The sequence below is a fragment of the Phyllobates terribilis genome, unplaced genomic scaffold (assembly GCF_046119375.1).
Source record: "Phyllobates terribilis strain yellow unplaced genomic scaffold, ASM4611937v1 Scaffold_7__3_contigs__length_470593459, whole genome shotgun sequence".
Taxonomy (NCBI): domain Eukaryota; kingdom Metazoa; phylum Chordata; class Amphibia; order Anura; family Dendrobatidae; genus Phyllobates; species Phyllobates terribilis.
Window position 1 is genome coordinate 148,916,016 of NW_027362767.1, and position 72,089 is coordinate 148,988,104.

The 72,089-nt window shown below is 45.6% G+C and overlaps 1 protein-coding gene across 1 annotated transcript; it reads right to left on the minus strand.

The window, feature by feature from the left end:
* Nucleotides 1–36,877: 36,877 nt before the first annotated feature.
* On the minus strand, nucleotides 36,878–52,357 carry LOC141155400 (olfactory receptor-like protein OLF1). Its single transcript, XM_073642267.1, has 3 exons — nucleotides 52,194–52,357; nucleotides 47,613–48,139; nucleotides 36,878–37,140 (listed from the first exon to the last, which is right to left on the minus strand). Exons 1-3 carry the CDS (start codon nucleotides 52,352–52,354, stop codon nucleotides 36,878–36,880), a joined length of 951 nt encoding a protein of 316 aa, XP_073498368.1. The 5' UTR covers nucleotides 52,355–52,357.
* Between the last annotated feature and the right edge of the window lie 19,732 nt (nucleotides 52,358–72,089).

Below are 72,089 nucleotides of genomic sequence, written 5' to 3' on the forward strand. Positions count from 1 at the left end.
CATCATATTACAAACATTATTCCCATGATTGGGGAGCGGGTATACCATAGTATTTGCTTATGCCTTCCAAGCAAAAGCTGCCAAAAATTAGGACGGAGGAACTTGCAATGCCCCTTACAAGAGCCATACAGTACAGCATCTTAAAAATATTATTCTCATTATTGGGGAGTGGGTCTCCCACAGTCTTTGCTTATGCCTTCCAAGCAAAAGCTGACAAAAATAAGGACGGAGGAACTTTCAAAATTGGCAACACGGACCACGGTCACCCTGGTGGTATAGTGGTGGTGGAGGCTGAGGATAAGGAGAAGAACATAAAACAGCCGAAATGAGGAAGCGTGTACCCATGTGTGGGTGTGAAGCGGTGCATGTGAATACACCTCTCGAAAAAACACAGTGGATTTGACTTTATGTTACTCTGCTGTCATTTGGTGGTGATGAGAAGTCTGGCCCAATCCAGCCCTTGTTCATTTTGATAAGGGTCAGCTTGTCAGCATTGTCAGTTGACAGGCGAGTGCGCTTATCAGTTATAATTCCCCCATCGGCACTAAAAACACGCTCCGATAACACGCTAGCGGCCAGGCAGGCCAGGACCTCCAAGGCATACGGAGCGAGTTCATTCCAAGTGTCCAGCTTGGATACCCAATAATTAAAAGGCACAGAGGAATCACGGAGGACGCTGGTACGGTCAGCAGGGTACTCCCTCACCATCTTTTGAAACTTTCCACTCCTTGTGAGAGTACCCCGCGCCTCAGGGCCTGTAAGCTGGGTGGGTCTCAGAAAACTGTCCCAGAACGTTGACAGTGTTTCCCTGCCTCTGCTGGATTGGAGTTGCCTCTCTTTCGCTTGTACGCCTTGGTTGGTCAACGAACTGTGACCTCTGCCGCTAGCGTGTTCAGATGGGAACTTTTTTAACAGTTCTGCAGCAAGGGCCTTCTGGTACTGCCCCATTTTTGTAGACCTCTCCACCTCAGGAATAAGAGAGTGAATGTTCTCCTTGTAGCCGGGGTCTAAAAGTGTCACCAACCAGTAATGACTGTCACCCAACATTTTGACAACGCGAGGGTCACGGTTAAGGCAGCGTAACATAAAGTCAGCCATGCGTGCCAGACTGGTAACGGGCAAGACTTCCGTGTCCTCACCAAGATGACGACTGACCATGCTCTCCTCCTCCTCCTCCTCCCTGTCCTCAGGCCACCCACGCTGAACCGACGGTAGGACAGTTGTACAGGTACTACCGTCTACAGCGCATGATACAAGTTCCTGTTCTTCCTCCTCCTCCTCCTCTCCCTCATTGTCCCCCAATGCACGTTGGGATGAGATGAGGCTGGCCTGTGTGTGTGTAAGCGACTGCTACTGCTTCTTGATCCATCTCATCATACTCTGGCTGCAATGCCTCCTCTTTAATTCTCTGCAGAGAGCGTTGCAAAAGACAGACAAGTGGAATGCTGATGCTAATGATGGCGTGATCGCCACTCACCATCTGGGTGGAGTCCTCAAAGTTTGTCAAGATTGTACATATGTCAGACATCCAGGTCCACTCCTGAGGTCTTATGTGTGGAGTCTGACCTGAATATCGACGGGCTTGTTGCAGCTGGTACTCCACAACTGCTCTCTTCTGCTCACAAATCCTTTGCAACATGTGGAGGGTAGAGTTCCAACGTGTGGGGACATCACACACCAGTCGGTGTGACGGAAGCTGCAAACCCTGCTGCAACACAGCAAGGGCGGCCGAAGCTGTAGCCGACTTGCGAAAATGAGCTGACAGGCGGAGTACTTTGACGAGCAGATCTGGCAACTCGGGGTACGATTTAAGAAACTGCTGAACCACGCGGTTAAGAACATGAGCCAGGCATGGTAAGTGTGTGATCTCGCCTCACCTCAGAGCCGCCACCAGGTTACAGCCATTGTCACACACGACCATGCCTGGATGTAGGTTCAGCGGTCTCAGCCACAGATCTGCCTGCTCTTTCACAGCTGTCCACAACTCACAAGCAGTGTGAGGTTTCTCACCTAAGCTTACGAGTTTCAGCACAGCCTGTTGCCGCTTGGCGGAGGCAGTACTGCAGTGCTTCCAGCTTGTAACTGATGTGATGATATCTGAGATGGAGGCTGAACATGAGGAGGAGGAGGAGGATGATGCGCAGGAGCTGTACACTGTGGGGGCAACTCTGACTGACATAGGGCCCGCAATCCTCGGTGTGGGGAGGATGTGTTCCGTCCCAAGGTCTGACTGGGTCCCGGCTTCCACTATGTTTACCCAGTGTGCCGTCAGGGAGATGTACCGTCCCTGGCCACAAGCACTTGTCCACGTGTCCGTTGTCAGGTGGACTCTCCCAGTAACTGCGTTGTTGAGGGCACGGCAGATGTTTTGGGACACGTGCTTGTGTAGTGCGGGGATGGTACACCGGGCAAAATAGTGTCGGCTGGGGACGGCCACCGCCTTAAGTTTGCGGAAGGATTCCGTCTCCACCAGCCTAAAAGGCAGCAATTCCAATGCAAGCAGTCGTGAAATGTGCGAATGTAGGACTGTGGCCTGTGGGGCGTTAGCTGCGAATTTCCGCTTTCGGTCAAAGGTCTGGGATATGGACAATTGAATGCTGCGGTGGGACGAGGACGTGGACGTTGATGCTGTTTCTTGAGAAACTGCCATAACAAGTGAAGACTGAGAAAAGGGGGCATCTTTGCATGCAGTATGGACAGGGGATTGCCTTGCACACACAACAGGGGGTTCTATTGCACGCACAACAGCGGAAGAAACAGTGGTGACACCCGCTGACACTGGTCGTGGACCCTGGGGTTCGCCCCACAAAGTCGGGTGCTTTGCTGCCATGTGCCTGATCATGCTGGTGGTGGTCAGGCTGGTAGTTTTGTCACCCCTGCTGATGCTGGCATGGCAGGTGGTACAAATGGCCTTTTTGGGGTTATCAGCAGAGTCTTTAAAAAAATTCCTGACTCTGGAAGACCTACCAGTTGTACTGGCAACGTCCCTCGTGTTAGTGTTATGGGGAACGGTTGCCCGCCTTCTGTGTGCGGCCACCACACTGCTTCTTCCTGCCTGTTGGGGTACTCTGCCTCCCTCCCCCTGTGTGCTGCTGGCCTCACTCTGCATGTCCTCCTGCCACGTTGGGTCAGTTACTAGATCATCCACCACCTCCTCCTCTTCCACTTGCGCACCACGATTCTCCTCCTCACTTTGTGGCAATTGTGTCTCCTCATCGTCCACCTCTTATGACAAATTGCCAGCGTCGACTTCCTGTGGCCGTGGCTGTTCAAATATTTGGGCATCGCTACATGGGATCTCCTCTTCCACCACTTCAAGCAGAGCAGGCGAGGGGCAAAAATCTGGAAATGGACCAGTGAACAGCTCTTCAGAGTGTCCAAGTGTGGGATCAGTTGCTGTCTGACGACACTCGGCATGGTGGGAGGAAGGAGCATCAGGGTGAGGAGGAGTATGCGGTCGAGACTCACGGCTACTAAGAGTCGACCATGTGGAAGACAGGCCGGAGGTGGTGGTACCCAGGTAACTGGAAGTATTATTTGCTATCCAATTAATAACCTGTTCACACTGATCAGTTCGCAATACTGGTGTTGTTCTGTGCTTCCCTAGTAATTCGGTCAAGAAGTGGGAGCGAGAAGATGTGGCTGTTGGTTGTGGCACATTTTCACCTTGGCCACGGCCCCGTCCTCTGCACGCACCATCACCAGAACGTCCAGTTCCACGTCCCTTGCCACGCGCCTTGCCCATTGTAAAGGAAGTAAAATAGCTTACACTCGCACTATCAATGGAAAAAGGGTAATAAAAAGTAGATTAGAACCGTGGAAGAGGAAAACCATAGTTCTATTTCTCTGGCCTACACACGACTCTTTTAAACAATCTGAACAATCAGGGAGAAACTATTACTGTTTTTCTTTACGGAAAAAATACCAAAAGCTGAATAATTGAGATTTCTTACCGTGGAACAGCAAAACCACAGTTATAATTTACTGGTGTATTCCAGACTTTTTTAAATATATATATTTGCGGCTGAACAGTGGGCGACACACTCAAACTGTTTTTTTTAGATACAAATGGCCCAAAAGTGGATAATACAGAGATTTGACCTGTGGAACTACAAAACCACACTTGTATTTCTCAGGCCTACACCAGACTATTTTCAACAGATATATTTGTGTCTGAACAATCAGGAGACACTATTATTTATTTTTTACGGAAAAAAATGCCAAAAGCAGGATAATAGAGATTTTGTACCGTGGGACAGCAAAACCACAGTTATAATTGACTGGTGTATTCCAGACTTTTTTAAATATATATATTTGCGGCTGAACAGTGAGCGACACACTCAAACAGTTTTTTTTTAGATACAAATGGCCCAAAAGTGGATAATACAGAGGTTTGAACCGTGGAACTGCAAAACCACACTTGTATTTCTCGGGTCTACACCAGGCTATTTTCAACAGATATATTTGTGTCTGAACAATCAGTAGACACTATTATTTATTTTTTACGGCAAAAAAATGCCAAAAGCAGGATAATACAGAGATTTGACCTGTGGAATTGCAGAACCACACTTGTATTTCTCGGGCCTGCACCAGACTATTTTCAACAGATATATTTGTGTCTGAAAAATCAGGGAGACACTATTATTTTTTTTTTACGTCAAAAAATGCCAAAAACAGGATAATAGAGATTTTTTACCGTGGAACAGCAAAACCACAGTTATAATTTACTGGTGTATACCAGACTTTTTAAAATATATATATTTGCGGCTGAACAGTGAGCGACACACTCAAACTGTTTTTTTTAGATACAAATGGCCCAAAAGTGGATAATACAGAGGTTTGAACCGTGGAACTGCAAAACCACACTTGTATCTCTCGGGCCTACACCAGACTATTTTCAACAGATATATTTGTGTCTGAAAAAGCAGGGAGACACTATTATTTTTTTTTTTACGGCAAAAAATGCCAAAAGCAGGATAATAGAGATTTTTTACCGTGGAGCAGCAAAAGCACACTTCTGTCTCTCTGGCCTACACCAGACTATTTTCAACAGATATATTTTTGTGTCTGAAAAATCAAGGAGACACTCTTATTTTTTTTTTTACGGCAAAAAATGCCAAAAGCAGGATAATAGAGATTTTTTACCGTGTAACAGCAAAAGCACACATCTGTTTCTCTGGCCTACACCATACTATTTTCAACAGATATATTTGTGTCTGAAAAATCAGGGAGACACTATTATTTTTTTTTTTACGGAAAAAAATGCCAAAAACAGGATAATAGAGATTTTTTTACCGTGGAACAGCAAAACCATAATTTACTGGTGTATACCAGACTTTTTAAAATATATATATATTTGCGGCTGAACAGTGAGCGACACACTCAAACTGTTTTTTTTAGATACAAATGGCCCATGGAACTGCAAAACCACACTTCTATTTCTCTGACCTACACCACACTATTTTCAACAGATATATTTGTGTCTGAAAAATCAGAGACACACTTTTTTTTTGGGGGGGGGGGGCACCAAAAGGTTAATAAGACGGGTATTTGTACAGTGTGAAGGAGGAAAAAAAAAGAGGATTTAGATGAAAAAAAAAGGATTTTTCCTGGCCCCCGAGACCTGGAGCTAAGTCCAGCAATTTCAGCAACAGGAGCACACAGGACTGTAATGCAGCGTTCGCTGGTATAACCACTGCGTCTCCTATACAGCCTGCCTGCCTGCCTGATATCTGGGATGGATATTAGTCCTGAGAAGGACTGTTTGTTTGATTTGGCAGGCTTTAGAGACCCTACACTAACTATTTCTCAGGATATATCTCTCCCTAAATCAGCAGCGCTGGCCCTACACTATCTGATCCGGAGCGACTGTGTCCAAGATGGCGGCGCCCGGTTTTAAATACTCGAGGTGACGCTGTGCGGCCAGCCAATCACTGTAATGCCCACAAACAACATGGCTGCGGCATTACAGTGACTGGCTGGCAATCCCTGCATGTTCATTGGCTCTGTAAAGAGCGCCAAACATGCAGGGCGGAGACCCGAGCTCCCGCCCGAGTAACCCGGAAATGCTCGGTGCTCGCTGAACATCCCGAGTAGTGTGATGCTCGGGCGAGTACCGAGCAGTGTCGAGCATGGTCGCTCAACACTACTCATGACCTCAATATCATTGAGCCACTCTGGGGAGACAGCCCAGGAATTTACAGGAATTGGAGGCTTTTTGCCAAGAAGAATGAGCAGCTTTACCATCTGAGAAATTAAAGAACCTAATCCACAACTACCACAAAAGACTTCAAGCTGTCATTGATGTTAGAGGGGGCAATACACAGTATTAATAACTGGGGTATGTGAACTTTTGATCAGGGTCAATTCGATGTTTTTGGTTGTCATTAAGATTTAAAAAGAGAAAACACAGTAGTTTGACAATAAATGGCTTCACTCAACCAATAACTATGTAAACATTTGAGCACAACTGTACATTAAATGGGAGCATACTCGGGACTAGAGAACAGGAGAAGGATGGGGTATTCTGGTTACAAGTAAGCTGAGCAGCAGTACTCAATGTCAAGCAGCAGCCGCAAAAGCAAACAAGATTTTAGGATGTATAAAAAGAGAGATACAATCCTGTGATCTTACTGTATAATTACCACTATCTAAATTACTGGTGAGGCCACATCTGGAATATGGGATCCAGTTTTGAGCTCCACATTTTAAAAAGGATATTCAGAAGTTAGAGTCAGTTCAAAGGCAGTAACTAGGTTATTACAAGAGGTGGAAGGCCTCCCATATGATGAGAGGTTGGAGAAGTTGAGCTTGTTTAACTTAGAAAAAAGATCTCTCAGAGGGGGATCTCATTTACACGTTTAAATATATGTGCGGTAAGTATAAAGGACTAGCACATGACTTATTCCTTCCAAAGACCTAAGGATACTAAGATACTAAAGATACTAAGGACCATGTGGCACTCATTGCGAGTGGAAGAAAGGCAATTGCGGCAGCTAATCAGTAAGCTATTACTTCATGACCATTCAGCACCTCTCTATTTAGTTGAGTAGGTGGAAACCCAAACTTCCTGTGAGATTCTAAAACATAGTAGGCCATTTATAATACTTGCGTCCTCTTGTATGGCAAGGGGACCTTCTGGCCTTCAGACAACAGGAACCAAGGGAGACTGCTAGCTCTGTGTAGCGCCCTGAGGGTTCGGTTGCTACAGGGGTATTGCACCTCAACCAGAGGTGTGATATTCCACTCCCAGGTAAGGATGGAGTGTAGACCAGGGCTCAGTTAGCTGCACACATACATACACACACTCCTTATTTCCGGGGGACAGCTCGATGGTGCTCCCATTTATATATATGCAGGCACAACTGACTATGTCCCTGGCTGGAGTGGGGAGGGGGGAGAGAACCCAGTGATGTAGGAGCAAAGGGGACAGTTTCTGGAGCATAGGAAGGAGCTCATTGGGTGCAGGTCACCTGAGCTCAGACACAGAGATGCAGATAAAAGTTGGGGGCCATCTTAGGAGGGAGTTCAGTTCAGTCAGAGCAGCAGAGAGAGAGGGAGCTGACAGGGAGCTGTGGCTCAGCCTGAGCTCAGCTCCACGAGGTAGGCCTAGGGTGAAGGCCGGAGCCGGAAGGAAAAAGGAGAAGGAAGGAAGAAAGGTGGAGAGAAAGAGGAGTAGAAAGGCTCCAGAAACAAGAAGGCAGAAGGGACCCTAAGAACCCACGAGATATCGGGTGAAGGGTCGGGCAGAATAAGGGCACCGGATTCCCAAGTTGGTGGAGGTAAATTATCCCTCAGCCAAAGACCAGAGGTCATGATCATCTATTGGTGCGACCCCCTGCTACACCCACTAGGAAGGCACCACATAGGGTCAGGAAAACCGGCGATAGGTTTCACCAAGAGAAGGCCCGAGGCAGCTGGACAGAAGTGTGGTCACTGGTGGGGCATGAGAGGCCAGAGAAAGGATAAAAGGGGGTCCTGTGCCATACTCCTGAATTGCCTGGGGGTTGACTGAGCTCCTCATCTGGTGGATGCAGCACAGCTTGGGGAGTCATTCCCTGCAGAAGTGACTCGGATAACAACTGTGAGTAAAAGACCCTGGACTGCATCACTGACTCTGTGTGATTTATGCTGAGCCTGCACCATCACCCCCAGCATCCTACTACACTGCCCTGGGGCTACACTCTTCCCGTGGGGAGTTATACTATCTCAGCTGCACACACCATCAGCCCCAGTGGACTGCCTTGCAGCGGCGGTTCATAATAGCCGCAATCCACAGGTGGCGTAGTCGGACATTCAAAACCCTATAAATAGACTGCCGCCATTTGGTTTGACCACCCTGAGTCACGGGATCGGATTGCCACTAATACCCCATCATCGCACTAAAGCCCGGTTCCGGGTGCCCCACGACCCAGGGGTCGCGTCATCTACACTCCTATAAACACAAGTTATGGTGGGTTGTGACTCCATAATGCCACACCACCTCATGGGTTAAAGTTCAAAACTCACCTCCTCCAAGTTATTTCAAGCAGGAAGATTAGCAGTCGTAATAATTAGAGATGAGCGGATCAGCCAAAATTTGTATTTGCCAAATCGAGCAGATTTTAAAGGGATATTTGAATTGAATGTTCCTTATTGTGCTCTCGGGCAGAACATAATAAACGTATGACGTAAAAAGGAAAAAAAAAGTGACCACTCAACTGTTCCACCAACCTGCAACTTGCCATCTGGTCCTCGGTGACCTTCTTTTGCCTCAGCAGGACCTCTAATTGACATCACTGTGCGCCGCACTATCACTCAGGTGACGCGTGTTGTAATGTCACTACTTACAGTGCGCAGTGACGTCAGTCAGAGGCTTTCTCGATGTGGAAACCAGGGCCTGGAGTTAGGGAGACCTAAGACAATACATGCTCCGGGGAAGCAGAAAAGAAGAGGCTTTTAGCATCAGTCGGCTGCTGCCAGGGTGGCTGGACAGGTGAGCTGTGAGGTGACTATTATTCTTTTTTAGTTTAACAAATTGCTTGGCTCTCTATGGTTCTGAAAAATGGCAGCTGCAACTGGCAGAGCGAATTGCTAACAATCAGTATCGAATGAATATATATTTTTGTAATACAGTATTTGAGAAAAAATCACTTCTACTTTAATAAATTCACTCATCTCAAGTAATAATAAATTTGCATGCTGTCCCCTGCTGAGTCAGTGTACTTTATGTGATGCAGCTTCAGACTGCAGAATCCCCTAATGCAGTGATGCAGCTTTAGTCTACCTCCTGCTTAAGATACAGGTGCATCTCAGTAAATTAGAGTATCATCAAAAAGTTAATTTATTTCAGTTCTTCAATACAAAAAGTGAAACTCCTATATTATATAGAGTCATTACACACAGAGGGATCTATTTCACGTGTTTATTTCTGTTAATGTTGATGATTATGGCTTACAGTCAATGAAAACACAAAAGTCATTATCTCAGTAAATTAAAATAATTAACAAAAGACACCTGCAAAGGCTTCCTAATCGTTTAAAAAGGTACCTTAGTCTGTTTCAGTAGGCTCCACAATCATGGGGAAGACTGCTGACTTCACAGATGTCCAGAAGGCAGTCATTGACACACTCCACGAGGTTCCAGAGTGGAGAGGCCACAATCCAAGCTGCTGGAGGTCTAGTGTGAAGTCTCCACAATCAGTGATGGTTTGGGGAGCCATGTCATCTGCTGGTGTAGGTCCACTGTGTTTTATCAAGACCAAAGTCAGCGCAGCCGTCTACCAGGAAATTTTAGAGCACTTCATGTTTCCCTCTGCCGACAAGCTTTTTGGGGATGGAAATTTCATTTTCTAGCAGGACTTGGCACCTGTCCACACTGCCAAAAGTACCAATACCTGGTTTACACACAACAGTATCACTGTGCTTGATTGGCAGCAAACTCGCCTGACCTTAACCCCATAGAGAATCTATTATAGAGAATCTATGGGGTATTGTCAAGAGGAAGATGAGAGACACCAGACCCCACAATGCAGACGAGCTGAAGGCTGCTATCAAAGCAACCTGGGCTTCCATAACACCTCAGCAGTGCCACAGGCTGATCGCCTCCATGCCACATTGCCGCATTGATGCAGTAATTGATGCAAAAGGAGCCCCGACCAAGTATTGAGGGCATTTACTGAACATATGTGGCGCCCAGGGGATGGGGACTACTCGGCGCCCGGGCCTTAATGCCTGGTCTTGGGGGATGTCGCGGTGTTCGGCTCCCGGGCCCGTACCCTATGGTCTCACTTAAAAAAGTGGAAAATAAAATGTCAAAGTTCGTGACGCCACCTGTGGTGTCTGGTGAGGATCACCAGCGCTGCGGCAGTCCACTGAGGCCGGTGTTACGGCAGCTTTGATGGTGTAGCTCCCCACAGGTGGAGCTGGGCCTCAGAGCAGCGATGTTTGATAAGGTGCACGATATGGCGGTGACCCAGCCGGGTCCAAGAAAGAACAGGGGACACACACACACACGGTTTGCTTCTGTACCTTTTACTGGTGGAAATGCAGGTATCGTCCGGAGCACTGTAGGGTGAGGGGTGCACTGCAGGACTCTCCCCAGTGAGCAGGTGTAGGGCCTCCTGTTTCTTCGCCGCTTAGTGTTAGTATCTGGCCTGCCTGGAGCTAGGCCTAACTTAGTCTCTGTTCTGCACCGGCTGATCCTGTGGTAGGGCCTTCTGTTGGAGTACTGGGGCCTCTGTAACTCCTGATCCTGGTATAGCAAGCAGCGTTTGGTATTCCTGGGACCTGTAGTTCGCCAGGGGTTCTGGTTGTCTTCTGCTGGGTATAAAGAATCCCTGCAGACTCGGACACAGTGTCTGGGATATGGTTTCTGGGGTGAGCTGGTAAGGCTCCTCTGCCCCCAATGCTACTCACTCCTCTAGCCTTCGGCCTACTAGGGCCCTCACTAGGCTATACACACTGGCAGTTAGGTGGCTGCCTCTTCTGCTGATCTCTGAGTGTCAGCAACGCTCCTGGCTCGCTTAACTCGAGCTGCTTGAGTCTGACTGAGCTCCACTGCAGACTGACCTGTTTCTCTGTGTCTCACTCTGCAGGAACTGGCTGTGGACTCCAGACTGTTCTGTCTCCACTCTCTTCATGAGGAGAACTCACTCACAGACTCTCTCCTTCTGTGTCTGAGCAGAAACAAAAACTGCTGAATCACTCCACCTTCCTTATTTATATCCCTAACCATGCTCCCTCTGGTGGCCTGAGGTGGAAGGTGGAGGTGTGTGTATGCTCTGAGGGCCTCTTGTGGAGAAAACCTGAAATGCACCCCTCCAGGATCTGTGACTCCATGCACAGCAGGGTGTCACATTCCCCCCTAGTTGAACTTAGCACTCCCGGCCTGAAGCACATTTTGTAACAACAACAATAACAAGCTTCCCTTTATGGGAGGTTAGGACACTTGAACGTTGCATAACCAGAAAATGGATAAATATACATATATAGTTCAATGAACAGTAGGCAATGAGCAACCGAAAGTCCAAGTCTCTTCCGGAGAGGTTGCTCAAAGGGGCACTCCAGGGAGCACAAATATGTACAATAAAAGTCTTTGGGCTACACATAGTCCTCAGCCACAAAGTTCTTAGATACCCATAGGGTAATGGGAAGCGAATAAGTAAAGTGTGCGTTTCACTTGGATTGTCCATTAGAGGGGCAAAATATAAGTTAAAGGCATGTAAAGGCAATAAATACATAGCAATACATACGCAGGATAATGCAATAATATACAGTATTATACAATACAATACAATACCCCAGGGGTAACTATCTACATCTGTCGAGGTTTAACTATTTTACTTAGTGTACCTGACAGGGAGTTGACCTTTCGTGCTACGTGTAGATCTGCGTAGTGTGGTGGTCTGTGTAGTGTCAGTGTTTCTCTCAGCTACCCTGTTTGTTCTACTAGCGATGGTATTGAAAAACTGCCTTAACCTCGCTACTGGACTGGCAAGTTCACCATTGGCTGGGCCTTCCTGCTCCGCTTCTGCCGGGGATCCTTCTTGAGCAGGCTCTTCTGCGGCACTAGGCTCTTCTGCAGCACCTACAGGTTCAACTTGCTGTGGAGGGTCTTCTGGCTGTTGGAAGAATTGGAGTACTGGAATTATGACTGCTCCTCCGATTTGAGGCCAATCTGCCGGGAAGTCTCCTAAATCAGTATGTATTACTGCTTCATCAGGTTCCTCCGGGAAAATGAGAGGCACTTCTTCTTGGGGCTTTAGCAGATCTGGACACAACTTCAGGTGGTCCCTAGATACTGTTGCAGTTGTTCTTCCTCCATCTTTGCTGATCAGACACGTCTTCCTGTTGTCAAACCTTGAATTCAACACAGTGTAGGGTTCTCTCTCCCACTGGTCATCAAGCTTGTGGTTCCTCCGCTTCCTTTTCAATACCACTTCTCCTGGTGTGAAGGGTTCTGCTGGTGCACTTCTGTTGTATTGTGCTTCTTGTTTATCCCTCACCCGAGTGAAACTGTCTTCGACACAGGCTTGTACTCTTCTGTACTGCTCCTGTCTGGTCGTGTCCCAGTCCTCAGTGGTCACATCAGCTTCAGGTTCTACAACACCAAGCTCCCGGTCCATGGGCAACTTCCCAGGTCTTGCCCGCATTAGATATGCCGGAGTGCAATTGGTGGAACTTACTGGTATGTGATTATATATATCCACTGGGTCAGGTAGTAGGTCTGGCCACTGGTTTCTCTCTTCTAATGGTATGGTCTTCAGCAGGTCAATGATGATGTTATTCATCTTTTCACAGAGACCGTTAGTTTGGGGGTGGTACGGTGTAGTCCTGATCTTTTTACACCCGTACAGATGGCAGAACTCTTTGAACAATTCAGCCTCAAAGGCCGGGCCTTGGTCAGTCAGTACCTGCTCAGGGCATCCATGGGGTCTGCAGAAGTACGCTTGGAACGTCTTCGCGGCTGTCTCTGCTGTCAGGTCTTTGACAGGGGCGACCACCAGGAACCTGGAGTAGTGATCCACCATGGTCAGGGCATAGGTATAACCTGACCGGCTGGGTGACAACTTGACATGGTCCAGGGCGACGATCTCCAGGGGACGAGTCATCTTGATGGGTTGCAGGGGTGCCTTCTGGCTGCTGTAGTCTTTTCTTCTGAGGCTACAGGGTCCACAGTCTCTGCACCACCTCTCAATGGAGCTGCGCATTCCCACCCAGTAGAATCGACACTTCAACAGGGTCTCTAGCTTTTTCCAGCCAAAGTGCCCCGCTTGCTCGTGGTAGGCCTCCAACACCATCTGGATGTCCGTCTTAGGGACCACTATCTTCCATACCATCTCGTGGGTCTTGGGATTGACGTATCTCCGGCACAGCTTCTCACGGTAGATAAACAGCCGGCTTCTCTCGTTCCACTGCTGCTTTGCTTGCGGAGACGCTTCTTTTTCCAGGGAGGAACCTTCTTGGGTTATCAGCTCCTTAATGCGGCTGACAACCGGGTCACTGTCCTGGGTCTCTTTCCAGCTGTGGTGAGGCAGGGGGTTTAACGTCTTTCCACGCTGCCTCTTGGAGGCTCGTTGCTCGTGGATCATCCCATTCCGGTGAAAGGCAGGTAGTTCCATCTCCTCCAGGTCATCCACTTCTTCCTCTGTGTCTGACTGGTGAGGCATCCTGGACAGGGCATCGGCGTTGGCGTTCTTGCGGCCCGCCTGCTACTTAATTGTGAATTGGTAGTTTGACAGCCGAGCCATCCATCGTTGTTCCATAGCTCCCAGCTTGGCTGTTTCAAGATGAGTTAAGGGGTTATTGTCAGTGTAGGCAGTGAACTTGCTGGAGGCTAGGTAGTGCTTGAACCTTTCTGTGATGGCCCAGACCAAGGCCAGGAACTCCAACTTGAAGCTGCTATAGTTCTCTGGGTTCCTCTCGGTCGGGCGGAGCTTCCTGCTTGCATATGCGATGACTTTCTCCTGGCCATTCTGCTTCTGACTTAGGACAGCTCCCAATCCTTGATTGCTGGCATCAGTATACAGCAGGAACGGTTGGCTGTAGTCAGGGTAGGCTAGGATCTCATCACCTGTCAGGATCTCCTTCATTTCTTGAAATGATTCAGCCTGTTCTTTACCCCAGTGGAATGGGGGATTTCTGCCCTTGGGGGACTGTCCTACCAGGAGGTCTTGCAGAGGCGCTCCTTTCTTCGTGTAATCTTTTACAAACCTCCGGTAGTATCCTACTAGTCCCAGGAACTGACGCACCTCCTTGAGGTTCTTCGGCTCCGGCCATTTCTGGATGGCAGTGACCTTCTCCGGGTCTGGTGCTACTCCCTCCGGACTAACAATGTGCCCCAGGTACTGTACCTTTTTCTTGAGCAGGTGGCACTTTGAGGGCTTCAACTTCATCCCATACCGGGACAGTGACTCAAATACCTCCGCCAGGTGCTTCAAGTGGTCCTCATACATTTTGGAGTACACAATCACGTCATCCAGGTATAGTAACACAGTCTCGAAGTTGCGGTGTCCCAGGCAGCACTCCATCAATCTCTGGAACGTTCCGGGGGCATTGCAGAGTCCAAACGGCATACTGTTGAACTCGCAGAGTCCCATCGGGGTGGTGAAGGCCGTCTTCTCCCGATCCTCCTCAGCCACAGCGACTTGCCAGTACCCACTAGTGAGGTCAAGGGTGGAAAAGTAATTTGCAGACTTCAAGGCAGCCAGGGATTCCTCAATACGGGGTAAAGGGTATGCATCTTTATGTGTAATGCGATTTACTTGTCTGTAATCTACACACATTCTCATGCTCCCATCCTTTTTCCTGACTAGAACTAGGGGAGCTGCCCAGGGACTACAACTATCCCTTATTACCCCTGCCTTCTTCATGTCATGCAACATGTCCTTGGCTTTATGGTAGTGTGCTGGAGGTATAGGCCTGTACCGTTCCTTGATGGGGGGATGGTTGCCTGTGGGGATGTGATGTTGTACCCCCTTAATCCTCCCAAAGTCAAGTGGGTGTTTGCTGAATACCTGCGCGTATTCTTGAACCCCGTTTCTGGTGGGCTGGAGTGGTGTCTGTCCCAACATGGATCTGTTGACACCAATCCTCCACCTGGGTTGCAGGGTCATTATCCTCCACTTGGTCTGGGGAGGTTAAGGACTCCGCCGTGTGAATAGAGTTATTATTTACAGTGTAAAGTTTGGCAACAGTGGCATAACGTGGTAATATGACCTCGTTTTCCCCATAGTTGAGAAGATGGACGTGCACCCTCCCATTGCATACATCTACTACCCCCCTGGCAGTTAAGAGTGTAGGTCTGTACTCTGAGCTAAGGGGTTCTACTACCGCCTGGTAGCTCTGTCCTTTAAGACCTATTGCTGCTCTACACCAGATAAGCATTTCACTCATCGGGGGAATCACAATGGGTATGGGGTCTGTTACCCGCACATTACCAATCTCACCACCGGTCAGCTTCACTTGCTGCTGGTACATCAGGGCCCGGATCTCCTTCTGGATCGCTCTCTTCTGCCCTGGTCTGGCGACGTCAGCGAGCTGTTGGAGTAAAAACACAACCTCCTCCAAACAGTTACCAACAATGTTAGTGCCTAGTACCACATTCAGTCCATTTTCCTCATTGACAGTCTTCACTACAATGAGTCCCTGGTCCTTTAACTCTACTCTCCCCACTTTTACTGCTACATTCTTTACCCAAAGTAGGTCAAGAGGGAGGCCGTTAGAGGCATATACTGAAAAGTCTGGGTTTGGGGGTTGGAGACTGTCCATGGACCAGTATTTGCTATAGAGGATATCAGGTATGATTGTTACCTGGGATCCGGTGTCCAGCAGGGCAGGTATCGCAATGCCGTCCAGTATGATGGATAGGAAAGGTCTTCCTCCCACGAACCTGCGGTGCCAGTCTGAGGGGCCTGCTGAGTCTATTCCTGGGTGTTGGCCCTCGGACCCAGGGTTTGCTTGTTTAAAGGACACTGGTGCACTGTGTGATCTGCCTTCTGGCAGCGGTGGCAGAAGAACTCTTGGTGAGGATGACGCTGGTTGTTGGTCATCCCTGGGGGCGGCGTTGTCCTCCTCCGGGGTGGCGATGTCCTCCTCCGGGGTGACGACGTCCTCCTTCTCCTCCGGTTCATCCAGGGGACATCCTCAGGGCAGTCGGCTAGCAGGATCTTTCCCTCCGTCTCTGGCTCCGTCCGTAGCTTCAGGGCACTCATCACAGTGGCCAGGTTTTTTGTCAGCTGGCGCACTTCTGAGCGCAGACAGTCCAGCTCAGTAGGGGGCGCTGCCTGCACTTTGGCTTCAGCAGCCAGCGGGGAAAAGGTGGGTGCTGCTGGCGTTGGAGTGGCCCCACCCTGGTAACGTTGGATTGCAGTATCTGCCATCTCCAGGGGTTGCAGACCCTTTATAGCCATATCCTTAAGTTGTCAAAGGTAGCATCTGGATGATCCAAGGACCACCAACGCACAGTCCTGCTCTCCGCTTGGGACCTCAGCCCCCGGACAAATTGTTCTTTTAGCATTTTACTCTCATTAGTTATGCTAATTGGACTAACCTGTTTTAGAGCTCGCAGGGTCCCTTGTAAACGGCAGGCATAGTCCCGAACGCTGTCCTCCGGTTTCTGAGAGCATTGGTAGAACCTCATCCGGAGGTCTGCCTCAGTGCGGTCCTCAAAGGCAGTCTGTAATTTTTCGGAAATTGCGGACACTGATTCCTGGTCTGCGGCCGACCAAGTCTCTACTTCTCTCTCCGCAGCACCAGTCAATTGTCCCACTACTACTGCAACTCTTTGTTTGCCCGTCATAGAATACATGTCCAGTATGGTGCATATTTTGCGCTTGAATCCAAACAGGGTGTCTGGCTTGCCGCTGTACTGGGGGAGCCACTTTGCTCCAGGCATGTATGGTAAAGTCAATGGTACGATAGGGGCTACAGGCCCTGGTGATGGAGCGGCTGCTCCGTCTTGCGCGGCGGCCGCGGGTGCATCATCGGGGCTGTCAGCCTGGGCCGCGACGTCGGGTTGTTGCTGCAACATCTTGGCGCCCCCCTAGTGAACCGTGGCCTACCTTCCTTCTGTTGGCGGCAGCTCCGCAGGTGAAAGTCTTCTGGTAGGACCTTGCGTCGCTTACGTTCCATGTCAGAGCGTTCGCTGGGGCTTCCTGCCAGGACCTGACGCAGCGTCAGTGCGTGGGGCGTGTCCTCGACTTCGCGCGCTTCCAGCAGTTACGCCCCTCTTCTTCCCGCGCGGCGACCGGAAAGATGGCGGCCAGTGGCGGGAAACTCCAGAAAATGGCGGGAAAAGTTTCACCACTGAGTTTTACAGTCTTTTAAGGCGCACAGTACCCGGTGGCAACGGGCACAACTCCTTCCGTTGCCGCGGGCACGCAATCCTGTTCGTGACGCCAGTTAGAGAGATGTGGCGCCCAAGGGATGAGGACTACTCGGCGCTCGGGCCTTAATGCCTGGTCTTGGGGGATGTCGCGGTGGTCGGCTCCCGGGCCCGTACCCTGGGGTCTCTCTTAAAAAAGGGGAAAATAAAATGTCAAAGTTCGTGACGCCACCTGTGGTGTCTGGTGAGGATCACCAGCGCTGCGGCAGTCCACTGAGGCCGGTGTTACGGCAGCTTTGATGATGTAGCTCCCCACAGGTGGAGCTGGGCCTCAGGGCAGCGATGTTTGATAAGGTGCACGATATGGCGGTGACCCAGCCGGGTCCAAGGAAGAACAGGGGACACACACAGACACGGTTTGCTTCTGTACCTTTTACTGGTGGAAATGCAGGTACCGTCCGGAGCACTGTAGGGTGTGGGGTGCACTGCAGGACTCTCCCCAGTGAGCAGGTGTAGGGCCTCCTGTTTCTTCGCCGCTTAGTGTTAGTCTCTGGCCTGCCTGGAGCTAGGCCTAACTTAGTCTCTGTTCTGCACCGGCTGATCCTGTGGTAGGGCCTTCTGTTGGAGTACACACTCCCTGGTATATGGGGCCTCTGTAACTCCTGACCCTGGTATAACAGTCAGCGTTTGGTATTCCTGGGACCTGTAGTTCGCCAGGGGTTCTGGTTGTCTTCTGCTGGGTATAAAGAATCCCTGCAGACTCGGACACAGTGTCCGGGATATAGTTTCTGGGGTGAGCTGGTAAGGTTCCTCTGCCCCCAATGCTACTCACTCCTCTAGCCTTCGGCCTACTAGGGCCCTCACTAGGCTATACACACTGGCAGTTAGGTGGCTGCCTCTTCTGCTGATCTCTGAGCGTCAGCAACGCTCCTGGCTCGCTTAACTCGAGCTGCTTGAGTCTGACTGAGCTCCACTGCAGACTGACCTGTTTCTCTGTGTCTCACTCTGCAGGAACTGGCTGTGGGCTGCAGACTGTTCTGTCTCCACTCTCTTCATGAGGAGAACTCACTCACAGACTCTCTCCTTCTGTGTCTGAGCAGAAACAAACACTGCTGAATCACTCCACCTTCCTTATTTATATCCCTAACCAGGCTCCCTCTGGTGGTCTGAGGTGGAAGGTGGAGGTGTGTGTATGCTCTGAGGGCCTCTTGTGGAGAAAACCTGAAATGCACCCCTCCAGGATCTGTGACTCCATGCACAGCAGGGTGTCACACATACATTTCAGTAGAACAACACTTTGGATTTTAAAATCATTTTTCAAGCTGTTGTTATAAAGTATTCTAATTTACTGAGATAATGACTTTTGTGTTTTCATTGGCTGTAAGCCATAATCATCAACATTAACAGAAATAAACACTTGAAATAGATCACTCTGTTTGTAACGACTCTATATAATATAGGAGTTTCACTTTTTGCTTTGAAGAACTGAAATAAATTAACTTTTTGATGATATTCTAATTTAGTGAGATGCACCTGTAATTGTCTCCCTGTCAGCTTTTACCAGCAAGGGAGAGAAGTGATCAGCTGCATCTCATAAGACACTGGCGACTCTGCACATAGCACTCACCGGCATTGTGATTCACTTATTTTATCACTATTGTCTTATATAAGGCAGAACTAATATCATAGCTTTGTGGAAGGACATAGAGAGGTAGAAAAAGTTGCTTTTTTTTAAACTTTGCTTGTATTCTTATTCTAAGCAGACATTGCGGTGCCTCCATTGTCAAAGACTAAACTAGAATTCTCGGACTTGAAATGTAGTAGCTTACGGGAAACCTTCCCATTCTGGAACATGTTGGCTTTGATCTCCAAGAAAACATCTACTGACTCATGAAGTTTACGAACATCACTTTCCATTGTGAACAGGGCACATGCTCATATCTATTATTACTATCAGTAACTGCAGTACCTATTCCTTTTAGGGAGAAATACTTCTGTAATATCAGCCTAAGGCCACGGCCCCACGATCAGTATTTGGTCTGTATTCGGTCAGTATTTTTTTCAGGAGCCAAAACCAGGTGAGGAACAATCAGAGAAAAGGTATAATAGAAACAAGTCACCAATTCTGCATTTATCACCCACTCCTGGTTTTGGCTCCCACTCCTGGGAAGAAATACTGACCGAATACTGATAGTGGGGCCGTGGCCATAGAGTTAAACCACAGGGACTCTATGTGCCTCTACACGCTTCATGCACAGACATTTGCAGAGTCCTATGGTGGCAAGTAGGCTACAAACACCCCAACTAAATATTGCCTTACACAAGTCCACCTGCAGGGTATAGTCAGGTGACTTTATCGGGATATGACCAGTTTCATAGCCGATGAAATCCCCTTCCAGTCACCAGACTACTGCAGCCAACCTCAATTTTTTTTATTTTTTTTAAAAGAAACATTTCCTTAGTGGAATTAGTTTTTTTTTCACATAATTGATTATTTTATTTTAGGGGTTAAGCTACTTCCCATTAAGCTGCTTGATAACTAGGACGTATAGGTAATCTACTTATAGTAAGGGGTTAAAATCATAATTTATGCCAATGCCAAAGCTTTGTCACTAGCACAATATGAAAATTCTAAAGCACCATCTAGTGGCATAATTATATAATGCAGTCATTTCCATTTTTTTTTTTTTTTTGCAGAACACAAGTGACTGTTTCCTTGAAAACAATATTTTGGGAGAAAAATATCTAATTGCACATTGTGCTATGTCTAGATAGGCTAGAGGCATTGGTGTGAAAGTCGTGTACTGGGAGTGTTCTTCAGGACACGGCGGAGCTACGGGCGAGAAAGCCAACTCTTACACAGTTCACCTAAGCAATCTGTATTCACTATTTTTCTATAGATTTCCTTGCTGGCGTACCTGTCTAAACCGGCCGCCTATTACCGTTTTACACCTTGAGAATTGGATTAATTATATGCATGTAACGTAAAGGCTAGCCTGCGGTACAGCACTGAAGTCTACAATCTTACAAATATTTCCTTTATTTCCCCAACCAAATTTCCCTCTCCCTTTCCGTGGTGACTACAGCAAACTCAGAGGAACAGTCCGTTCTAAACTGTATCGAAGATACCCCCCAAAAAAACTACGGTGACTGCAGTCCAGCCGTAAATAGACTCTTACGCAGTTGAATAACTGTCCAGTACTAAAGTGCTCCACAGAAACTTTCTCCTGTAACAAAATGGAGTTCACGTGTGGTCCGGAGTGTGTTGTGTGCCGTGTTGGCACCTCAAAGTGGATTGAGATTTTTAGTTATTAAACAAACAGAAACCGTGCCAGCAAATCTGAAACTTCTGGATGCTGATATAAGCAACAAACATTGTGCGAAAAAGTCAACATAACTAACTAACTATATGAAAATGAAAAAGTTCATCCAGCTCACCATATGAAGTGGAATTCCTCAGGACGTGCAGGGATTGTGTTGGCAGCAGGGTGGAACAACGGCAGGAAAGAGAGATTTATCCAGCACAAAATCCAGGGAATTAATTAAAAACTTGAAATTTATTTAAGCATGATTAAAAAGAGTACATGTTAAAAAATGCTCTAAACAGCATGCTTTCTGACGCGTTTCGAACTGTGTGTTCTTATTCATAGCATAACATGTGTTAGCACAATAGATCAAATAAATACTAGCTGAACGGGATGTGATATATTAAGGCAATTAGAATACATGAATATGCATGAGCATGTGAAAAGTAACATTGCCGTTCACTAATAATAAATATACAATAAATAATTTTTTATGTTCATGCCATTTGGCGTTCTACAGTTTAATTTAAGAATCCATGAAGCCTCCTTATATCTTAAATTTTGTAATCTGTCCCCATCTCGCTTAGGGGGAGAAATTTTCTCAATAGCATTAACCCTAAGGTGACTGACATCTCCTCCATGTTGTCTGAGGAAATGCTGTGAGGCACCTGATACACTCCGAGTAGTTGAATTTTGTGCATCATACACATGTTCAGAAATTTTTTTCCGTAAGGTTCTTGTAGTGCAACCGATGTATTGAACCTTGCACTGTTCACAGGTAATGACATATACAACATATTTACTGTTGTTAATAAAATCCTCAATCAAATACTCTCTGTTATTAGTTGTATTAATCTTTTTTTTCTTCTTCGTATTATACATATATGGACATAATCCACACTTTTGTTGACCACATTTATATGAACCGCTGATAGATAACCAGTTTTTTGGGGGGGATTTATGCCACTTGTATTAGTATGTTCACTAGGGGATATTAAATTACCTATTCTCATGCCACTTATAGGTACAAATTTACAGCCCTTATCAAGTATGGTTTAAAGGCCTTATCTGCATGCAGAATAGGGAGATTCTTTTTCACAATATTAACAACTTGATAATAATTAACACTATAGCTGGTAGAGAAGATGACAGCTTGGTTTTCATCAGAGTTATCAACTCTGGTGCTGATTTGAGTCAAGTAGCTCTGGTTTTAGAGTCGGCTTTGTCTCTGGCTGTACATAGTAGATGACGGTGATGACCCCTTTTCTGGAGACGAGAATCTATAATGGAGCATTGTTTCTCATGGTCTTGCTGCAGAGTGCAGCTTCGTTTTGCTCTCACATACTCTCCCACTGGTAAATTACATATAACGTGTCTCAGGTGGCAACTAGCATCGCATTATCTGCAGTAGGTTTTCTGTATAATGCTGATATTACTTTTCCTTCAACAGCATCACCATACATATGAATATCCAAAAATGACATTTCTTTACAGTCATGATTATATGTAAATCTGATGTTATCTGAATTGGTGTTGATGTTGATGTATTCAATAAATTTAGGTACAGACTCTTCAGTACCACAGCACACAATAAGTACATCATCGATGAAGCGTCCGTACCAATAGATAGCAGATAAAAAAGGATTAGACACATTATAGATGATTTTTTCCTCCCACCAATTCATGTATATATAATTGCCAGAGAATGTGAAAATTTAGCACCCATGGAAAAGCCTCAGCACTGTAAATAGAATTCTCCTAAAAAAGGAAAAATAGTTATGGGACAGAAGAAATGACATAACTTCCAGGATATATTCGTTCAGTTCATCGGAATAATTGGCAATTTTTTTGAGTTGTTCAGATACAGCAGTCAGTGCTAAATCATGCGGTATAACTGTATATAGCGCAGTCACATCACAGATCATCCATGAGAAGTTCTCACACCATTTCATGTCTTTCATTATATTATGGACATGCTTGCTGACTCTGATATAACTTGGAGAGGTCTGAGCCAGAGGTTGAAGGCGTTCATCTAGCCATTTACCCAGGTGCTCACACAGTGAACCCACATCAAAGACAATGGGTCTAAATGAAGGTGGGAATTTCTGTTTGTGGGTTTTAGGGAGGGCATGAAAGAGTGGAAGATGTGGATTTTCCGGGTTGAAATATTCAGTTTGTTTGATATTTATAATTCCCATATTGACACCATCGTTTAAAAGTCATGTTAATTTTCCTTTAATTTCACATGTAGGATCCTCTTTGAGCTTGCGATAAGTTTCAGCATCTTGTAACATATCTATAATTTCACGTTCATATAAATCTTTGTCCAATATTACAACAGAACCATCTTTATCAGAGTTTCTTATAACACTGTTTGGATTATTTGGTAAGGTTTTTAAAGCTTTCTGCTGTTGAAAAGCGAGGTTAGATTTGTATTTTCTCTGATTTTTCAAGTAAAGTTTTTAGCTCTTCTTCAACTACATGCTGAAAATCGTCCATTGCCGGACTTCTAGTGTGAATTGGGTAGAAATCCGGATTAAGGACTCTCTGGGAAAAATCGTCATCTAATGTTTTTTTGACTTTCTTCACATAGTGAATGTAAATTAATTAATGACATCTGCTCAAAAAACATCATATTAGAATATTCATTCTGGTTTGTCCTTGCATCATTATTACAATTATCCTCAATCTCATGTTGTTGTTCTTGTGCAAACTGTTTTTTTATAGTAAGATGTCTCATGAATTTGTTCACTTCCATTAAAGTGGGAAGTAATTCAAAATGTTCCGTAGCTACAAATTTCAAGCCTTTCTTTACTACTTCTTGCTGAGTTTGATTTATAATGTTAGCTGACAGGTTAATCAATGTACCATTCATTCAAAAACTCATCATTAAATGTTTGTGTAGGACGTTTCTTGATTCTTAAACCACAAGGGATCTTAGTTTTTTTCCACATATGTTTGCAATGTTGTTGAGTCCCACCAAGTTCTGAAGCTAATTGTCATTTCTTTCTCTAGGTTTCTCTATGTTTCCTTAATGTTGTTAGGGTCAGTAATCACATTGCTACTATGCATTGAAAAAATGTCAGCTGCTTTTTGTATTCTGGCTTGACTATTCACATTGAAAAAATCCTCCTCCCTAGAGGTAGAGGCATCCATATAGAATTTCAGCAATATTAACATGTAAAAAAAATCAAAAAATTCTGAGATAAGAAAAAAAAAAAAAAAGTTTATGGAAAAAAAAAATCTTATGAATCTTGGTATGTAAGTCGTGTAACGGGAGTGTTCTTTAGGACACGGTGGAGCTACAGGCAAGAAAACCAATTCTTACTCAGTTCATTCCCAAAACAACTATTTTACTTATTTAAGTGAATATTTTTACTCAGACAATAGAAAACATTTAAACATTATGCAGACATTAGCCAATGGCTGGAATCTCAGTGCTATACAGCACGGCACCTAAGCAATCTGTTGACGTTCCTGTCTAAACCGGCCGCCTATTACCGTTTTACACCCTGAGAATTGGATTAATTATATGCATGTAACGTAAAGGCTAGCCTGCGGTACAGCACTGAAGTCTACAATCTTACAAATATTTCCTTTATTTCCCCAACCAAATTTCCCTCTCCCTTTCCGTGGTGATTACAGCAAACTCAGAGGAACAGTCCGTTCTAAACTGTATCGAAGATACCCCCCAAAAAACTACGGTGACTGCAGTCCAGCCGTAAATAGACTCTTACGCAGTTGAATAACTGTCCAGTACTAAAGTGCTCTGCAAAAACTTTCTCCTGTAACAAAATGGAGTTCACGTGTGGTCCGGAGTCTGTTGTGTGCCGTGTTGGCACCTCAAAGTGGATTGGGATTTTTAGTTATTAAACAAACAGAAACCGTGCCAGCAAATCTGAAACTTCTGGATGCTGATATAAGCAACAAACGTTATGCGAAACAGTCAACATAACTAACTAACTACAGGCTATATTTCAGCCTTAAATATTTTGGCGCCAAAATGTTAGGTTATGCGTGAACAGTTGTTCACTGCGGGGCCCCTTTAACCAGTGAGCGGTACAAATGATGCTTGTAGCTTTATTCCTCAGTGGTGCCCAACACCTCTTCATTGTAGGTCCCGGCCTTTATCGTCTCTGGACAGCTTTTCTGACAGGAATCTCCTCAAACCTGGACAGGTTCCGACCGTGAGCAAGCTCAGCTCCAATATCCCACTTCTCTGGTGTCAATGGGGTGTTCTCATAAGCAGATGTTGCTGAATTCTCTTCCAGCGCGTCCTCTTCCGTTCAGGACATATTCCAGACTACCCCCAAGATGGCTCCTCCACTTCTTCCTGTTTTTTCCCTCTTTGAAGAGACTATTGCATATCAAAGGCTAAGTAGGAGGAACTGTGTGTACATGGTTAAGACTTCTTGCTACCCTGGTAAAGTATAGCTAGATATTTCTTTACCTGGAGCAAAGACTCACACTCGCACCCCTATATCTGAGCTAAATTTGTCACCCTCCCTTGGAATGTAACATAACATACAAGCCTCTATGCTGCACACTTACCGGTATCTATCACACATATGTACACATGTGTATTACTGCTTTATGGTACACACGTGCATACATGTTTATATGTTTGATACTAAAATTGTGAAGTGCGTGTATAAACATTAAAAACACACAACACATTAATACTCACACACATTACACAGCCATACATACACATTACACACATATAAAGTTGCACACATACTTCTACAATCTTACATCTAAAGCTGAGCTGTTTCATTTCCATAGTAGAGATTGAGTTTTGACAAGCAGAGCTACATGCTTTTCTGTGTGACCTGACAAAACTGATGCCTGGATCAAGTTACAACAGCTGATAAGAAGCTCTGGATGCTGTAAGTAAAAATAAACAGGCAGGAGAAAGGCCATGTTCAAACAGTTTTTAAAGTAAAAACCACTTTAGAAAATGTTAGATTTTGTATGAGTTTATCATTTTTTGAAGCAGTTTTGGAAAAAAAAACTTGACTTTTTTTGTTCCCTTTCAATCTGTTAGGTTCTACTTTTGAGCGGATTATATCAGGATCTGCTTCAAAGTAGTGACAAGCAACCTCTTCAGGGAAGATAAATATTTAAAACAAACTTCTCATATGCACAGCAAAGTATATTTTCAATAGGAATGAATAGGTTTTTGAAGCAGTTTCTAAGAAGGATTTTGAAATGGATCGCTGATCCAAATACTCTGTGTGAACAGAGCCTGAGGGGTACACTGGGATAACCTGACACCCTCATGTTGCACCTCTTTCTTCGTTTTATTTCTACAGAATTGCAAAAAGCTGAAATACTTCTTTGTGATTTGAGTATAGTGTGAGGAACAAGTGAACCTTAGAGGAGAAAACAAACTAAAATGAAAAAACAGCAGTTATTGATAGTCACCTGACCATGGCCTAGGCGCCTTTTCTTTGTCTCTTTTCTTAGGGCCTTTGTGCAAGTTTTCTTATGTTACAGTAGAATACCAGCATCTACCTTTAACATCATCACTCAAGTCCTTTTAAGGCTGACTCATACTATGTGCTGTCTGAGTATTCAGTAGGTTTGCACTTAGTTACTATGAGTAGTACTCGAGTTTTTTTGACTATCCATTTCTGTCAAATAGCTAATCATTTCTTCAGCGAACTCCTGCCTGTTTATCATCTAATTGCATTTACCTCGTGGCTCAGACCTCAGGTTAACCATTTGTTTTCTGTAAGCATAACAAACTCTTCTCTGCTAAAATAATGCTGTTCACATTTATAACTCTGCTGCCACACTGTGTTGTCTTCTCTGCATGCAGATATTCAGTCATTTGTTCATTGTTCATCATGGATGATCTCTGGTTAACCATTCATATGCTGATTGTCTATGTTTCTGAACTTGATATCTCTCTGTTGATATAATACAACTCTGCCATTCACCATTTGTCTGCCACTGCAAGTACAGAACTGACTGTACATCTACAATTCCTATATATATCCAGACTCCTGACTCTGTATCTTCTGGAGTTTAATGCTCTTTATCTTCCTGCTATTCTTTATTTCCTGCTGTCTTGATCCATTTGCCATCCATCAGGTCTTACCCTCTGTGCAATTGTTTTTGTACCCTGTTGTTCACCCTTTCATATTGCTTGGCAAATCCAACTCTGACCTCTCAATCAGCATTTAAGTTACGCAAGATGAGTAAGGGACACTCCAATGCTGTCACCAGGTGAATGTGCATTGTGCAGATGAAACGTCAGTACACTTTACTTGCCTGCACATACCAATCTACTCTCCTCAACTCACATGTACCCAAGTGGAGCATCTGAAAGAGAGTACCAGACTCGTCTTGGGTAAATCTTAACCCCTTTACCCCCGAGGGTGGTTTGCACGTTAATAACCAGGCCAATTTTTACAATTCTGACCACTGTCACTTTATGAGGTAATTACTCTGGAATGCTTTAACAGATCCCCCTGATTCTGAGACTGTTTTTTCGTGACATATTGGACTTCATGATAGTGGCAAAATTTCTTCGATATCATGTTAAATAATACTCTTCCTGTATTATTTTCTCTACTGAGAACTTCTCAAAGTATCAATATCACGATATTCTTATAAAAAAATGTATCGATTTATTCTTGGATTGTCCATTAAAAAAAATCAAATTTCAGCAGGTACATACAATAATTAATTATTAAGTAATTGTGCATCTGTCCATAATTAGCTTAATTGTTGAGGTTCACCCACCTTTCCTTGGATCCTGGCTGGTAAATTACGTCTTTGTCCAGCAAGTGTCCGGCCTACATGTCAGCTGCTTCTCAGCATGCAGATCCTTCTTCTGTGTCCTGTGGGGTGGGAAGAGCAAGAGAGCCCCCCCTGCCTCCAACTATAGGTTTTTATAGACCGGTCATACGGCTGTACTCTGCCTATGGTAGTGAACTAAAAATACACACACAAATGACGCATGTCAACTAGAAATGATGGCTGATGCAATCCTTGTGCAATGTATAGAACTCAGAATTAAGAATAAAATGAATATGCATAATTAATATTTAACATTCCCCCCTTTTTTGAGGATAAAAAGACTTTAACTGAAATTCCTCAAAAGAAGATAGGTTCATCATTAGGATAACAATCATTTTTATTTCCTTCTTCCTTGGCAATATCATTTAATTTCCATAATAATAGTAATAATAGTATCAATATCTGATTATTGTTATATAATGATGTGAATTCATGTTATGGTAAGCCGTGAATAATATTCATTTAACATGTATAATTATACTTCCCTAAATCTAAATCGAAGTAATCACGGGTCCCATCGTCATCATCTGATGTCATCGGGTCTTCTTCTCGTCTTCTTCTTGGTTCTTTTATAACACAGCCTTTAGATGAAAACTCCTTTGAAATAAATTATAGCGTGTAGATATTGTACCGTCCATAATTGTATTCATTATTGTTCAGTCCATAAACTGTACTCTTTATTAGAAAGATCATGTGTGTCAATTGATAAGAAAACAAAGTCCATTGATGAAATGTAGCTTTAATATCTGTGCAGTGTCACCTGGACTTACGTTGGATCGTCTTTGGAATCTTCCGTGTGTCCGCACTGGTCTCGTGTCACTTTTGGAACAGATGTGACATCTTTGGTCTGCAAAGCAAGGGTTAACTTGACACTTCCCTGCTTTATATAGCACCATAACCAGTACTCAGTCCTTTATGTACAGGACACATACGCCAGGTATTACCTGTTCACCAGCTTTCATTGAAGCGTTGCAGGTGATAAGAAAACACTGGAACGTGATGATACTTGAACACAACGCAGTTCATTTAGGATCATTGTCCTCTGCCGTCCTGGTGATCAGTGGTGTGAATTGTATTGTATGTAATGGACACAGTCTATTATAACATTCAGCATTCACAACATCTTTACCTTCTGCGACTTCCGGATATCTGTTGCTTCTTCTTGTAACTTTTGAGAATCTCTTTAATTTATAAATATGAAACGTCTTTATTAAGATAGAATTCATAATTGTGATGTCTTGATTGAAGTCTTCATTCCCTAATCTCATACCAAATCTGGCAATTTTTCCTAACCTATAATATCACAGCGTACCATAGCATTCAATAATATCCATCTAATTATTATCAAAATATTAAAATAAATTATGTTTGGAATAATAAACAATAATAGATAATAATTCATTATTAATCAAGTTCTTCATGTGAAAGAATATTTTTATGTCATAGGTGTAATTACCTTTTCCAACCCATAGGTGTCAGTGTGTTTTGAAACAACAAGTGTTTATATCTTTATTAAACCAATAATACCAAAAAATGTATACTCATGAACCAAAATGAATAAATATATGAATGTATGAAGGAATGAATGAATGAATTGTTGTGTTTACTCAAAATTGGAACATTTTTCTTATATTAATTCATATCATCATTATATTTAATGAAGCAATATTCTTGTACTTAACATTACCCCATTAAATATTAATGAAATATTGAACTGAATTAAAATCAAAAATTGAGAATTAAAAATGAAAAATGGAAAAATAAAAAAATAAGTAAGAATAAAATTAAAAATGAAAAATAAAAATAAGAATAAAAAATGAAAATAAAAATAAGGCCTTCGTATGTTAATGACAAATGAAAAGGAATTATATTCTCCATGAAAATACCTTTATATTTCCATTATCTGGATGATTTCATATTTGTCATAACCTTATATTACCAAAAATATTAAATTATGCAACTTTGCATGTAATACCCTTCTTAATTATACCATAGTACCTTATTAAAATTTTACCTTTATTAAAATGTGTGAAAAATAGGTATTGATCAAAAGTGATTATGTAATCAGGATCAAAAACACATTTTCCCCCTTAATACCAAAAAATATTATTTTATAAAATAATTTATGTATATATCAGAACCAAATGAAAAATAATTATTCTTCTATAAATATTTTGCATAAATTTCATATCAATGAGTAGCATAGATTTGTCTAAAGAGAGGTGTGTACCTATTTAGGTAACCATTAAAAAAATAATAATATCATAGTTATTCAAGGATATTATCATGTGGAAAATATTCTAAATGTAAATTTGCTTTGTAAACCATTTTGATGTGTGGTTGCTCTTATCCACTATTTAAATCAATAAATAACAATTACTAAAGAAATACATATATATATATATATATATATATATATATATTTATATATATATATATATATATATATATATATATATATATATGTGTAGATAATACTTAATTATGTATCATAATTTTTCCAGAATTAAATATATATTTTTGTACCTTCACATAAAGAAACTTTTTTTTTTCTTGCACACGAGGTCTCACATTCAATTACTTAGCAGCTGCTCACATTAATTCATCTTTCACTCTGACAGTCACAGATTCATTCAACTCAAACATTCCACATATGAAGTTATAGATATATATATTTAACCCAAAATTGTTGTATCCCAATTATCAATGCACATAGTCATATCAATTAAATTTAATATCTTAATATTTCTTTGAATATTCCCCAAGTACCTATAATATAATATGAGATTTTCCTGAAATTCAACACTTAAAAAAAACTCTTGACTTGCAAAAAATAGAAATGTACTTAGATTCTTTTTTCACTGGCTACCAGGTTTTAAGTTACATCAGCTGGAAATAGAATGAATGGGATCTATACTATTTACTCAAAGTTCAAAGGCCGCAGCTGTCACACGTCATGCTGTAAAGCTACTTTAATTAGCACGAACACTTCATGCACAGAAAATATTACTTAATAAGTGTTACACATAATAATTCAACTAGTTATATTGTTAATATTTTAAAATGTTATACACATAAAATCATGCAATTTTTTCCACTTCCTGTGTGAATAAAAAAATAAATCCATTTTAGAGTTGTTTGATCAAATCCTGCTTTGGAATGAAACCTCTAAGGAAATATAAGAAAATAAAATTAAATATCAAATTCATACAAAAACAGAATTATTTAAATATCTTATACATATATTGGTTGGTTCTAATGTAATTCAAAATATTGCTATTTTAATTCATATGTGAAATTCTAATTTATTCATTAATATTTTTTTTTATTATTACTATAAATATATATATATATATATACAATTATACATAATTTCTACTTAGACAAGTGTATATATATATATGAACTATTAGAAACTATGTAACTACAATTTTACTGTATAAGATTATAAATAAATAATGATACATTGTATAACATTTTGATACAACATTATAATTACAGTTTTTCCTTAGCCACTCCCTAAACCAAATCTTCTGTCTCTCTCAAATATCTCCAGGAAGGCCCTATCTAGAAAATTATTTTTTCCTCAGAGAACTGCCTGTCCTTCAGTCCACATTCCATGACGTCACTGTGAGCTGGTCGTCTCACCTGTCCCTGACAGTCAATTTCAGCCATTTTCCTTTCTAGGGAGAAGTCACAGCTTTGAATTTTTAACTCTTTCTGTGAAGAGATGGACCTTTGAATCATTTTATATGGCTTATAACATATATGAAATCTTCTGCGTATTTGATAGAGTTCATTATGGGGATGACACAGTCTAGGAGATTTTGATATTGGCTTTTGGTAAGATTTTACCTTTTCTGGTTTTACAAATTTAGCTTGATTTATTTTCTTTTCACGATTCTCATGTTTTCTAACAGAATTCAGCAACTGCGTGCATTTAAATAAAGTGTCTTTTTGTGATGCAATAACTTGGGATACTGGATTTAGGAATTTGAATTTTTGTACAAAAATGCTTATCATTTGTTGTAATTTTCCATTTTTGATGAGAGCTTTGTACAACCGTTCAAATATGGACATGAATGTATATGTACATTCCTTCCTACCAATCCTTAATTTCTGCAGATCTTCTATGTTGGGAAAATCCTTTGTGACACAATAAATCAAATATCTTAATCTGTCTGAATTATTTTCCCATCCATTAGGAGAGTCATTTTCACAGGGCATTAAATGTAAACGTCTGGACAATGTCACAGGAATCCACATTTTAAATAATTGATTCCTCTCCTCATTGGATAAATCAAACTTATCAGAAAAGCTCTCAAATGTCTCTGAATTTCTACAGGCATGCATTTTGACATCATATTTTGGCATGATTTTGTATAATTTTAGCAAATTTTTCCTCATTTTAGTTTGGAGTTGAGCCTGGGTAATTTCTGAATTCTCTGCTATTTTTAGTGGCTCTTGTACGTCCGTTCCTCCTACGTCACTCACATCTCCTCCCACATCACCTAATATGTCAGTTTCTCGTATGTCAGTCATGTCTCCTCCCATGTCAGGTTTCTGTATGTCCGTCTCTTGGTCAGACCCAAGGTCACCTTCAGTTACAGACACGTGTCTCAAATCTTGTTCATTTTCCCCATTACAGTCAGAATCAGTATCACCATTTGACACTATTTCTACACAATTGTCCTGCTTAGACCTTTGAAGCACAAAATTATGAAATACTTGTACAAGATGTAGAATATTCTGCAATTTGTGTTTCTCTCTATTTACCAATTTAGAAGTTAACTGTAAATTTAAATTCTCCAATTCACATTCTCTATATAAACTAAGCCACAAACCGTCTAAGTCATTTTCTTCATTAACTCTAACGTTAATCTTACTTTGTTTAGCAAAAGAAGAAATGATATCCATATTTTGCTTACCTTCAGATTTCTTAGCTTCTCTTTTTCAGCACGTCCTGTCTTCAGTTCGTCTGATTCTGATCCTTGTTAGTACCTCTGATTCCTGTCAGTTCTCAGTCTGTAGGCTCCTTTCTGCTTCTCGTGACAAATTAGTGAATTTCCTGACACGTGAACAACAGCTGTTCAGCTTGTCAGGACTCTCCCCCCCTTTTGTTCAAACAGGAAATTCACTTAAAAAAACGAAAAATCAGGACTGGCTAGGCTCGCAATTGTTAAATAATACTCTTTTCTGTATTATTTTCTCTACTGAGGACTTCTCAAAGTATCAATATCACGATATTCTTATAAAAAAATGTATCGATTTATTCTTGCATTGTCCATTAAAAAGAATCAAATTTCAGCAGGTACATACAATAATTAATTATTAAGTAATTGTCCATCTGTCCATAATTAGCTTAATTGTTGAGGTTCACCCATCTTTCCTTGGATCCTGGCTGGTAAATTACGTCTTTGTCCAGCACGTGTCCGGCCTACATGTCAGCTGCTTCTCAGCATGCAGATCCTTCTTCCGTGTCCTGTGGGGTGGGAAGAGCGAGAGACCCCCCCCCTGCCTCCAACCATGGGTTTTTATAGACCGGTCATACGGCTGTACTCTGCCTATGGTAGTGAACTAAAAATACACACACAAATGACGCATGTCAACTAGAAACGATGGCTGATGCAATCCTTGTGCAAATGTATAGAACTCCGAATTAAGACTAAAATGAATATGCATAATTAATATTTAACATATCACTTGCATTTTTTTTGTGAAAAAATTGGAAATTTGGTGAAAATGTTGAAAATTTCAGTTTTCAAAATTTGAATTTTTATGCTCTTAAATCGGAGAGATATGTCACACAAAATAGTTAATAAATAACATTTCCCACATGTCTACTTTACAACAGCACAATTTTGGAACCAAATTTTTTTTTATTAGTGTGCTATAAGGGTTAAAAGTTGATCAGCGATTTCTCATTTTTCCAACAAAATTTACAAAACCATTTTTTTAGGGACCACATCACATTTGAAGCGACTTTGAGGGGCCTTTATGACAGAAAATACCCAAAAGTGACACCATTCTAAAAACTGCATCCCTCAAAGTGCTCAAAACCACATTCAAGAAGTTTATTAACCCTTCAGGTGCTTTATAGGAATTTTTGGAATGTGGAAGGAGAAAAATGAACATTTAACTGTTTTCACAAAAATGTTACTTTAGACACATTTTTTTTATTTTTGCAGGGGTAACAGGAAAAAATGGACCCAAAAATTGTTGTGCAATTTCCCCTGAGCACGCAGATACCCCATATGTGGGGAAAAAATACTGTTTGGGCGCACGGCAGGGTTTGGAAGGGAAGGAGCTCCATTTGACTTTTTGATTGTAAAATTTGCTTGAATAATTAGTGGACGCCATGTTACGTTTGGGGAGCACCTGATGTGGCTGAACAGTGGAACCCCCCCAAAAGTGACACCATTTTGGAAACTAGACCCCTCAGGGAACTTATCTATATGTGCGGTGAGCACCTTGAACCCCCAGGTGCTTCACAAAAGTTTATAACATTGAGCCGGAAAAATAAAATGTTCACATTTTTTCCACAAAAATGTTTTTCAGCCCCCAATTTTGCATTTTTATAAGGGTAACAGGAGAAATAACACCATGTCACGTTTGGAGAGTCCCTGATGTGCCTAAATAGTGGATACCCCCACAAGTGACCCCATTTTGGAAACTACACCCCTCAAGGATTTTATCAAGGGGTATAGTGAACATTTTGAACCCAGAGGTATGACACAGAAGTTAATAACATTAGGTCATCATATTGAATAAGTTGTCATTAGTCTTGAGCTCAAGTGCTCGCTATTTGAGTTTGCATCGGGTACTCAGGTATTCATCATGTATCGCGGCTTCTCGAGTGACATGCTCGAGTCCCTGCCCTGCATGTTTCACGGTTATTAGACACGCAAAAAAACACACGTGGGGAACGCTCGTGCATGGCAGACAATCCCCGTGAGTTTTTTTTGGCCGCAAAGCATATGGGACGGAGACTCGAGCATGTCACTTGAGCACCCGCGATACTCGGTGCATACCCGAGCACCCGATGCAAACTCAAGTAGCGAGCACTTGCGCTCAACACTAGTCGCCATATCATCATCATTTTTTTTTTTTTTACTTTTGAAAAAATCCCAACCCTAACCATAGCACAGCCCTAACCCTAGCACAACCCTAACTCTAACCCTAGCACAACCTTAACCCTAACCCTAGCACAACCCTAACCCTAACCTTAGCACAACCCTAACCCTAACCCTAGCACTACCCTAAGGCTATGTGCCCACGATGCAGAAATGAAGCATAAAATTTCTGCAGCATTTCTGCATCTCCCTGGCAGAAAAAACGCCTGCAGATTGTGCATGCGTTTTTCCTGCAGAATACATGCGGAATACATGTGGATTCACATGCGTTTCCGCATGCAGATTGACAAGCGCTTTCCAGGCGATAGCATCACTTGGAAAGTGCTTGACAACTAGGTCACACTGTATAAATCCATGCAAACAGCAACCGGCATGGATTTATATAGTGTGACCGTAAAACAATGATTAAAATAAAGCTATACTCACCTCCGATGCCCCGGCGTGTGCTGCAGCGCTCGTTCCCGGCTACCGGCATATCGCGAGACACAGCGGTGAAGGGCCTGCGGTCACATGACTGTGACGTCACCGAAGGTCCTTCAGCGCTGCCGGCATGCCGAGAGAAGCCGTTGGACAGGTAAATATAAACTTTATTTATTATTTTATTCTTTTTTTTACAGGTACAATGGTACCCAGGTCTGGATGAGAGTCTTCTCTCCTCCAGAACTGGGTACCATCCGCACATAGAGACGCATAGAATCCGCTTGTACAAATGTACAGACGCGCATTCTATGCGTCTCAATGCAAGTCAATGGCGGCGCTTCCGCAAAATTAATGAACATGCTGCGGATTTATGAGCGCTGCAGAAACGCTGCGGAAAAATCCGCAGCATGTGCATTGACATTGCGGAATGCCATTGGGGACCATAGGGTGCGGATTACCATGCGTTTTTGATGCGTTTCCGCTGCGGAAATTCCGTGTGCACGCAGCCTAAAGGTAGCACAACCCTAACCCTAGAGTTTATTTTTTATGCCGTTCCTCGTGCTTCATAAGTGATTAGACGACTTTATTCTTCGGGTCTGTGCGATTACAGCAATGCCAGATTCATATCATGTCATGTCAAGTTGACGTTTTTATTGGTACCATTTTCAGGCACGTGACATTTTTTGATCGCTTTATATTCTGATTTTTGGGAGGCAGAATAAACAAAAACCAACAATTCAGGAATTGTTTTTTTTTTTTTTTTTTTTTTTTATGCCGTTCTGCGTGTTGTGAAATTGATAATGCAGCGTTATTCTTCGGGTATGTGCGTTTACAGCGGTACCACATTTATATCTTTTTTTTATGTTTTGGCGCTTTTACACAATAAAAACTATTTTATAAAAAAAAAAGAAATTGTTTTTGCATCTCTTTATTCTGAGAGCTATAACGTTTTTATTTTTCAGATGATGGAGCTGTATGGCGGCTTGTTTTTTTGAGGGACAATATGACCTTTTCAGCGGTACCATTTTTATTTACATTCATTTTTTTATTGCATTTTATGTTTGGCGGTATGATGATAAAGCATCGTTTTTTTTTTTTTTTTTACCGTGTTCACTAAAGGGGTTAACTAGTGGGACAATTTTATAGGTCAGGTCGTTCCGGATGCGGCGATACAAAATATGTGTACTTTTATTGTTTTATTTTATTTTTTTTTCATAATAATATTTATTGATGGGTACATTATATTTTTATTTTTGAGGGATTATTTTTTAATTTTCTTTTATATTTTTATATATATATATATATATACATATATATTTTTTTTTTTTCACTTTCTGATTTTTTTTTTACTTTTTCACTATGTCCCACTATGGAACTTTCACTTTTAACTTTCAGATCGCCTGTATAGCACAGGAATGCAGCACCATCCCTGTACTATATAGGCTGTCACAGCTGCACAGGGAGAACTTAGTTTGGTTATGCACTGCGCATGATCAAAGTGACTTCCTGCCTCCTGGTGACCCGGATGTTGTCATGACGACATCGGGTCGTCATGACAACACCCGGGATCTGACTGAGATGCCGCTGGACGCTGGGGGAGGAGGTGAATATTGCGCTTACCTCCGCAATGCTGCAATTGACTTCGATCACAGCTTTGCGGGGATTAATGTGCTGGGAGCGGTGCGGGACTGGTCCTGGCACATAGTATTGGGTGTCAGCTGTAACAGGTTCCCTTTAGTATACGACTATGTATGTGTCTTGTACTGTAGTAGTCTACTACTAATACATTCAAAAACATTTGACCTTTTTTTATTTTTGTTTTTTTTCAGGGGCCACATTTATACTTTTTTTGATAATGGAAAATATACATAGACTGATCCTGTGGAGTAAATAGCCAAAAATTATTTAATGGTTTAATGACTGCCCATTAGGCTTTATTCTTATAGTGCCTTTAACATCCTTGTTCCTCATGCTGTAGTTGATGGGATTCAACATTGGAGTCACCGCTGTGTACAGAATGGACACAGTCTTGTCTGTCTCAGGAGAGTGCATGGAACGAGGTCTCATATACATGAACATAATGGTCCCATAATAGAGAGACACTACAGTAAGGTGTGAGGCACACGTTGAGAAAGCTTTTTGCCTCCCTTGTGAAGAACGGATCTTCAGTATGGTAGAGATTAGTGTTGAGCCACCCCCGTAGTGTTCGAGTTCGGTTCGGTTCGTCGAACACCCGTGTGTTCGCCGAACTGTTCGTCGAACTGTTCGTCGAACACCTTCGAACACCGTTAAAACCAATGGCAGGCAAACAAAAACACATAGAAACACATAGAAAACACCTTCAAAGGTGTCCAAAAGCTGACAAACTGCTCAGAAGACACAACTAACACATGGAAAAGTGACAAGTACATATAGTCATGCGAAAAGAAAAGAGGTGGAGGAGTAAAAGGAGGGGGAGACACAGATATAGGCATGTCATGCCCTTCTAAAATCCAAAAAGTGAGAAGCCGAGACGGCCAGTCCGCTCCTGCCCGTGCCACCTCCGTGTCGCCGGGTTTGTGCCAGAGCCGCGGTGAACCCTGACGGCCAGCCCCCCTCTCCCAATACTGGTGCCTGTCCGCTGGTGGGTCGAGAGAGCCCCCCTGTGGTGGAGGCAGCTCTAAGCTTTTTAATTTAAATTGTCCCTCTAATTTGAATGAATACACTTTAAATCCATTTACAAGGATCTATTGGAGGGCAAGTCTCATGCCAGCAGCCGCGTAATTCCAGCTCCAGTAGCGTCCACTAAAGCTGCTGCAGTTAAAAAGCTTTTATAAGGATCGAGCTCGGCTGTCCACCGCAAGGCATCCTAGTGCCAGTCCCAGCCCCTATGCCTTGGGGTGCCTCCTGATGCTCTTCACTAAGTATCCCGTGGTCCCGAAGCATTTCCTTTGAAAAAATTAAGTGTCCAAACTACAGGTGGTGTAGCTTGCTTAACAGCCGGGATAATCCGCTGACTAGCAGACACTGCTACTAGGCACAAAGTATTTCCTGGGCTAGATGCAGTTAAAAATTTGTAAGTAGATACTCTCGTTGGATGCTGAGAAAGCATTCCATAGAGTCTCCTGGCACGCCATATATGATTCTCTTAAAAAGCTTGGGGTAGGGGTCTAGGGGACCCTTTTATAGCCAAAATCACGGCCCTGTATCACAATACGTCACCTAGGCTGAAGATAAATGGAACTGTAGCACCGAGGGCTCGGTTGCTACAGACGTATTGCACCTCACCCAGAGGTGTGATATCTCACTCTCAGATAAGGATGGAGTGTGGATCAGGACCCGACACCTGCATGCATTACACCACATTGCCGTGGGGCAGGGCGACCAATATGCCCCTGAGATGGGCACGACAGTCCCTGTCCCTGGCTGGAGTGGGGGGAGGGAACACTGAGGAAGGGGAACCCTGTAGTGCAGGAGCAGGGAGGAAGCAGTTCCTGGGTGCATTGAGAAGGGAGTATAAAAGGTGGGCACCATCTTAGTTCAGTGCAGAGAAGTCTGAGCAGAAGTGGCAGGGAGCAGGGGCTCTGCATGAGCTCTGCTCCGGAGGCGGGCCTAGTAACAGAGGCCCAGGCCTGCAAGAGGGAGAAGGAAGGAAGAGGAGCGGAGAAGGCTCCAGGAACGAGGAATGAAGGGATCCCAGGGGTGCGGACGGGCGAGTCGCCACCGCACGCCCGAATCCACCTGCGTGGAGGGGTCAGGCCAAAGGGGGAGACCGGTCCCCGAACTAGTGGAGGCAGGAAACGACCCTCAGCTAGAAACCGGAGGCTCTGACATTTTATGTGGCGCAGCCCCTTGCTTCACCCGCTAGGAAGGCACCACATAGGGTCAGGGAAACTGGCGCCAAGTTTACCAAGAGGAGGCCCGAGGCAGCCGGACAGAAGTGTTGGTAAGAAAGGCCAGACAAAGGACACACAAAGGGGGTCCTGTGAAGTGCTCCAAAGTTATCTGGGAGTTGTCTGAGCCCCTCACCTGGTGAGCACAGTACGACGTGGGCAGCCGTTACCTGCAGACGTGGTCTGGATAATAAGAACTGTGAGTAAAGGCCCTGAACTGCATCACTGACTCCGTGTCGTTACTGCTGCTGCCCTGCACCATCACCCCCATCCTCCGCATACACTGCCCTGAGGCTATACTCCTCCTGTGGGGAGTTATGCTACGCTCTGCTGCACCCACAACACCAGCCTTAGCGGTCTGCCCTGTAGCGGCGGTTCACTCTGACCGCAATCCACGGGTGGCGTAGTCGGACATTTAAACATCAAAACCACATAAATAGTTCCGCCACTGGTTTGACCGCCCTGAGCCACGGAACCGGATCGCCGCCACGAAGACTACAACCACCAGCATCCACCAAAAAGGGTCCGGCTCCGGGTGTCCCAAGGCCCAGGGGGTACGTCAGAACATTTTCATCACCTTTCACAATCACCAATGGGACAAGGCAGGGATGTCCTCTGTCCCCTCTCTTATACATCCTAGTGACGGAGCACCTGCTCTCATCAATTCGCCATAACCCCAATATTAGGTGGATTGAGGTGGGAGGCACCGAGTACAAGTGCTCTCTATTTGCTGATGATGTCCTAGTATATATCACTCAATCACATATATCCATCCCTGCTGTTATGGCTGAAATAGATCACTTTGTTACATGGTAAAATTTTAAAATCAATGCAGTGAAGTCTGAGGCCCTCGATGTCTCCCTCCCTAAATCCATATAGGATTCCATCCAGTCCAACTTTCCCTTTGCCTGGCCCTCACAGGGTATCAAATACTTAGGAATTCCTATTCATAGAGACCTCTCCCATCTATGTTATCTTAATTTTGGGCCCTTTATTGAACAATTCCATACAGACCACGGTTGGCAAGTTAGAACTGTAAGATTCACTACGTGAACCACTGGTGTTTTGTGGAAAAGCACATGTACACCGCGTTCCAAATTATTATGCAAAAAGTGTTTAGGAGTGATAAGGGAAGAATTTGTTTGTTTGTCAGTTAAACTCATTGATGGTGATGTGTGTCAGGGCTCTTTATATCACTGTAAGCAATTGCAGACACCTGTGCTAATTAGTTTGGCAGGTGTGTCCAATGAAAGGCAAGACTACTTAAGAAGGCTCTCTCACATTATTAAGCAGCCTACATTTTCTGCCAAAATGGGAAAGAAAAAGGATGTGTCGGCTGCTGAGAAGCAACAAATTGTGGAGTGTTTAGGTCAAGGCATGACTACAATCAACATTGTGCGATGATCAGGATGAAGTGTCTTGGCAATCAAGAAGTATGTAGCTGATTCACAGTACACACGTGTGCGTGCTGATAAGGGCAAATTGAGGACTCTTTCCTACAGGCAATTACGTCAGGTTGAAAGAGCAGCGGCAAAAAAGCCTTGTCATAGCAGCAGACAAGTTTTTGAAGCTGCTTGTGCCTCCAACGTCCCCCGAACAACAAGACGCAGGGTCCTTCAGAGGTTTGCAGCTGTGCATACGCCATCCTGTCGACCTCCTCTATCCACTTCACACAAGCAGAAACGGCTCCAGTGGGCCAAACATTACATGAAGACTGATTTCAAAACTGTTTTGTTCACGGATGAGTGCCGTGCAGCGCTCGATGGTCCAGATGAATGGAGTGGAGGATGGCTGGTTGATGGACACCCCACGCAAACACGGCTACAGCGCCAACAAGGAGGAGGTGGAGTAATGTTTTGGGCTGGAATCATGGGGAGAGAGATTGTCGGCCCCTTTAGGATCCCTGAAGGCGCTAAAGATGAACTCCATAATGTATGTGGATTTTCTCAAACAGCACTTCCTGCCATGGTTCAAGAAGAAGAACCGTGTATTTCACAGCAAGATCATTTTTCTGCATGATAATGCACCATCTCATGCTGCACATAAAACATCTGCATCTCTGGCTGATATGGGCATAAAAGGGGACAAACTTATGGTGTGACCCCCATGCTCCCCTGACCTCTACCCCATTCAGAACCTTTGGAGCATCATTAAAAGGAGTGTCTATGATGGCGGGAGGCAGTTCACATCTAAGCAACAGCTCTGGGAGGGTATTCTGTCCTCATGCAAAACAATTGAAGCAGAAACCATCCAAAACCTGACAAATTCAATGGACGAGAGAGTTCAGAAGCTCCTTTCGAACAAGGGGTCCTATGTGAAAATGTAACATCACCTAGAATAAAGTTTTGAGTTGAAAACTGTTTGATTTCAGTTTCTAACAACCTGCTATTGCTTATAATTTCAAAAATTACCATTTTTTTGGTCTTTATTAAAATGAAAAGGTTGATCGAAAAGTTTGGGGGATCTAAGAGTGTGGCAACCCAGTAGTCATGATTACTTCGAATTCTGACAATATGAGGGTCATGCTGCAGGTAGTGCAGCAAGAAGGCACTTATGTGTCTTGCGCATCTCGGAGCCCCAAAATTATTTTCCGGGCTAGATGCAGCTAAAAATTATTTTTAATTTTAAATCTGGTGAAGCTTATTATAGATGGCCTAATAGGATCAGTGCTGCACACTGCTACAAAGCCCAAATTATTTTCCAGTCAAGATACAGATAAACATGATTAGTAATTTGAAAGCTTAAAACGGTTGGTAGGGTGATTTTAACCAATCATCAAGCTTTTACTCTCCCCAGGATGACACAGGGGTAGAAAAGTCGTTTCGGATCCATGATTTGTTCATCTTTATGAACGTGAGTCTGTCTACATTATCAGTGGAGAGCCGCGTGCGCTTATCTGTCAGCACACCACCAGCAGCGCTGAACACACGTTCAGACAGAACGCTGGCTGCGGGGCATGACAAGATCTCCAAGGCGTAAGTGGCTAGCTCCGGCCATTTATCCAGATTGGAAGCCCAAAAAGAGCAAGGGTCCAGTGACACAGTCGTGGCTTCAATGTTTACTTGGAGATACTCCTGTACCATCGTCTCTAGGCGATGACTATGTGTCAGACTTCTTGTCTCCTGTGGCCTTGCAAAGGATGGGCTAAAAAAGTGGTGAAATGATTCCGCAAAATTGATGTTACCAGCAGATACTGTGGTTCTGTTACGGTTTGAGTGCTGAACACTTGACGGTCCCACGGTTGGCAAGTTGGAACTGTGAGATTCACTACGTGCACCACTGGTATTTTGTGGAAAAGCACATGTAAGATTCTGCAACAGTCTCTGCTGATACTCCTGCATGCGTGCATCCCTTTCTATGGCAGGAATAATTTCTGCAAATTTACTTTTGTACCGGGGATCTAACAGTGTGGCAACCCAGTAGTCAGGATTATTTCTAATTCTCACAATTCGAGGGTCATGTTGCAGGTAGTGCAGCAGGAAGGCACTCATGTGTGTTGCGCATCCAGGAGCACCAAGTCCCTGTTGTGTTGGTGGCGAGGTAACAATCATGCTTCCTTCCTCTGTCCTCTCCCCCCAACCTCGCACAACAGAAATGTGATCAAGGTCTCCCTCATCTGATGAGTCTTCCATCAGTTCGTCCTCCACTTCTTCCTGGGCTCCTGCACCTTCCTCACTAGTTTGGCTGCTACCATGCGCCCTGGTAAAATCATCTCCCCCACCCTCACATGCCTGCCGCCCTGGTGCTGCCGACCGTCTGGACCTTGCAGATGTTAGCCCTTCCGCATACAACTCCTCCTCCTCTACTTCCTCCACCTCCTCTTGTGCCACCACCTGACTCCGAATTCTGTTTAACATGTGCTCCAGCATGTAAATCACCGGAATAGTCATGCTGATAATGGCATCGTCAGCACTAAACATCTTCGTCGCCATTTCAAAACTGTGCAGAAGGGTGCATAGGTCCCTGATCTGAGACCACTCCTCCAGCGTGATTTGCCCCACCTCTGAATCTCGTTGGCCCAGGCTATACGTCAGAACGTATTGCACCAGGGCTTGTCGGTGCTGCCACAGTCGCTGCAACATGTGCAGAGTTGAATTCCACCGGGTAGGCACATCGCATTTTAGCCGGTGAAGTGGCAGGCCCAACAACTTCTGTAGAGATGTAAGTCGCTGAGCTGCGGGATGCGAACGGCGGAAGTGAGCACACAGCGACCGTGCCCTCTGCAGAAGGCCATCTAGTCTGGGATAGTGGGCTAAAAATTGCTGGACAACCAGGTTCAACACGTGAGCCATACAAGGCACGTGTGTGACATTGCCCCGGCGAAGGGCCGCACCCAGGTTTGCAGCATTGTCGCACACGGCCTTCCCTGGTTTCAGGTCCAGTGGAGACAACCATTCATGAAATTGGTTCTCCAGAGCTGACCACAACTCCTCAGCTGTGTGACTCACATTTCCCAGACATTTCAATGTAAAAACCGCCTGATGACGTTGAGCCCTACTGCCAGCATAGTAAGGAGGTGTGCAGGATCCCTTCTGCGCAGTTAGAAAGCTTGTGGCATGACCAGACAGGCTTTGGGTGCAGGTGGAAGACCGAGAGGAGGTTGAGGAGGCAGAAGCAGTGGAGGAAAAATGACATAAAGAGGATTGACGCACAACTCGTGGGGACGGCAAGACTTGGACAGCAGCCCCTTGTCCTGCTGTCACCATAGTTACCCAGTGCCCAGTCAGCGACATGTAACGCCCCTGTCCATGCCTACTCGTCCAAGTGTCTGTGGTGAAATGCACCCTGTCACACACAGAGTTTCTCAAAGAAGCGGTGATGTTGTGTGCGACATGCTGGTGGAGCGCAGGCACACCTTTCTTTGAGAAGTAGTGCCGACTGGGCATCTGGTACTGGGGCACTGCGACGGACATAAGGTCTCGAAAATCCTCTGTGTCCACCAGGCGGAAAGGCAGCATTTCTGTAGCCAAGAGCTTGCAGATGGTGAAATTCAACCTCTTAGCTTTCTCATGGCTAGGAGGAAATGGTCTTTTACTTGTCCACATCTGAGGGACCGAGGGCTGGCTATTGTGCTTAGACGGGGTTGATAAGGGTGTTCCCGGCAAACTGCCGGTCTGTGAGGAAGATGCAGGCGGACATGTTAGGTTGCCTTGATCCAAAGGTGGTGCTATCGATGTCGGACAGCGCTCAAGACCAGCTGTTGTTACCACCTCCAAAGAAAATGATGACCTGCCAATCACGCTGGCTGTTGCGGGTAAAGAGGTGGCAGGTCTGCGCCCCAAAACAGGTGTGACTGCTGTCCCCCCAGTCACAGAGGATGAAGAGGCCGCGGATGCACAAGATATGGCAGACGGTGGTTGGCCCGGCCGGCTAGACCGCATTGTAGCACACTGAGCTTCCCACTGCAACTTATGCTTCATGTCCATGTGCCGGTTCATGCATGAAGTACTCAAACTATGTATTTTTTGGCCTCTACTTAGCTTTTGCTGACAAATGTTACAGATAACACGAGTTGGGTCATCTTTATCGATCTGAAAAAATGCCCAGGCTATGCAAGGCTTAGCACCCATGCGACCTGAAGAGCCACCACGACTTGTGGTGAGAGGCAGAGTTGTGTTTGAGGATGCAGTTGTTGACGTGCTTCCAGTACTACGTCTCTGTCCAGGAAGGCGCAACCTGACCTCGTCGTCACTAGCATCTTCCTCCACCTCCTCTGCTGACCTCATCTCTTGGCTGACTGTGGGTTGACAGTAAGTGGGATCTCCGACCTCATCATCATCACCCTGTGCGTTATCACACCCGTCGTCCTCAGAGCCAACCTGTTCCTGCCCTGACAAAAAACTAAAGTTGTCGCTCCAATCAGGTATTTGAGTCTTATCATCGTCTTCCTCATTGTCTCCACCAACAGGAGTTACAGTTTGGGAATGAGGGTCTACATTATGGTCAGAACCTTCTGCGTCTGGTCCTGGATCCGACTCATAAAGATTCTGGGCATCAGTGCAGATCATTTCCTCGTCTGGATTCACAGAAGCGCTGGAGTCGACCTCTGATTCCCAGGCTATAGTATGAGTAAACAGCTCTGCAGACTCAACCATCTGTTCTACCTCATACTCAGACGGGCAGCTGGAGATTTGGGAGCTGTGAGGAAGCAAGTGCGATTTGGGTGACACCTTTGAGGACTGGAGTATTTGTGATGTTGAAGTTGATGTGGAGGAGAGCCCACTTAAAGGAGCACTTGATATCCGTTGAAGCACCTGCTGTTTTTGTGCCTCATCTGGAATTTGTAGCGATTGGCGTGGCCGTAAGAAAGGGATCTTATCACATTGTCCGCTAAAAGAAGTAGACATTTTAGTTTGGCTGGAAGATGGTCTTTCTTCTGCACCTACCCCACGGACACAACCTTTTTTCCCCTTCCCAACACGCCTATTCCCCTTTCCACCAGCAGCAGGCCTTTTTCCACTCATTTTGGTGGTTAACTAATTCACAACTCTGGAGTTGTTTGCACAAAAAAACAATGGATGGTAACCGAGCAGAGCTGAGTGGCCAAACTGTGGTATTAGGCCAAAACTATTGGCTGGGTTAGATGCAGAAAAAAATTATTTTTAATTTGCAACCTGATGGAGGTCAGTATAGATGGACTAATAGACCAAGTCCCACACACCGCTAGAAGCCCAAATATTTTTTCAGAGCTAGATGCAGAAATTTTTTTTATTCAATTTGCAACCTGATGGAGGTCAGTATAGATGGACTAATAGACCAAGTCCCACACACTGCTAGAAGCCCAAATATTTTTTCAGAGCTAGATGCAGAAAAAAATTATTTTTAATTTGCAACCTGATGGAGGTCAGTATAGATGGACTAATAGACCAAGTCCCACACACCGCTAGAAGCCCAAATATTTTTTCAGAGCTAGATGCAGAAAAAAATTATTTTTAATTTGCAACCTGATGGAGGTCAGTATAGATGGACTAATAGACCAAGTCCCACACACCGCTAGAAGCCCAAATATTTTTTCAGAGCTAGATGCAGAAAAAAATTATATTCAATTTGCAACCTGCTGGAGGTCAGTATAGAAGGACTAATAGAACAAGTCCCACACACTGCTAGAAGCCCAAATATTTTTTCAGAGCTAGATGCAGAAAAAAATTATTTTTAATTTGCAACCTGATGGAGGTCAGTATAGATGGACTAATAGACCAAGTCCCACACACTGCTAGAAGCCCAAATATTTTTTCAGAGCTAGATGCAGAAAAAAATTATTTTTAATTTGCAACCTGATGGAGGACAGTATAGATGGACTAATAGACCAAGTCCCACACACCGCTAGAAGCCCAAATATTTTTTCAGAGCTAGATGCAGAAAAAAATTATATTCAATTTGCAACCTGCTGGACGTCAGTATAGAAGGACTAATAGAACAAGTCCCACACACTGCTAGAAGCCCAAATATTTTTTCAGAGCTAAATGAAGAAAAAAATTATTTTTAATTTGCAACCTGATGGAGGTCAGTATAGATGGACTAATAGACCAAGTCCCACACACTGCTAGAAGCCCAAATATTTTTTCAGAGCTAGATGCAGAAAAAAATTATTTTTAATTTGCAACCTGATGGATGTCAGTATAGATGGACTAATAGACCAAGTCCCACACACCGCTAGAAGCCCAAATATTTTTTCAGAGCTAGATGCAGAAAATTTTTTTATTCAATTTGCAACCTGATGGAGGTCAGTATAGATGGACTAATAGACCAAGTCCCACACACTGCTAGAAGCCCAAATATTTTTTCAGAGCTAGATGCATAAAAAAATTATATTCAGTTTGCAACCTGATGGAGGTCAGTATAGATGGACTAATAGAATGATGCTATGCCCAAAAGATTTTACTTCACTAGGTGCAGTAAAAAAATTGGTATTCTATACACAGGTGGTATATCTTGCAACACAGATAGGCTACTCCACTGACTAACACACTCTGCAATAGGCCAAAAAGGATTAGCTTTGCTAGATTCAGCCAAATGCTGTGAAAAAAACTTGCACAGCACTGGCACAGACCTGCCTGGCAAAAACTGATAGGAACTGATGTAACCTAGTCCTGAAAAGGACTGCAATTACAATTAGTCTTTACTCCCACAATCTATCTATTTAAGAGCACAGACCTGCCTGATAAAAGTCGTAGGAAATGCTGTAACCTAGTCCTTAAAAGGACTGCAATCACAACTATTCCCTACTCCCAAGCTATCTGTATATTTGTGCGAAAATTGGCTTGAAATTAACAAGGTATAGCGCACACAGCAACAGCGGTGCCGTCTAACACGCAGCTGCAGCAGTGAGAAAATGGTGGCGACGGGGAAAATGGCTTGGTCTTATAGGGCAAGGACATGTGACATACACTGCCAATCACACATGCCCTTGCTTGTGTGAAAAAAAGCACTTCGCTCCGTGTGTGCGCTGCTGATAGGCTGACAGATTGCACCTCCCCACTGCAAATGCGGGAAAGAGAAAAAAAAATGGAGATCTTCATTGTTCCTGCAGAGATCCATCCCCTGCCCCTCCCCCCGCCCCGCTGTACACTCAAACTGCGTATTAACATTAATTTTCATCATTACTGAGAAAAAATCCAGTTATGATTTTGGTGCACGAACAGTTATCGAACATAACCTCGAACAGCCGAATTTTTCTCAAATTGTTCGTGTTCGCCGACCGGCTCGAACACCGCCCAAAACAGCTCGAATTTGAGATTGGCGAACAGTTCGAGTAGAACAACGCTCATCTCTAGTAGAGATGATGTGGACATATGAAATTAGGGTCAAGACAAATGAAAACATGCCTATGATGGCGGCTGTAATATACATTGCTATTTCATTGAACCAAGTGTCCTTGCAAGACAATCGAAAAAATGGAGGCATCTCACAGAAAAAGTGATTAACATGGTGGGATCTACAGTAGGGTAGATGGAAGGTGAGGTCCACATGAATGGCTGAGTTCATGAAACAAACACTCCATGATCCAGCAGCTAAACAGGAGCACAAGCTCTTGCTCATGATGTTGGTGTAGTGCAAGGGCTTACAAATGGCTACAAACCTATCATAAGCCATGATGGCAAGTAGTATGCACTCTGTATCTCCCAGTGCCAAATGGAAATACATTTGAAGAGCACATCCCAATAGGGAAATACTTCTGTCCTCAGAAATGGTGTTTATGAGAAGTTTAGGTACTATGGTGGAGGAGAAGCAGATGTCAATAATTGAGAGATTGCTCAGGAAAAAGTACATTGGTGTCTGAAGCTTCTGTAGCACCCTGAGGATTCGGCTGCTACAGGGGTATTACACCTCAAGCCAGAGGTGTGGTATTCCACTCCCGGGTAAGGATGGAGTGTGGAACTGAGCTCAGTAGGCTGCATGCACTACATACATCCCATTTCCGGGGGACAGAACTACGGTACTCCCACCAAGTAAATGTGCAGGTACGACAGCGTCTGTCCCTAGCTGGAGTGGGAGGGGGGTGGAACATCCCAGTAGTGTAGGGGCAGATAGGGGGAGTACTCTGGGTAAATGTAGGAGCTCATTGGGTGCTGGTCACCTGAGCTCACACATAGAGGGAGTATATAAGGTGGGCACCATCTTAGAACAGGGTCAGTCAGTGAGTCTTTAGCCTGAGGAGCAGAGCAGAGGAGCTCAGCCAGGAGGGCTGACAGGGAGCTGTGGCTCCGGCTGGGCCCAGCTCCAGAACAGAGCCTGCAGAGAGAGAGAGAGGAGTCAGAAGGACTCAGAGAGGAAACAAGAAGGAACCCCAAGATCCCAGAATAAGGACAGAAGGGTGAAGGGTTGGCGGACACGGGTACCGGAACCCGAACTGGTGGAGGCCACTTATCCTCAGCCAGGAACCGGAGGTCGTGGTCAGGATCTGCCACGACCCTCACCAAATCCACTAGAAAGGCACACCGAGTATAGGGTCAGGGAGCCCAGAGGAGGCTTGACCACCAAGAGACCCGAGGGAGCCGGCCAAAAGTGGATCCCTGGTGGGAACGGCCAGAGGAAGGGAGAGTCAGAAAGGAGCTCAGGACCACGCTCCAGAATTGCCTGGGGGTTGGCCGAGTCCAGGACCTGGTGGACGCAGCACGGCTCGGGTGGTCACTCAAGGCCAGAGTGACCAAAAGAACATCAGTAAGTAAAAACCCTGAACTGCACCTCCTGACTCTGAGTCTCCTTGCTGCACCTTCACAACCACCATCCTCCACGTCTGACCCCCTGAGGCTATACCCCTCCCGTTGGGGGTTATACTACCACAGCTGCACACACACCACCAGCCTCAGCGGACCATCCTGCAGCGGCGGCCTTTTGACCGCAAATCAACGGGTGGCGTAGTCGACACTAAGAACATCTGCAAGGACTGCCGCACACTGAGTTTGACACCCTGGGCACGGACCGGGTCACAGCCACTCGGAGACTACAACCCCCATCTGATCCGGCTCCGGGTATCCCTAACAGCATGGCCCAGGGGGCGCGTCAACTTTGGCGTAGTCGGCAGGATCACGTGCCCGCAACCATCGGGTACTGCGTGCCTGAAGAAAAGTTCACATTTACCTCAAAAAGAAGTCTCCCGCCAATTCCAGAGGGTCCCCGCCATCGGACGCCATCTCGGATCAGTTCCCGCCATTTGCCCATCATCTGCAGTCTTTTCCCGCCATCCACAGAGTTTCCCGCCACTGGGAGAAGATTCCCGCCATTTCAGAAGATTTCCCGCCTTGGCAGAGCGGACGCCATTATGGGCGTGCCAGAGGATGGCAAGAGGCCACCTCCCATCGTGGGCCAGGATCGGAAATGGCGCCAAAAGTGGAAACCGCCCCCACCAGCAGAGACTGTGATGATTGATATGTCCATCAGCGTGAGGGAACTGCCCCTGGAACTGACAATCACCAAGTTACCCCAGGACCGCCCTCAGTATGGGCGGAGACGGAACAAAAGAGCGAAGATGGGTGCAGCCTGGAGGAGTCTGGAGAGAGCGCACCCGGAGATGAGGAGTCTGGAGAGGAGTCCAGAGAAAACACACCCGGAGATGGAGGGAGAGTCAGGCAGCACCGACCCTGTGCTCAGGAGCCTGTTGCAGGCCGCCACTCCAGAAGGCCTGCTGGAGATCCTGGCACAGCTCCCCCGAGACCGGGAGCGTGCACAGACCGCGCTGGAGGGCCTCGCACGAAGGATGGCCCGGGTGCAGCGAGAAACACTGGCGGAGTGGACCCGAGAGATGGCCCTGCAGGCTGGAGCCTGCCAGCGAAGCATGCCACCCGCAGCGAGGAGCAAGTCCACCTCTGAGAACGGCGAAGGAGGGACGACGGCCGGAGACGACGCCGCGGAGGGAGCCGAAGAGATGAAGGCAGGTAATGGGGACGACAATATCCCGTGCCCAGAAGCCGTAAACCTGCCCCAGCTCCCCGTCGCAGAGCCCGAAGCCCCACTCACCGTTCCCGTAGCCGCTGCGTCATCGCTCCAAGCTAGGCCTCAAGCGGCCGGAGCCGCGACCACGCCCCCTGTGACGTCACGCGCCTCGATCCAGAGCGCGGCCAAGCAGGAGACGCCACCGGCCTGGTCGCAAGGCCGAGTGCCCCCGGGCGCCGCAGTACCAACAGCACCCTCTACCTCCACTGAGCCACCGGCCTGGTCACTGGGCCAGGTAACCCCGGGCGCCTCCGTCTTCACGGTGCCCTTTACATTCAGGGTGCCCCAGGCCTGGTCGCAAGGCCTGGTGAACCCGGGCGCCGCCACCAAAACAGCGCCCTCAACGTCCACAGCGCCACACCTGGGTGAAGACTTATTTGCCCAGCACACATGCCCGGATGGGCAGCCCTTTGTGTGGCCACCGGAGTTCCACCATCCCCGACTCCGGAAAGAAAGACCTCTGGATGAGCCCCTGATCCCGGCTCCGGCGCCCGCCAAGATCACCCCACTCTCGCTGGAGGAAGCGCAGTTTGCGTGGGACCCCACCGGAGAAGACCTCATCGGGTTCACCGAGGAGACCCGGGCAGCCGCAGCCCAGCGTGCGGAGTGCTGCCAGCAACAATTGGAGGTTTTTGCTAGAGAGCGACGAGAGAGGCGGGTCTGCGAGGAGCGGCTCCAAGTGAAGAGCGCCGAGCAGAAGAGCCGAGCCCGCAGAAACCCCCGTGCTGCCCACGGTCCCCGTGCCAGCGGGACTGTAATAAAATTCCAGTTGGAGCACGGGTGGGGTTTCATCCGGGACCACAAGACCCCCGGCGACGTCTTTGTCACCCGCAGAGACGTTGAAAGTCATCTGCCGGAGGGACACAGAGGTCGTGACCTATACCTGGGTGATGAGGTCACCTTCACCCGGCATCAGTGCGCCAAGGGCCCGTATGCCCTGCACGTGCATAGACTTACTGAGAAGGAGCTACGGGGTGAGGAGGATCAAGAGGACCCGGACGGGTCTAAAGATTACCCTCAGCCAAGAGCACACCGCCACTGATGAACTGTAAATAGAACATGTAAATAATTACCCGTGTGGGTACAGAGACTGTTGCTACAAAAGTGTAGTCCCCGTTGGGACCAGTGAACTGTTCCAGTGTGTCCCATCTCCCTTAACAGGCTGAGGACTGTGAGCAGCCATCCCTAATCCCACTGGCCGAGGACTGAGAGCGGCCACACCTTCCCTTGTATATAGTTGCGCTTTCTAAGGCGCCCCCTACCGGTTTTATAGGAAACTGTTGTTTTTACTACAAGAGACTGTTGCACTTTACCCGGTCACAAGTTGCACCGTGGCCGGAGGAACAAGAATGTTTACTATGAAAAGTTTTATGCTGATGATATATATATAATGTTTTATATGTTTATGATGTTTTTGAAAGAAAATTTGTATGTTTGCGGATGTTTTTATTCTTTTACAGCCCGAGGACGTGCTGTGGTTTACCAGGGGGGAATGTAGCACCCTGAGGATTCGGCTGCTACAGGGGTATTACACCTCAAGCCAGAGGTGTGGTATTCCAAAAGAACATCAGTAAGTAAAAACCCTGAACTGCACCTCCTGACTCTGAGTCTCCTTGCTGCACCTTCACAACCACCATCCTCCACGTCTGACCCCCTGAGGCTATACCCCTCCCGTTGGGGGTTATACTACCACAGCTGCACACACACCACCAGCCTCAGCGGACCATCCTGCAGCGGCGGCCTTTTGACCGCAAATCAACGGGTGGCGTAGTCGACACTAAGAACATCTGCAAGGACTGCCGCACACTGAGTTTGACACCCTGGGCACGGACCGGGTCACAGCCACTCGGAGACTACAACCCCCATCTGATCCGGCTCCGGGTATCCCTAACAGCATGGCCCAGGGGGCGCGTCACTTCGGGTTAATACTCACCACGATGACCAGTAGAGCATTGCCTGTCAATGTTATTACATACATTACCAAGAATACGAGAAAGCAGATGACCTGGAGATATGGGACGTTAGACAGGCTGAGGAGAATGAACCTTTCTGCAGATGTTTGGTTTAAGCCTTCCATTGTATTTATGGTTCTTGGACTAAAAAAGAAAAAATACATATTTAGAGATTCAGATTGATGAACTTTATGTATAGTGTTTATAAAAGTTCACTCAGTCTTTTTTTGATTGATATTTATATACAGTGGTGTGAAAAAGTGTTTGCCCCCTTCCTGATTTCTTATTCTTTTGCATGTTTGTCACACTTAAATGTTTGATATCACAAAACAAATTTAAACATTAGACAAAAATAACAAGTAATGACAAAATGCAGTTTTTAAATGAAGGTCTTTATTATTAAGAGAAAAAGAAATCCATACCTACAGGGCCCTGTTTGAAAAAGTGATCGCCCCCTTCCTCTTAAAACATAAATTAACTGTGGTTTATCACATCTTTGGGAAACTGAGTTCAATTTCCTTAGCCATTCCCAGGCCTGATTACTGCCACACCTGTTCTTAATTATTATTATTTATTATTATAGCGCCATTTATTCCATGGTGCTTTACATGTGAAAGGGGTATACATAGCAAAAACAATTACAGTAAATTTTGAACAATACAAGTCGGCGACTGGTACAGGAGGAGCGAGGACCCTGCCCACGAGGGCTCACAGTCTACAGGGATCAAGAAATCACTTAAATAGGACCTGCCTGACAAAGTGAAGTAGACCAAAAGTTCCTCAAAAGCTGTGAAAGATGTGACCATCTTTTTCTACTATTCCTTCCTTGTTCTATTTATTGGTGGAATTTTGTGATATTTAATTAAATTTGTTATTGTTAGAAATAGATTTTTTTTTTCTGAAAATCGAACAATTCAGGTTTGGTGTTGACTTATAAACAGTGTTTATCTTTGTGGGAAAGTGAAAAAGTGAAAAAGTTACAAATTTGGGCTTCTTTTATTAGTTAAGCCCTTTTCTTCATTTTTCTTTTTTTCTGTTCCTCTCTTACGGTGGGGTTGGTTTGGCACAAAAATGTACACCGGTGTGAGAGCCTTTGGTCTACTACTGGGCAAGTCTGAACCGTGATCTAATACTTCTATCCATTTTATAGCCACCTTTATCATCTTACCCTACTACGAGAGCATAATTCATACTTTTCAGAATGGCACTAAAGTTTTGCGCAGTTGTACTCCAGTTCCTTAGTGGGGTACAAAATCTGTCTAATTTTATTTTTATTCAGTTGGAGACTAACTTGCGACATATTGCGACTTTTTGCTCGAAAAGGGTGCAAATAAAATAAAAGTTAAAAAAAGAGCATAATTGATTTTGTGAAAAATTCAACAACCCGCTTGTAGCTATTTTGACGAATTTAAGTTAAAAAACGTTAACAGTGAGGGAAAAAAGCAACAAATGAATCGGGGTCTTTAGATTTTGGTTTGTTGATTTTTTGGGGTCAGTGGTGTTGTTTTTTTGTAAATGCATAATTTTTTGTACATGACATTCTTTTCTGCTAGTTCTCCCATAGGCTTTAAAAATGGCAGAAAAAAAAGTTAATTTACATAATAAAATTAAATAATAAAGTCACAAAAAATCATGGAACATTTAAGAAAAATGCTGGTATTTTTATATATGTTTTTTTTCATACGTTTAAAAAACAGTGTTGGTCAAGGAAAGTAAAAATGTTTTGTGGACTTCACATTTCCCAATCTTAAAGGAGTGGAGATAGTAAGACCAATGGAAGAAGCCACTGTGTAAACCTCAAGTGTAGATATATAGTAAGACATCATCCAAAATCATTGTATACTACATTTAGTAAACAAAAATCAAGTTATATTTTGAGTTGACTTTCTTGGACTCTGAGCTGCTGAGCTAAAGTATCTAAGCATACAATGCTAGTACTAATTTTTTGTTAATTTTTAAATTACCTCATGGAGAACACGAATTTGGTTGCTGTTTGGACAAACTTGGAGACAATTAATTAGGTTGCTTAATTCCTTAATTAGGTTGAAACGATTGTAAAAGTTTCTGAAAGTTTATCCTTTATAATTTTTCACTCTTGTTGTCAAATTGTGGTGAACCTTACAGAATGACTGGCCCTATCAAAGAGCAAATTATAATGCTCGTAGCTTTGCTCATATATATGTTATATTATCAAGATCTTTAAATCTCTCGTGTAAATGCTTGAAGGTAAATTGCATAGATTTCCCTATAGATTTATGCTCTCAAGGTATCTGTAATTGCTTTTTTGTATTTTTAACCACCAGGAATAGGATCATTTTGAAGAAGTTTCCAAAACTGGGATACTTTTGAAAAAGTTTCCAAAACTGACACTTAACTTTTTATTTTTAAGATTACATTATATTTTGCATTGAAGATTTTTATTGTATTTAAAATTACTTAATTTAACTTTTAATTTATTGAAATGGTGTATCTAAGCCTATCATTTGTCATAATGCTCCTGCTTCACTGATGACACCACTTATATTGGTTTGCCAAACAAAAATCTAGTGTTTGCTAGATTGGCTGTTGGGCTCGAGTGACATAATAATGCCACGCCAGCCCTGGGAGACCCAGTGCTCACGATGCGCTGGAACAACGCCGGAGTCCAGGCTGCTTTTATTTTACATAAGGGAATATAGTAATTGAGAATGGGATGTCTAAGTATGGACAACCCCTTTAAAATTCCAAATGAAGTCCAACGTAAAGGGTACCCAATTTTTAAGGAACACAACAGAATTTCTCTTAATTCTCTTAAATTACAAATAAATAGGAACTCATAACTTGGAGAAGACATACTGGGTTACAAATAATAACTGTTCCTCACAAACTGGTCCTTAGTACTCAGGAGGATGAAGAAAATCTCAAGGAATAGTTTTCATGCTCTACAGTCCATTTACTCTGGAAGTCTGTACAGGAGGATAGGCCTCGGCTAGTTCTGAGCTGTCTCTGCTCCAGGGCTGGGCTTTGCTTCCTTACTAGTGATGAGCGAGCACTAAAATGCTCGGGTACTCATTGCTTGGGTTGAGCAAATTGGAATACTCGGGTGCTCGACCCGAGCAACGAGCCCAATGTAAGTCTATAGGAAACTCGAGTATTTTTCAGGCGGCTCCCCCCGGGGTCTGCAGAGGGCCTAAAAATTGCCCAAATTGACGGGAACAGTGCTAAAATTACATGGAAACAGCATAGGGAAGACACCTGGAAGCAATTCTGACTCCCAGGTCACTGCTATCAACAACGTTGTCAGAGTATTACGCCACTTTTACGGACTCACAATAAAACATACAAAAACGAAACCAAAATGGATTTTCCTGGGAAATATGTTAAGGAACATAATTTCCAGGGTAATGACTTGTATATAAGGCAAAATAAATAACCAAAACCAAAAATACTCCTCCACACCTTGGGCTATGTTCACAAGTAGCATTTTTGATGCGTTTTTGCACTTTTGTATTGCTTTCAACCAAGACAAATGCATTCACTGGGAAATGTAATTTTAACATTTTACAACCTTATCTGGCCATGTGGTGTGTGACACATCATCAGACACATGCATACAGTGCTGAAAAGACATGGGAACTGCATGGGGAAGAACTCTGGAAGTATCTTTGACTCCCAGGTCACTGCCTAAAAGTGTTCCCATCATAAGTGATCCTTGGCGCATGCGAAGATGCCTCCTGCCATGCACCTGTCATTGCAGACTTGCAACAATCACCGTCCACATCCTTGTCCCAGTGCAGCGTTGAGTTGTCCCTACCCCATTTCTTGGAATACAAGCGCAAGTATGCAGCCAGACACCCACCCACAAGCTGCAATACTATACTGCCAAATTTTTGACAGCTGCTTGCACTTGAAATGTGGCCTTTTAGGCTCGGGTATGCGGAAGTTGTCCTCAATCTTATGGCGGCGACCGGGTATCCATACTCGGTCCCCAGCCGCAACTATTTCTCCCGGTATCGTCTCCGCCTTCCACAAGCAAGGGTCCCACAACATTACCAGTGCCCTCCTCAGTGCACTTACTGGGGAGGACCACCTAACCATAAACACGTGGTCAAGTGAATGTGGCCAGGGATGGTACGGAGCCAGTCCACAGCTTTTTTTGCTGTGTTGTATTTCACCACAGCCATATAGCTTGGTGAAAGGACTTGGGAAACCATATCTACCAAGCTGTCATCTCTCCCAGGACGTCCACTAAAGCTGCTATCACTTGAAATATGGCCTTTTAGGCTCGTGGAGGTGGAAGCTTTTCATAACCTCATGCTGTCCACAGCTTTTTTTGCTGAGAGTTGTATTTAGCTCGGTGAAAGGACTGGCATAGAGGGAAACCGTATCTACTCTGGGTGTCATTTCTCCCAGGAAGTCCTCTAATGCAGCTTGTTGCAGAAGCAATGGCAGCCCGTCCAACATCAACTCGCACTTGTTGGTGGTGCTTTGACACACAAACATCTTTCTTTGCCCATTTAATTTCATGACTAAAGAGTTGGGCAATGGCCTGATCTGCAATGTGGTTTGAGAAATAACATGCATAAGCACGTCCGATCCACATTAAAAAACCAGCCATAGAGTGTCCGGGAACCTTCCACCACACTTTTCTTAGCTAGGGCTGCTTCTCGGCAGGAATGGATGGATCCACCAGAAAACCAGAGACTCCTCTGGTGGGCCCTGGCTTCTCCTTCAGGAGAGTTCATAGTGCCGAGGTGAGGCCATGATGATGATAGAGACCACCATCTGCTTAGTTTTCTGTTACTTGGAATGCAAGCGCAAATATGCAGCCAGCCAGCCACCCACCCACAGGCCGCAATACTAAACTGCTAGATTTCTGGGCAGCTGTTTGCAATTGAAATGTGGCCTTTTAGGCTCATGGAGGTGGAAGCTTTTCATAACCTCATGCCTTATGCCTCGTGTCCATACTCGGTCCCCAGCCGTCACTATTTCTCCCGGTGTTGTCTCTGCCTTCTACAAGCATTACTGCTGGTACTTTTCTGTGGGAATTTGCTTTTCTCCTACCAGCCTGGAATATTTCCAGAAAACTAAGGTACGACGCCATGGTATTAGCACTGCCCCCAGTACCAGTAGCGAAGACATCCCCAATTTCCTTCTCAGGATTTTATTTTGTAGACTGAGTGGCTGCCAAAATACATTAGTTTCTCACAAAGGAGCTGAAGATAGAGTGGCAGTAAGTGCAAGTTTCTCCAGCCTGTTAGATATTAGAGGGTGAACAGCAGCACATTGGATCAGTGGTTAGCACTGAAGCCTTGCAGTGCTGGGATCCTGGGTTCAAATCCCAGCAAGGACAACATCTGCAAGGACTTTGTATGTTCTCCCCGTGTTTGCATGTGTTTCCTCCTCAGTAAAAAAGCAGCCATAGAGTGTCCGGGAACCTTCCCACACACTTTTCTTAGCCAGGACTGCTTCTCAGCAGGGTTGGATGGTCCCACCAGAGAATCCTCTGGTGTGCCCTGGCTTCTACCTCAGGAGGGTTCATGATAGCGCTGACTTTGCAGCTGATATGGGGCTCTTGAGCGGGGGAGAAAGGTGAGCCCTCAGAATCAAATCCTCTGGTGGGCACAATGTTTTTCAATCTGAAACAGCTTCTCAGTGGGAATTGTATTTCACCACAGCCATATTCTTTAGCTCGGTGAAGGGACTGGCAAAGAGGGAAATCGTATCTACTCCGGCTGTCATTTCTCCGTCACCAGTTTCTGCCCATTGTCACACACGACCATGCCTGGCTGTATGTTCAGTGGTGAGAGACACATATCAAGCTGCTGTGTTACAGCTTTCAACAACTCTGCAGCGCTGGGCAGTTTGTCACCTAAGCATTAAGCATGTTATCTTCAGCACAGCCTGTTGCCGCTTGGCCAAGGCAGTGCTGCAGTGCTGTCAGCTTGTAACTGATGTGGTCATTTCGGAGATGGAGGAGGAGGCGCAGAAGCTGAACAATGTTATTGCATTGAGGTTAAATTGGCGACGCTGTTTTTTATACCAAAGAAAGATCTTATTGTTTTTTTTTTACGTTATTTTTTAAGACAAATGCATTCACTGGGAAGTATCATTTTAACATTCTACAACCTTATCTGGCAATTTGGTATGTGACACATCATTAGACACATCCTGTTTAATTTATGATGGAGGGACTCTGAAAGTCATAAAGCCTATTTTTATAGGGCGATCAGACGGCCCTTACTATTCTTAAAAGGCCAGCAGTCGGCCCTCGCTATTGCTAGAGAGCCATCAGCCGGCTATACTTTGTTGTTCCCATTATTAACAAGTGGGTCTCCTATACTGTTATTGCATATCCAGTGACTGCAAGGGCTGGCAAAAATTTGGACGCAACCCAATACCCCTTTGAAGAGACATAGAGGAGGTTCTCAGTAAAAAAAATGTTCCCATTATAAAGGCAGAAGACGCAGAGAACCGGACAACGGAGTCCGAGGCTGAGGGGATATCTACATCCAGCAGCAGAAACCACCTGGCAGGGGATATCAGGTCCTCTGGCCATAGAAAGCCCGGAGACTCAGTCACACGCAAGGCACCGGCACCGCCATTGAGGAGTTGGAAGGAACCAAAGGCCCCGAGTCACCAGCCATACGGGTGAGCACCACACGGTACACTCAGGGACGTGGGCTACTACACGACTGCAGCAGGGTAGCCAGGAAGAGTGCAGTCAGACGGGAAGGCCTATATTTCCACCTGGCCAGGGGGACTCTTGTTCGCTCACAGACTGACCGGGCCTCTAATGTTTGCCAGTACTCCCTGCAGGGCCTTCTTCATTACCAACAGTAAAGACCCTGAACTGCACTGCACGGACTCTGAGTCATTTCTGCTGCGCCCACGCACCACAACCCTCACCATCTATAGACACTGCCCTGAGGCTATACTCCTCCCGTGGGGAGTTATACTACCCTCTGCTGCGCACACAACATCAGCCTCAGCGGTCTGTCCCGCAGAGGCGGTTCTCAGTAACCGCAATTCACAGGTGGCGTAGTCGGACATTTAAACATTACAAAACCAAATAAACAGATCCGCCACTGGTTTGACCACTGTGAGCCACGGGACCAGGTCGCCGCCACAGAGACTACAACCCCCAGCATTACACAGAGACCCGGCTCCGGGTATTCTCCCACACACACGGTCCAGGGGGCGCGTCAACTTTGGCGTAGTCAGCAGGATTTTGTGCCCTCAAACATCGGGTACTGCGTGCCTGAAGAAAGACTGTGATATTTACCGTGATGAAGTTTCCCGCCATCCGCAGCCATTTTCCCGCCATCCGCCGCCATTTTCCCGCCATTGGGCGCAATTTTTGGGACGCCGCACGGGAAGAAGAGGGGCGTGGAAGCCAAAAGCGCGCGAGAGCTGAAGCCCCGCCTTACATACTGACGCTGCGCAAGGTCCTGGAAGGAGCCCAGTGGACGCCGACGTCACCAGTGCGCGACGCAAGGTCCTTGACCCCGACGATCGCCTGCGGAGCCGCGGCCTACGGAGAAGAAGCAACGGAAGGTAGGCCACGGTTAACTAGGGGGGAGGAAAACACCAGGAATGGAGGGAGCTCCCACTGCCAGCGCGGCTGCTGCCGCAGTGATGCCGCTCACGATGCCGTATATCCCAGGAGCGGCGTGGTTACCCCAGTACTCAGGGGAGTCGCCTACCCTGAGCGACTTTAAAGAAAGACTGTATAGCCTATTCAAAGTATACCCCCTGTCCGAGGAACAAAAAGTGAGCATCCTGACAGGCCAGTTAATCGGGGCAGCCCAAAGAGAAGCGAAGTCCTGGTCAGCCAGGGAAAAGGGGACTGTAAAGGAAATACTGGCCCGTCTAAAGGACACTTTTGATACCTGCACCTCAGCAGAGATCAAACTAAAATTTTATGGATGCAAACAGCGGGCACAAGACAGTATACGGGACTATGCTTTGAATTTGCAGGAGGCCCTGAGGGCCATTAAGCAGGCAGACCCTGACAGCGTGCGGAATGAGGATAAGCTGTTGACTGAACAGTTCATTGAGGGTCTACAGTCCAGCACCCACCGAACCCAGTTGCGTGTAATGGCCTTGCAGAACCCTGATTTGGACTTCGCACAGTTCAAAGACAGGGCCATCCGGGTGCTCCGAGAACCGGCACTGGGTGGCGCTGTGACCCACAGGCGCCCTGCTATTACCTATCACCAGGAGGCGGCCCCCTTGTCTGCAGAGCCTGTGGGAGCTGATGCACAGGCTTTGGACAAAGACCCGGCTGCAGACCTGCACCATCAGGTCCAAGAACTAACCAAAAGCATTGCCGCGCTAACCAGAACTGTGCAGTCTTTACAGGTGTCTTCCCCAGGAAAGATCCAGCTGGCTTCCAGTCAGGAGGACGTCTCTTGGAGCTGACGGAGGAGGATCCCATCGTCCAGAGGAAGTCCCAGCGACCGCTATGACCAGGAGGGACAACCCATCTGCTGCCGCTGCAACCAACCAGGACATATGGCAAGGTACTGTCATTTAAACGGGCCCAACCTGGGGCAGAGGGCCGACCCCCAGGCATAAGATCATCAGGCCCATCGAGCTGGCGTGATAAGTACGTAGGGGGATGACCAGTCTTGCCTGTGGTGCTGGATGGCATTCCTTTGAGTGCACTACTGGACACCGGGTCACAGGTAACCACCATCCCCTATGTGCTTTTTAAGCGGTACTGGAATGACTCAGATATTACCCGCTACCCAGATGACGATTTGAGCATCATCGCCAGCAATGGTCAGCCCGTACCGCAGGTGGGATTCGAGGAGGTAACCATCAAAATTGGTAAAGTTGAACTGCCAGCGCAAGGACTGATTATTGTGGACATTGACCGTCGTGAAAGCCACCCTAAGATAACCTTGGGTACTAATGTTATTGAAAATTGTCTTGCAGAGATAATTGTCATATTACAGCAGGTTGCGGTGAATGCTCGCTCCAGCCAGCAGCGTGTCCTACATAAAGAGAGCAGAGCCCTGAGGAAAAGGCAACAGGTAGAACTCTCTGGTGGTGAGATTGGTAGCATTAGGATGAGTGACCCGTTCCCTATTGCCATTCCCCCAAAAAGTGAGATGATGATCTGGTGTCGGACTGCAATCGGGTTAAGAGGAAGGGACTACCAAGCCATGGTAGAACCCGTTTACTCAGACAGTAGGCCCACCATTTTGACAGCACGGGGGGTGGTCGATGTACGCCATGGGAGGGTACCCGTCCGCATCCTAAACATTGCGGAAAGAGAAGTATACTTGCCCCGGTATGCCACTCTAGCCAAATTGTTCACCGTTAACCAAAACTCTGTAAAGGCCGTGGAACCCTTGCCTCCATCTCAACCAGAGGAGGGTAACGGCTCCAAGAAACAAATGGAGGACTGGTGTCAGAAACTGCATGTGGGCACCGACTCCACTCCCTCACACCACAAACAGGGAGTCTACCTGGTGGTTCAGGAGTACGAAAGAGTTTTTAGCAAACACCCGCTAGACTTTGGGCAAGTAAAGGGGGTAGAACACCACATCCCCACGGGAGACCATCCACCCATAAAGGAAAGATACCGACCTGTACCCCCTGCACACTATCAGAATGCAAAGGGAATGTTGCGAGAAATGAAGGAGGCTGGGGTAATCAGGGACAGCTGTAGCCCCTGGGCAGCTCCACTAGTTCTTGTGAAAAAGAAAGATGGCACCATGAGAATGTGTGTAGATTACAGGAAGGTCAACCGTATCACACATAAAGTTGCATACCCGTTACCTAGGATAGAGGAATCTTTAGCTGCATTAAAGTCTGCTAACTTCTTCTCCACTTTGGATCTTACTAGTGGGTACTGGCAGGTTCCTGTAGCAGAGGCAGACAAGGAGAAGACCGCGTTCACCACCCCGATGGGTCTCAGCGAATTCAACTGCTTGCCGTTCGGGCTCTGCAATGCGCCAGGAACCTTCCAGCGGTTGATTTAGTGCTGTCTGGGGCACAGGAATTTTGAGACGGTCCTGCTATACCTGGACGATGTCATCATGTATTCCAAAACATACGAGGACCATCTGAAACACCTGGCAGAGGTGTTTGACGCCCTGGCAGGCTACGGCCTAAAGGTGAAACCCTCCAAGTGTCATCTACTGAAACCAAAGGTACAGTACCTGGGACACGTGGTGAGTAGTGTTGAGCCACCCCCGTAGTGTTCGAGTTCGGTTCGGTTCGTCGAACACCCGTATGTTCGCCGAACTGTTCGTCGAACTGTTCGTCGAACACCTTCGAACACCGTTAAAACCAATGGCAGGCAAACAAAACACATAGAAACACATAGAAAACACCTTCAAAGGTGTCCAAAACCTGACAAACTGATCAGAAGACACAGCTAACATATGGAAAAGTGACAAGTACATATAGTCATGCGAAAAGAAAAGAGGTAAAGGAGTAAAAGGAGGGGGAGACACAGATATAGGCATGTCATGCCCTTCTAAAACCGAAAAAGTGCGAAGCCGACACGGCCAGTCCGTTCCTGCCCGTGCGACCTCCGTGTCGCTGGGTTTGTGCCAGAGCTGCGGTGGACCCTGACGGCTCGCCCCCCTCTCCCAATACTGGTGCCTGTCCGCTGGTGGGTCGAGCGAGCCCCCCTGTGGTGGAGGCAGGTCTAAGCTTTTTAATTTAAATTCTCTCTCTAATTTGAATGAATACACTTTAAATCCTTTTACAAGGATCTTTTGGAGGGCAAGTCTCATGCCAGCAGCCGCGTAATTCCAGTTCCAGTAGCGTCCACTAAAGCTGCTGCAGTTAAAAAGCTTTTATAAGGATCGAGCTCGGCGGTCCACCGCAAGGCGTCCTACCGCCAGTCCCAGCCCCTATGCCTTGGGGTGCCTCCTGATGCTCTTCACTGAGTATCCCGTGGTCCCGAAGCATTTCCTTTGAAAAAATTAAGTGTCCAAACTACAGGTGGTGTAGCTTGCTTAACAGCTGGGATAATCCGCTGACTAGCAGACACTGCTACTAGGCACAAAGTATTTCCTAGGCTAGATGCAGTTAAAAATTTGTAATTAGATACTCTCGTTGGATGCTAAGAAAGCATTCCATAGAGTCTCCTGGCACGCCATATATTATTCTCTTAAAAAGCTTGGGGTAGGGGTCTAGGGGACCCTTTTATAGGCAAAATCACGGCCCTGTATCGCAATACGTCACCTAGGCTGAAGATAGATGGAACTGTAGCACCGCGAGGACTCGGTTGCTACAGAGATATTGCACCTCACCCAGAGGTGTGATATCTCACTCTCAGGTAAGGATGGAGTGTGGATCAGGACCCCGACACCTGCATGCATTACACCACATTACCGTTGGGCAGGGTGACCAATATGCCCCTGAGATGGGCACGACAGTCCCAGTCCTGGCTGGAGTGGGGGGAGGGAACACCGAGGAAGGGGAACCCTGTAGTGCAGGGGCAGGGAGGAAGAAGTTCCTAGGTGAATTGAGAAGGGAGTATAAAAGGTGGGCACCATCTTAGTTCAGTGCAGAGAAGTCTGAGCAGAAGTGACAGGGAGCAGGGGCTCTGCATGAGCTCTGCTCCGGAGGCGGGCCTAGTAACAGAGGCCCAGGCCTGGAAGAGGGAGAAGGAAGGAAGAGGAGCGGAGAAGGCTCCAGGAACGAGGAATGAAGGGATCCCAGGGGTGCGGACGGGCGACGCACCACCGCACGGCCGAATCCACCTGCGTGGAGGGGTCAGGCCAAATGGGGAGACCGGTCCCCGAAACTAGTGGAGGCGGGAAATGACATTCAGCTAGAAACCGGAGGCTGTGACATTTTACGTGGCGCAGCCCCTCGCTACACCCGCTAGGAAGGCACCACATAGGGTCAGGGAAACTGGCGCCAAGTTTACCAAGAGGAGGCTCGAGGCAGCCGGACAGAAGCGTTGGTAAGAAAGGCCAGACAAAGGACACACAAAGGGGGTCCTGTTAAGCGCTCCAAAGTTATCTGGGAGCTGTCTGAGCCCCTCACCTGGTGAGCACAGTATGACGTGGGCAGCCGTTACCTGCAGAAGTGGTCTGGATAATAAGAACTGTGAGTAAAGGCCCTGGACTGCATCACTGACTCCGTGTCATTACTGCTGCTGCCCTGCACCATCACCCCCATCCTCCGCATACACTGCCCTGAGGCTATACTCCTCAGAGAGTTATACTACGCTCTGCTGCACCCACAACACCAGCCTCAGCGGTCTGCCCTGCAGCGGCGGTTCACTCTGACCGCAATCCACGGGTGGCGTAGTCTGACATTTAAACATCAAAACCACATAAATAGTTCCGCCACTGGTTTGACTGCCCTGAGCCACGGAACCGGGTCGCCGCCACGGAGACTACAACCACCAGCATCCACCAAAAAGGGTCCGGCTCCGGGTGTCCCAAGGCCCAGGGGGCGCGTCAGAACATTTTCATCACCTTTCACAATCACCAATGGGACAAGGCAGGGATGTCCTCTGTCCCCTCTCTTATACATCCTAGTGACGGAGCACCTGCTCTCATCAATTTGCCATAACCCCAATATTAGGTGGATTGAGGTGGGAGGCACCGAGTACAAGTGCTCTGCATTTGCTGATGATGTCCTAGTATATATCGCTCAATCACATATATCCATCCCTGCTGTTATGGCTGAAATAGATCACTTTGTTACATGGTCAAATTTTAAAATCAATGCAGCGAAGTCTGAGGCCCTCGATGTCTCCTTCCCCAAATCCATACAGAATTCCATTCAGTCCAACTTTCCCTTTGCCTGGCCCTCACATGGTATCAAATACTTAGGAATTCCTATTCATAGAGACCTCTCCCATCTATGTTATCTTAATTTTGGGCCCTTTATCGAACAACTCCATACAGACCACGGTTGGCAAGTTAGAACTGTAAGATTCACTACGTGAACCACTGGTGTTTTGTGGAAAAGCACATGTGCACTGTGTTCCAAATTATTATGCAAAAAGTGTTTAGGAATGATAAGGGAAAAATTTGTTTGTTTGTCAGTTAAACTCATTGATGGTGATGTGTGTCAGGGCTCTTTATATCACTGTAAGCAATTGCAGACACCTGTGCTAATTAGTTTGGCAGGTGTGTCCAATGAAAGGCAAGACTACTTAAGAAGGCTGTCCCACATTATTAGGCAGCCTACATTTTCTGCCAAAATGGGAAAGAAAAAGGATGTGTCGGCTGCTGAGAAGCAACAAATTGTGGAGTGTTTAGGTCAAGGCATGACTACAATCAACATTGCCAAGACACTTCATCCTGATCATCGCACAATCAAGAAGTATGTAGCTGATTCACAGTACACACGTGTGCGTGCTGATAAGGTAAAATTGAGGACTCTTTCCTACAGGCAATTACATCAGGTTAAAAGAGCAGCGGCAAAAAAGCCTTGTCATAGCAGCAGACAAGTTTTTGAAGCGGCTGGTGCCTCCAACGTCTCCCGAACAACAAGATGCAGAGTCCTTCAGAGGTTTGCAGCTGTGCGTAAGCCATCCTGTCGACCTCCTCTATCCACTGCACACAAGCAGAAACGGCTCCAGTGGGCCAAATAATACATGAAGACTGACTTCAAAACTGTTTTGTTCACCGATGAGTGCCATGCAATGCTTGATGGTCCAGATGGATGGAGTGGAGGATGGCTGGTTGATGGACACCCCACGCAAACACGGCTACAGCGCCAACAAGGAGGAGGTGGAGTAATTCCATTCAGTCCAACTTTCCCTTTGCCTGGCCCTCACATGGTATCAAATACTTAGGAATTCCTATTCATAGAGACCTCTCCCATCTATGTTATCTTAATTTTGGGCCCTTTATTGAACAACTCCATACAGACCACGGTTGGCAAGTTAGAACTGTAAGATTCACTACGTGAACCACTGGTGTTTTGTGGAAAAGCACATGTGCACTGTGTTCCAAATTATTATGCAAAAAGTGTTTAGGAGTGATAAGGGAAGAATTTGTTTGTTTGTCAGTTAAACTCATTGATGGTGATGTGTGTCAGGGCTCTTTATATCACTGTAAGCAATTGCAGACACCTGTGCTAATTAGTTTGGCAGGTGTGTCCAATGAAAGGCAAGACTACTTAAGAAGGCTGTCCCACATTATTAAGCAGCCTACATTTTCTGCCAAAATGGGAAAGAAAAAGGATGTGTCGGCTGCTGAGAAGCAACAAATTGTGGAGTGTTTAGGTCAAGGCATGACTACAATCAACATTGCCAAGACACTTCATCCTGATCATCGCACAATCAAGAAGTATGTAGCTGATTCACAGTACACACGTGTGCGTGCTGATAAGGTAAAATTGAGGACTCTTTCCTACAGGCAATTACATCAGGTTAAAAGAGCAGCGGCAAAAAAGCCTTGTCATAGCAGCAGACAAGTTTTTGAAGCGGCTGGTGCCTCCAACGTCTCCCGAACAACAAGATGCAGAGTCCTTCAGAGGTTTGCAGCTGTGCGTAAGCCATCCTGTCGACCTCCTCTATCCACTGCACACAAGCAGAAACGGCTCCAGTGGGCCAAATAATACATGAAGACTGACTTCAAAACTGTTTTGTTCACCGATGAGTGCCATGCAATGCTTGATGGTCCAGATGGATGGAGTGGAGGATGGCTGGTTGATGGACACCCCACGCAAACACGGCTACAGCGCCAACAAGGAGGAGGTGGAGTAATGTTTTGGGCTGGAATCATGGGGAGAGAGATTGTCGGCCCCTTTAGGATCCCTGAAGGGGTGAAGATGAACTCCATAATGTATGTGGAGTTTCTCAAACAGCACTTCCTGCCATGGTTCAAGAAGAAGAACCGTGTATTCCACAGCAAGATCATTTTCATGCATGATAATGCACCGTCTCATGCTGCACATAACACATCTGCATCTCTGGCTGATATGGGCATTAAAGGGGACAAACTTATGGTGTGACTCCCATGCTCCCCTGACCTCAACCCCATTCAGAACCTCTGGAGCATCATCAAAAAGAGTGTCTATGATGGTGGGAGGCAGTTCACATCTAAGCAACAGCTCTGGGAGGGTATTCTGTCCTCATGCAAAACAATTGAAGCAGAAACCATCCAAAACCTGACAAATTCAATGAACGAGACAGTTCAGAAGCTCCTTTCGAACAAGGGGTCCTATGTGCAAATGTAACATCACCTAGAATAAAGTTTTGAGTTGAAAACTGTTTGATTTCAGTTTCTAATAACCAGCTAATGCTTATAATTTCAAAAATGACCATTTTTTTGTTTTTTATTAAAATGAAAAGGTTGATCGAAGAGTGTGGGGGATCTAAGAGTGTGGCAACCCAGTAGTCAGGATTACTTCGAATTCTGACAATCTGAGGGTCATGTTGCAGGTAGTGCAGCAAGAAGGCACTCATGTGTCTTGCGCATCTAGGAGACCCAAAATTATTTTCCGGGCTAGGTGCAGCTAAAAATTATTATTAATTTGAAAGCTGGTGGAGCTTAGTATAGATGGCCTAATAGAATCAGTACTGCACACTGCTACAAAGCCCAAATTATTTTCCAGCCAAGATATAGATAAACATGATTAGTAATTTTAAATCTGGTGGAACTTAGTATAGATGGCCTAATAGAATCAGTACTGCACACTGCTACAAAGCCCACATTATTTTCCAGCCAAGATACAGATAAACATGATTATCAATTTTAAATCTGGTGGAGCTTAGTATAGATGGCCTAATATAATCAGTACTGCACACTGCTACAAAGCCCAAATTATTTTCCAGCCAAGATACAGATAAACATGATTAGTAATTTTAAAGCTTAAAACGGTTGGTGAGGTGATTTTAACAAATCATCAAGCTTTTACTCTCTCCAGGATGACACAGGGGTAGAAAAGTCGTTTCGGATCCATGATTTGTTCATCTTTATGAACGTGAGTATGTCTACATTATCAGTGGAGATCCGCGTGCGCTTATCTGTCAGCACACCACCAGCAGCGCTGAACACACGTTCAGACAGAACGCTGGCTGCAGGGCATGACAAGATCTCCAAGGCGTTAAGTTGCGAGCTCCGGCCATTTATCCAGATTGGAAGCCCAAAAACAGCAAGGGTCTAGTGACACAGTCATGGCTTCAATGTTTACTTGGAGATACTCCTGTACCATCGTCTCTAGGCGTTGACTATGTGTCAGACTTCTTGTCTCCTGTGGCCTTGCAAAGGATGGTCTAAGAAAGTGGTGAAATAATTCCGCAAAATTGATGTTACCAGCAGATACTGTGTTTCTGTTACGGTTTGAGTGCTGAACACTCGACGGTCCCACGGTTGGCAAGTTGGAACTGTGAGATTCAGTACGTGCACCACTGGTGTTTTGTGGAAAAGCACATGTAAGATTCTGCAACAGTCTCTGCTGATACTCCTGCATGCGTGCATCCCTTTCTATGGCAGGAATAATTTCTGCAAATTTACTTTTGTACCAGGGATCTAACAGTGTGGCAACCCAGTAGTCAGGATTATTTCTAATTCTCACAATTCGAGGGTCATGTTGCAGGTAGTGCAGCAAGAAGGCACTCATGTGTCTTGCGCATCCAGGAGCACCAAGTCCCTGTTGTGTTGGTGGCGAGGTAACAATCATGCTTCCTTCCTCTGTCCTCTCCCCCCAACCTCGCACAACAGAAATGTGATCAAGGTCTCCCTCATCTGATGAGTCTTCCATCAGTTCGTCTTCCACTTCTTCCTGGTCTCCTGCACCTTCCTCACTAGTTTGGCTGCTACCATGCGCCCTGGTAAAACCATCTCCCCCACCCTCACATGCCTGCCGCCTTGGTGCTGCCGACCGTCTGGACCTTGCAGATGTTAGCCCTTCCGCATACAACTCCTCCTCTACTTCCTCCACCTCCTCTTGTGCCACCACCTGACTCCGAATTCTGTTTAACATGTGCTCCAGCATGTAAATCACCGGAATAGTCATGCTGATAATGGCATCGTCAGCACTAAACATCTTCGTCGCTATTTCCAAACTGTGCAGAAGGGTGCATAGGTCCCTGATCTGAGACCACTCCTCCAGCGTGATTTGCCCCACCTCTGGATCTCGTTGGCCCAGGCTATACGTCAGAACGTATTGCACCAGGGCTTGTCAGTGCTGCCACAGTCGCTGCAACATGTGCAGAGTTGAATTCCACCGGGTAGGCACATCGCATTTTAGCCGGTGAAGTGGCAGGCTTAACGACTTCTGTAGAGATGTAAGTCGCTGAGCTGCGGGATGCGATCGGCGGAAGTAAGCACACAGCTACCGTGCCCTCTGCAGAAGGCCATCTAGTCTGGGATAGTGGGCTGAAAGTTTGCTGGACAACCAGGTTCAACACGTGAGCCATACAAGGCACGTGTGTGACATTGCCCCGGCGAAGAGCCGCACCCAGGTTTGCAGCATTGTCCCACACGGCCTTCCCTGGTTTCAGGTCCAGTGGAGACAACCATTCATCAAACTGGTTCTCCAGAGCTGACCACAACTCCTCAGCTGTGTGACTCACATTTCCCAGACATTTCAAAGTAAAAACTGCCTGATGACGTTGAGCCCTGCTGCCAGCATAGTAAGGAGGTGTGCAGGATCCCTTCTGCGCAGTTAGAAAGCTTGTGGCATGACCAGACAGGCTTTGGGTGCAGGTGGAGGACCGAGAGGAGGTTGAGGAGGCAGAAGCAGTGGAGGAACTTTGAGATAAAGAGGATTGACGCACAACTCGTGGGGACAGCAAGACTTGGACAGCAGTCCCTTGTTCTGCTGTTACCATAGTTACCCAGTGCCCAGTCAGCGACATGTAACGCCCCTGTCCATGCCTACTCGTCCAAGTGTCTGTGGTGAAATGCACCCTGTCACACACAGAGTTTCTCAAAGAAGCGGTGATGTTGTGTGTGACATGCTGGTGGAGTGCAGGCACACCTTTCTTTGAGAAGTAGTGCCGACTGGGCATCTGGTACTGGGGCACTGCGACGGACATAAGGTCTCGAAAATCCTCTGTGTCCACCAGGCGGAAAGGAAGCATTTCTGTAGCCAAGAGCTTGCAGATGGTGAAATTCAACCTCTTAGCTTTCTCATGGCTACGAGGAAATGGTCTTTTGCTTGTCCACATCTGAGGGACCGAGGGCTGGCTGTTGTGCTTAGACGGGGTTGAGAAGGGTGTCCCCGGCAAACTGCCGGTCTGTGAGGAAGATGCAGGCGGACATGTTAGGTTGCCTTGATCCAAAGGTGGTGCTATCGATGTCAGACAGCGCTGAACACCAGCTGGTGTTACCACCTCCAAAGAAAATGATGACCAGCCAATCACGCTGGCTGTTGCGAGTAAAGAGGTGGCAGGTCTACGTCCCAAAACAGGTGTGACTGCTGTCCCCCCAGTCACAGAGAATGAAGAGGCCGCGGATGCACAAGATGTGGCAGACGGTGGTTTGCCCGGCCGGCTAGGCCGCATTGTAGCACAGTGAGCTTCCCACTGCAACTTTGCTTCATGTCCATGTGCCGGTTCATGCATGAAGTACTCAAACTATGTATTTTTTGGCCTCTGCTTAGCTTTTGCTGACAAATGTTACAGATAACACGAGTTGGGTCATCTTTATCGATCTGAAAAAATGCCCAGGCTATGCAAAGCTTAGCACCCATGCGACCTGAAGAGCCACCACGACTTGTGGTCAGAGGCAGAGTTGTGTTTGAGGATGCAGTTGTTGACGTGCTTACAGTACTATGTCTCTGTCCAGGAAGGCGCAACCTGACCTCGTCGTCATTAGCATCCTCCTCCACCTCCTCTGCTGACCTCATCTCTTGGCTGACTGTGGGTTGACAGTAAGTGGGATCTCCAACCTCATCATCGTCACCCTGTGTGTTATCACACCCGTCGTCCTCAGAGCCAACCTGTTCCTGCCCTGACAAAAAACTAAAGTTGTCGCTCCAATCAGGTATTTGAGTCTCATCATCGTCTTCCTCATTGTCTCCACCAAAAGGAGTTACAGTTTGGGAACGAGGGTCTACATTATGGTCAGAACCTTCTGCGTCTGATCCTGGATCCGACTCATAAAGATTCTGGGCATCAGTGCAGATCATTTCCTCGTCTGGATTCACAGAAGCTCTGGAGCCGACCTCTGATTCCCAGGCTATAGTATGAGTAAACAGCTCTGCAGACTCAACCATCTGTTCTACCCCATACTCAGACTGGCAGCTGGAGACTTGGGAGCTGTGAGGAAGCAAGTGCGATTGGGGTGACACCTCTGAGGACTGAAGTATTTGTGATGTTGAAGTTGAGGTGGAGGAGAGCCCACTTAAAGGAGCACTTGATATCCGTTGAAGCACCTGCTGTTTTTGTGGCTCATCTGGAACACCTACCCCACAGACACAACCTTTTTTCCCCTTCCCAACACGCCTATTCCCCTTTCCACCAGCAGCAGGCCTTTTTCCACTCATTTTGGTGGTTAACTAATTCACAACTCTGGAGTTGTTTGCACAAAAAAACAATGGATGGGAACCGAGCAGAGCTGAGTGGCCAAACTGTGGTATTAGGCCAAAAGTATTGGCTGGGTTAGATTCAGATAAAAATTATATTGAATTTGCAACCTGGTGGAGGTTAGTATAGATGGACTAATAGAACAAGTCTCACACACTGCTAGAAGCCTAAATATTTTTTCAGAGCTCGATGCAGAAAAAAATTATATTGAATTTGCAACCTGATGGAGGTCAGTATAGATGGACTAATAGAACAAGTCCCACACACTGCTAGAAGCCGAAATATTTTTTCAGAGCTAGATGCAGAAAAAAATTATATTGAATTTGCAACCTGATGGAGGTCAGTATAGATGGACTAATAGAACAAGTCCCACACACTGCTAGAAGCCTAAATATTTTTTCAGAGCT

Excerpts from the sequence above, each read along its gene's own strand:
- LOC141155400 (XM_073642267.1), bottom strand. The coding sequence starts at position 52,354 with ATGGAAGGCTTAAACCAAACATCTGCAGAAAGGTTCATTCTCCTCAGC. Across the intron at positions 48,140-52,193 it reads GTGGTGAGTATTAACCCGAA|GGTGCTACAGAAGCTTCAGA; the intron begins GTGACGCGCCCC and ends CCGAATCCTCAG. Across the intron at positions 37,141-47,612 it reads CCACATCATCTCTACTAGAG|TGAAGATCCGTTCTTCACAA; the intron begins ATGAGCGTTGTT and ends TCTCTACCATAC.